The sequence below is a fragment of the Halichoeres trimaculatus genome, unplaced genomic scaffold, assembly GCF_033239565.1.
Source record: "Halichoeres trimaculatus isolate MK-OKI-2021-1 unplaced genomic scaffold, fHalTri1.1 fHalTri1_scaffold_9, whole genome shotgun sequence".
NCBI classification, from domain to species: domain Eukaryota; kingdom Metazoa; phylum Chordata; class Actinopteri; order Labriformes; family Labridae; genus Halichoeres; species Halichoeres trimaculatus.
In genome coordinates, this window is record NW_027437188.1 from 21803688 (window position 1) to 21864635 (window position 60948).

Sequence of the window (60948 nt, forward strand, 5' to 3'; positions counted from 1 at the left end):
AGGCTATTTGTGTGTAAAGCTTAAGCTTTGTACACTGTAGAAACTTAAGAACTCTCACGGCTGATGTGTTTGCATTAATATATTTAAGTGAAGCTTCAAAAACAGGAGAAAAAAAGAAAGCCATTAGGTGACAGATCAAAATAGTCTTAAAACACGATAAACAGTCATGTGAAAATTAAGGTGTTTTTCCCTCATCGCCCTCTAATGGAGAACATTTTTCTTCAGAAGAAAAATAATTTGCAGATGTCCATGCAGCACATAACACTAAAGAAAACTGATGACTTATCATCTAGTATCAAGAAAAACATGAAGGATAGGTGAAGTTTTATTTCATCAGTCTGTAATAGCGGCACAGGTGTGTTTGCCAACTCAAAGAAAAAGGTTTGAAATAAGAGTTTTAAAATGCAAAAAGAAGAAAGGGAGTCAGACAAAAAAATGAGTCAGCAATTCATTGAAAGTTTAGGACCACAGATCAATGAAACCCGAAAACCCCCTAGAATAGAAATAAAAGTCTCAAAAAAAGGGACTCAGTAATGAGGAGCTCCACCGTTCTCTTTGATCACTTGATGATAATGATCACATGCTTGATGTTAGTGTTTCTAGGGGGCCAGTGAGAACGTTGCTCCGAGTGATGAAGATGGCTTAATGGACATCCACTGTCTGGAACTGATGTCCACTTTTGTACACTTCCCTCGCCATCCATCCCCAAATTTTCTCAGTTCAAGTTGGATCAGTGGAACTCGCAGGATGGTTCAGGAGAGTGAAGTTATACCTCTGGAAAAAGTCCCTTGTCAGGCAGACATTGTGAACTGCAGTGTTGTCCTGCTGAAAAGCCCAGTCAATACTAGATAGACCAGGGACCTCAGTCATGAAGGATGCTGCTTGTGACATCCTCACATAGCTAGCCGCTGCTTGATGCCCCTGCACCACCTGAAGCTCTGTTGTTCCATCCATTTTCTTAACCGCTTATCCTGTTCAGGGTCGCAGGTGGCTGGGGCCTATCCCAGCTGTCATTGGGCGAGAGGCGGGGTACACCCTGGACTGGTCGCCAGCCAATCCCATTATGATCAGGAATATATCTAGACGGAAGACTTATCTCAAGATCACTAAGAAAGTCCTCCCACCCCCAGTCCTCCCAAGCCTTCTCATTATTGTATAAACAGGAAAATAAGGTGATAATGCACACAGCAGAGATACAAATGCAAGAAGGAAAACCTTTATTATAGGGAGGTGGAGAGGTCTTCACTCTCTTTTTATTAGTCCCCTGGGTAAATTTGTGCAATGTGGTTGCATAGAATGAGAGGTGTCAGTGTTCACTACAGGTGACCTGTAAGACAAAGCACAGGAAGCCCTCTCGTTGTTTTCTGAGGGGTTGTTGGGGGAGTTAGGTTTTGCCAGGGAACAAGCAACATGCTACCAGAGGTAGAGCGAAATGCTTTATTTTGTGCAACTTGCTGTCAAAGAAAATGCACCCGCCTCTAAAAATCAAAACAGTAAAAGTCAGGAATGCAAGAGGAAAGGATACACAAAATTCAATCAAAATTCACTGTAGGAAAACACATTGTAACACAGCATTTCTGTCAGCATGTTTTTTTTTTCCAGCACGCCCAGTATGAACTCCAGTTCCATAGAAGGGTCAGTTAATATAGAGGAGTTAAATGTCAGCGCCTGCTGTTTCACTGTCTTTCTGACAGCATCAACAACATCACAGGCGACTTGAAATCAAACAAAGGTCAGCTCTCTTTTCCGTTCTCTACACGAGTGTGAAGGAGAGGAAAAAATGAGAGCTGCAAAGAAAGAGAGCAGATCTCAGACTTGTTTAAGCCCAGCCTAGCAGTTCAATATCCATCAGATTTATGTCTCTGTTATTTTCCTCTCCTAAACAGTAAGTGATAAACTCAGTGAAGGACACAATAACAAAGATCTACCTTTTCACCTCCCTCTCCCTCTCTCTTTGTCTGTCCCACAGTCTCTCTTTCTCCCTCTCTCTCTGTCCCCATGCTATCAATCAGTCTTGTGGTGATTGCGGCTGGATTACAGGGCTTTTGCTGTCCGCTTCTGGCGATTAACGTCAGACCAAATAAAATACCCTTATATCCCTTCTCAGTGGCTGGTAAAGAAAGCAGGGCCACATGCACTCACACTCATATTCACACGTAACGGTATGCAGAGCACAAATGAACCTTGGTCTAAAATTCAATCACAGAGTTGGCGTCTTTGACTGCCACTCTACCCCTGACTTTGTGTGTTTGTTTAGTCGAGTCACAGAGGACAGCATTTCTTTTGGGCATCCTTGTGCATACATACACTCATTGGCCACTTTATTAGGGAAAACCGGATCAACTGCTTGTTAAAGCAAATTTCTAATCAGGCAATCACATGGCAGCAACTCAGTGCATTTAGACATGTAGACAAGGTCAAGATCTGCTGCAGTTCAAACTAAGCATCAGAATGGAGAAGAAGGGTGATTTAAGTGACTTTGATGATGGCATGGTTGTTGGCGCCAGACGGGCTGGTCTGAGTATCTTAGAAAGTGCTGATCTACATGAATTTTCACAAACAACCATCCCACGCTCTACCATGCCTGGTCTGATGAGTCTGGATTTCTGCTGCCACATTCGGATGGTAGGGTCAGAATTTGGCGTCAACAACATGAAAGCATGGATCCATCCTGCCTTGTATCAATGGTTCAGGCTGCTGGTGGTGGTGTAATGGTGTGGGAGATATTTTCTTGGCTCACTTTGGGCCCCTTAGTACCAATTGAACATGGTTTAAAGTCCACAGCCTACCTGAGTATTGTTGCTGACCATGTCCATCCCTTTATGAGCACAGTGTACCCATCTTCTGATGGCTACTTCCAGCAGGATAACGCACCATGTCATTAAGCTGGAATCATCTCAGACTGGTTTCTTCAACACGAGAATGAGCTCACTGTACTCAAATGGCCTTCACAGTCACCAGATCTCAATCCAATAGAGCACCTTTGGGGATTTGGTGGAACGAGAGATTAGCATCATATATGTACAGCTGACAAATCTGCAGCAACTCTGTGATGCTTTTATGTCAATATAGACCAAATTCTCTGAGGAATGTTTCCAGTACCTTGTTGAATCTATGCCACGAAGGATTAAGGCAGTTCTGAAGGCAAAAGGGGGTCCAACTCGGTACTAGCAAAGTGTAATAAAGTGGCTGGTGAGTGTACATGCATGTGAACTGAAAGAGTGGCAGCCATGATAGATTTGGACTGTAGCAAGTAAGGTAAGCAGCAGTACTGCAAAATACACACAACATCAGCGCACACACACACACACACACACACACACACACACACACACACACACACACACACACACACACACACACACACACACACACACACACACACACCACTGAGATGGCAAACCAGTGTCCCAGTGCTTGGTGTTTATCTTCCTCCACTTATGCACACAGAGACAGATGGTAGCAGCGGCCATTGGCACAGATCCTTATTCCCTCCCATACTAATATGATTTATCACCTGCTGCAGAGTCCTACCTTTGTGTGAATGTGTGTTTGTGGGAAGTTTGACCTGGTCTAGTGCCATCCTAACCTTATTTACAAACAAATGGATCACACTTGACAAAAATGTTAGGCTTTTAACTCCTGGAGGTAAAACTGGCAATACATCAAAGTGTGGTTTCACCTGCGTGTGAACCGAAACAATGAAAAAACTCAGTGAACGGTAATCAAACACGCTCTTTAAATCCTTGCTTACCTGTCATTTATCAATCCATATCATCCTCTTTTCTCTTAGTTTACCCCCAAATGTTTTTGAACATGACATAAACATTGAGCACAGAAACACAGACACAGCCTTCACTTCAATAAAATCAGCCTTTAATCAATATCTAGCTACATGTATTTAAATTCATCAAAATAATCCTGTGTGTGATGTTTCATGCTTAATCATTACATTACAATACATCCATATGCATTTATCCTCTTCGTGTACTTGTTGTACAGTCAATGTGCTCTGGAGCATATGTGTGGATATCTCAGGGTAGTAAGAGGACACTCAGTCGGTCTCTCTGTGCAGCTGCCTCCTCTTCCTTTTGTTCCTCGCTGACTCTGCCCCTGCAAGATCAAATCAACCAATCAGAGGCAGAACTTTGTACAACAGCAACACTTGAACACCAGCCTGTGATTATAGCACAGGTGTGCAAAGTCCTATGAAACTTACTTCATGTGCAGGCATTGTGCCTCTTAGTTACAGAAATAACATCACGATGAGATTGAAGCAGGTTTGTGTGTCGCCTGTTATCACATCCAAACCATTATATTCCTCAGTTTAAAGTTTGTGATTATTCAGAGCTTAAGCAAAAAGGCAACTGGACTTGGTTTTTGATGATTTTGTTTCAACTCTCACTGGTGGATGGTGCTATACAATTATGTCCAAATGTCAGTTGTCACCTATGGGGTCCGTAGCAGAATCGCAAACCTAGTTCCTGAGGGTTACATGATCCTCCCCAAGCCAACTGGGAGGGATCGTGGCATGCTGATTCTTGGAGCAGATACCTACTGACCACTGGGGCAGGGCGAAAGAATTGCTCACAGGTGCCACCAACCAAGCAACTAATATCAGCACCTGGGGGTACCAGAAGCTCAAAACAAGAGCCAATAGCAGCAGAATGAGCTATTTGGCATTGGCAGAGAAGATTTGGCAGATTTTTCATGTGTACTATCACAAATTCAGCACTTTTGCTCAACCTGCAAACTCATGTTCTTTACAGATGTGGCACCATTTAAAGGAAAATAAACAAGCTTTCCAGTGATTTAAGATTTATTGCAAAGAAGCATTGTTACAACAAGAAATAATCTGCCTTACTTTTTGTGCTAAGTTAAGATGGTTCACATGACATCTCTTTAAAACCATTCTCTATCGTCCAAATTTTGAACCTTGGTGTCCTCAAAGGACTGTCTCTTGTCTTTGAGATTTAGATGTACAGCTGAGTCCTGTGTCTTTGTTTTGGGTCATGCATCTGTAGACCTCTTTTTCAAATAGATTTATCCACATTTACAACTGGTTTCACAATGTGGTCATATTGTTTCTTATTATTTAGTAAATAATATCTTTTCTTGCAAAAAGTAGCCTATTTGTCCACAACTAATTGGACCTATTTGGGTCTGCTTCATAACAGGCCACAGTTTATGTCACCTTCAGCTAATATAAATCAGCAAATTCATGCCACTTTGTACCTGGGATTACAAAAATTCCACAAACTGTGCCGCATTTCTTGTGTGTATGTGCAAATATATATCCAGTCCTGAGTGTGGCTGTTAGCAAGAAAGTATCGGGCTACGTCGAGAACCAATTACACTGAAGGTTTCAGATATTCATCATTGTCAGGCAAAGGCCTGGAGGGGGAAATCTGTTGAGTGCTGTGTGTGAGTAGGCCCATGTGTGTCTTTGCATGTTTATCTGGATGTAAGCAGCAAAGTTAACAAACTTGACCAATGAGGTAAACCTCCCATGGTTGCAGGGAATGTGAAACACAACAATATTGTTGACTTGCAATTAATTACACACTGTCACTACTTGATTCATTGATCCTGCTACTGGGCATGTGTAATTCTCAGCAGAGATAATAAGGAAGCAGGGTAACTGAACTGTAAGCTTCTCATCCAGATACTTAGTAAATTATCTACAGTAACGTAAACCAGAAAGTCTACTTTTCATCTATTAACGTGATGCTGCACCACACCATGCACAATATGGAGGTTACATCAAAGGCAGCCAATAGATGGAGGTTTCACCAAAGCACAGTCTGACAGCTGAATGCTGTTGAGTCACAACAAAGACAGATGATGAATGGTTGTCAGGACATGTGGTAAACATAGACTAAGCTAAAACAGACCCACACAACAATGGGTGCATTGATACTGCATGTCACACACTGTTGCACAGGGCTCTCTGATTGTGTGGGTGTGCGTCAGAGTGCTCGTCTGATCTCTGGGATGACAGTCTTACACAGATGAAATATCTGGACCTCATTGCAGGTACAATCATTCAATAACTGGGTGAATAATATTACATGAACAAAGTCTTGTCAAATTTGAAGGTTTGAGGAAATGACTTGAGTAGTGATACAGATGTAGGATAAGGGAACATTCACATCTATGCCAAAAAAGTCTGACTAAGTGCGACTGTGTAGTCACTTGTGTGAGTGTGCGTATGTTTGTGAATGTCGAAGGATATAAGAAGCTGTTTTGGGAGCTCTCTGTGTAGTATGTGTTAATCCAGTTATTACACGTCTCAATGTGATATTCACAGTGCTCTGCTCAGCACAAGGCCTCTAGCGCAGATTATGCCCACTACACATACACACACACAAACACACACAGACACACACTTGCATTGCATCAACAGCTCACAAACATACATACCCACACACCAAGTTCCGGAAATGCAAGGAAAAATACATTGTCACACTTGCTCTCTGTTTCGCACGGTGGCACATTAAGGCCCTGATACCCAACATACTGTCAGAGGCAGTCGTTCTGCTGGCTAATGATCCATTACACACTCCATGTATGCGACAGAGAGCGGGATTGATGGAGCACAAAGAGGGAGGGATTACCCCCCATCGCGACCACTGGAATGGTGGAAGCAGAGGGGGCGAGAAAGCAATGGATTACATGCTGATCATGGTGAAAGGACAAAGATAGGAATAGGAGAACAGGAAGTTACAAGACTCCACAGGGGAGGTGTAATTTGTGTTTGAAAATATAATACTGGCTTGAATTTGAACAGTCTCCCTTTGAGTCCAAGCTTTTGGATTGTAACTGAATGCATTTCCACTAGGTTTGTGGTTAATTACATGTTTGTTCTTTTTGCTTGTTTTCATGTACACATAGTCTTAACAGCATTGCAAATGAGGGCAATAGCACTGTGTAGTTACACATCAGCTTGTTAAAAGACAGAGAAGACTGAGCAGGTCACCAGCCTATCACAGGTTGTTGACATGTTTTGTTTTTTTTCTTCAAAAATAGGAGAATTTGAAAAAAGAAAATCTGGTTTATAAACTTTAAGGAACAATTGGCTCTGATTGCTATGGTTATGTCAGTGCTTGGGTTCTTGGAGACAACCTTAACAATGAACTTGGAAACCTGTGCACCATTTATCTATTCATAATGAGCATAACTTAGTTTCATATATTGGCACAATTGGCACCACATTTACTCTTCTCCATTGTTCTGTATATTTTTTTCTTATCTTGAGTCTGAATTTCAAATATATGTTATGAATGGTCTTCATTATATCACGTCTGTCATCACCACAACACACCTACAGGAGTGGAAACTGCTGAGGTCAACAAGTACCTGGGCAATATTCAGTTCTGAAATGCAAAAAAAAACAGAAACCTCAGCAAAATTTTTTCTTTTTTCTCCAAAAATTTCTCATGAGACTTAAAAATTAGACTTAAAAACTGTTGGCTATGGCTGCCTTTTGCAGCAGCTCTCTCTTTTGTCCCTTTCTTTTAATTTTTTCGTCTCTTTTTCGTAATCTTTGTATTTGGAGTGGATCATTACTTTGTATGGCTCATTTGTTGGTCATGGACACCAAACTTTTTGTGGCTTCAGTGATATTTCTCCTATTTTTGCTCATGTGTTTGTCTGGAGGTCCTACATGTAACCGTGGCCAGTGTTTACATGTGAACTCAGCTGTTAGCAGTCTGTAGCATGTCAATGCTAACTAGTGTAAGGCCTGATGTCTTCCCACAAAGTGAGGAGAAGGAGGTGAGGAGGACGTGCTGGTTCTCAGGTGTGAGCTAAGAAGTGATGACATCGACCAGTCCCTCCATCCATCATTATTGGGAATGTAAGATCTATTTTCAATAAGATGGATGAGCTAGCTGTGCTAACCCAGCAACAGAGGGAATTCCAGAGGGCAGAGTAGCTTCATGCTATTCACAGACATGGCTAACGGAGCTAACATCAGACACCGACGCCAAATTGGAAGAACTTCACCTGCTGTGAGCAGACAGGATCTAGGAGACAGAGATGGAGCATGACTGAAGAAGCTCAGTCCTGGACCCTGTGGAGGTGGAGGCTGGCTGAACCGGAGAGTGATTGACAAGCTGTCATCATCTGTTTTCTTATGGACCTTATTGCTCTTTCTAACTTTTGCTTTCTTGATTGCTGCTGTGACTTCAATTTTCTTTTATTTGTTACAATGTCAGTAAAGTTCTATTCTCTTCTAAAATGAGTTACATTTACTTGATAGGTCCAAAAAAGGTCTTATTTTAAGAAATAAACACAAAATTACCTAAATTACTTAAAAGAGTTTTTAAAAAATCTTTAAATGGAGTAAGAAAAAAAATGTAAAGTTCTGTCAAATATGAATGATGTTTTAATACAAGACACTTAGAAATTACATTTTTTTAACCCCCATGGCAGTTATTTTTTTATTATGCTTTTTAAAACTTTACAAGCATTTCACATGATCACTTTGGTCTTTCGGTATCTTAAAATAAGACCTTTTTCTGAACTTGTATGGATAAGCCTCATATTGAGTCCAATGAGACAATTTTTACCAGTGAAAAGACATAAACACTTGCTCAGATTTGAGTTCTTGTGTTTTGACTGCTGCTTCTCTTGGATAAAGAGCTGAAGTTTTCCTCAAATCGTCATGCATCAAGTTTAATACTCATTTTTACTCAACACACCTGTTGATTTATTCTGCAGTCAAAACTTTAATTTAATTTTACCCTATAAACTACAGTGAGTTTTTTTTTTTGCTAAATTGCACTCAACAGTCTGCAGCTCATAGCTCAAAATTTAACAAGGAGATATGCCAAGCATAATTGTAGTTTAACAATGTGCAGCATGTCTCCGATTGGAACAGATGGAACTGATACCTGCTGCAGTCAGATGGCATTGAAGAGCCACCAGAGTAAAGGAAAGGTCGTCACTACAGGCTACTAACTGTCATTGATTACCGAGCTGGAAGGAAACACTCATTAATCTTTATCCAACCTCGGTGGAATAAATGCTGCAGCAGGAAACTGTTTTTCTCTCTGTGATTACATGTCAGCTGGTTACAAATATACACAATTAATGAGATTAAAAAAAGGAACAAAAGGGTTCTTGAGATCTAAGCGAGGTATGTAAACATGCTGTACACAGATATCAGAAGCTATCAATGGCCTAAAGAACATTTGATATGTTATGACTCCTGGCTCTGAGACTGCTATGCACCTTTGCAAAAAACAAGCCCAAGGAAAATATCAATTAACTAGAGTGACACTGACTTCTGAACCCTGCATGGACTTCTGTTCAACCTTGAGGATGGAGTTATGTAAACAGAGTGTGTGCCTTGAGAAACTATAGTTATCATGCAGGAGTATGTGCACACTACCCACCGTGTGATCAGATGATTTCCATGCTGGTCTTGACTTCTTGTGTTTCCCATGACAGGTGTTAGGTCATGCTTCCCTGTTTTGTAGTAGACATAGAGGATGGTTAGTCTCACAAACTTATTGACTCCATCTAGAGTAATTCATCAACATTATCATGATGAAAATCTTAGTGACTAACTTATGAGTGAACCCTTAGTCAGTGCTCTGAGCTCCTCTTCCAGACTATGGAGTGCATCAGAGTCCAGGTCAGGGTCTTCACAACCTGTCTTGTCCACATCACAGATCTCCAGGATCTCCTGGGCTGCATGGGACAATGGGTGCAATTCTGAACCAAAAGAGAGATGGGTGAGAGGACAGTCCCTGGATTTTGTCGCTGAAAGGTAGGTTGGTGTACGTCTCTGTGCTTGATTTAAACTTAACCTTGAATATCTTTTGTAATGGTTGATTTGAGTCCTCTTAGTTATGTCTGTGTACATGTCTTTAACTGTTATATTGTTTGAAAATTTCAATTAAATTGTTATTGAAAAAAAAAACATGAATATAAACTAAAGAGGGAAACGTTTTAAGATAATACAGCAATGGATGAAACTGACAGTGGATCTGTAAGGAGCCAGAACACTGTCAGTAAGATTTGGTATTGAAGATACGAGGAGTTCGCAAGAAGACAGGAGAAAGCGAGGCAACATTGGGAGGAGTACACAGCCCAGGACTTGGGAAAGGAGGGTGACAGACAGGAGAGCAGCGATCACAACAGTCAGTGGAATGAGTGGTGTCTCATCCCACTCCACTGCAAGCCACATCAAATTGAATCAGATTGAACATCCATTCCCACCTGCTCACTGTAAATTACACTGAGGCCCCTATTGAGAAGCTATGCTGGTGTACGTGTGTGAGTGTGTGAGAGTGTGTGTGTGTGTGAGAGTGTGTGTGTGTGTGAGAGTGTGTGTGTGTGTGGGACACTGATTCCTCATGCTGGGTGCTGTCTATCCAGCTCAAGTGTTAAGTCGTTCATTCTTTCAATCTTCCATTGTCTCTCTACTCCTTCATCCCTCCTCTCTTCGCTGTCTGTGTCGTGGCTCTGTCTTTCAGTCGGCAAAGAACCTCCACTTAGTGTTTCACAAGCACCTCTACTGTCAAACTAAACAGCATGGGAGCGATGTTGGCAGTAATTCAGTGCTGCTCACATGCGAGCTCTTACACATACACATAGTATTACAGTAAATTCATTTCAGCTTCAGAGCTGATAAAACATGGTATCACCAGATTTTCATTTGTGATAAAGTCTGATGCACTGTTTGACTTAAGTATAAAATGAGATCAAGATTAGAATCTTGTTTCTTTTAATTAACTTCTTCAAAGGGTTTTCAAGGAAGGTTATGTACAATCTCCCATCTTTTTGAAGCACTGTGTTTTTCTATCTTTATCTATAACATTTTTCCTCAGTGCCTACATGCATTGATCTGTACTTTACAAAAACTAAACCAAATGATGTAAGTCCCAACACACCGAGACGCTCAGAAGCACAGCTGTTTTGAGATGTTCATTAATGTCACAAGGGAGCCAAACAGACTTTTCTGCTGGAAAGGCCTCTTTAGAGTGTTTCCAGAAAGCACACTGGAGCAACACACCAACAAGACAACACACAGAGGTGCATCCAGTGTAGCAACTTCCTGAAAGATCTGTGCCATTGTCCTTTTGCAGAATTAAGAAATGTTAGAAAAAACATGTCAAGTACTTAAGCCCTTAAAGGGGCTGTGAAGACTATCAGAAAAAGCTAGTGATTTACTGAAGGACTCCATTTCTCATGAGCACAAGCATCCACTGTCCGCTTGAGCACAAGCAAATGAATGGGGATCAGATCTTTTTATCACTACTATACTTTGTTCCACTGAAACATAACAAGCATGCTTCATAAACTCAGTTTGTACCGTAGTTTGGTAGCCGTCTGTATTCAGCGCTACTCACAGCCTGCTGCCCTGAGATCCGTGATGTTAGCAAATCCTGGCTGTGTCTAGCAAGTGCTCATCTACCAACTCCAACCTCACCAAGCAGAGCAAAGGTAACCTTGTCTTCAATTTATCAATAGACACTCAAGGCCATAACATTAATTCAATGAATTATTTTCAGAAGAGGAAAATACAGATCCTGCTTCTCAATGCTCAACTTTGTTGGCCTGTGTAGTGTTGTCACAGGGAATTGTACCTGTCATATATATGAGTCCAGTCTAGGACAAATAAACCTTTTTTTATTTCTTGTTTCTTTATTGAAACACAGTTTACAGGGTGTGGATCTTTTTATAACTCATTCTTTCCAAAATTATTAAACTTAGGAGTTTCACTGACTGTAGCTATCTGCACAGACTTGAAAGGCCCATCCTTTTGCCTCATCCTACTTTGAACAGCTCGGCTGAGTTCAGCATTTTAAATATGGCTCCTGCATGAAAAGCTTCAAAACTTTGTACCAGAATCAGATGGGTGACGTCAAAGACACTGTGTCTATGGTACAAATATTTTATTAGACTCAATATGAGGCACATTCTCCTGACAAGTTTTTTGAAATGCAGAACACATGTCTTAATTCAAGAAACCTATGCAACCTATGTGGCTTATATTGAGTCTGATTAAAAAAAAGAGACACAAAGACTTGTTTGGATTTCAGTTTCTGTGGTGCAATAATGATACTTAAGTTTGAAGCTATCAGGTCGTTCAGTTTCAAGTGCAGTTGAGTTGAATACACCTCAGATGAATCAATCGACAGGAGGTCAACACTTGTTTCAGCACTCAAAAGCTTAGACCTTGACTTAAGACAATTCTCTGGATTTTTTGGGCCATTGTTGCTCATGTTGTGCCTGATAGAAGGTTTTATTGGAAATAAGACAACTATTTGCTTAGATTTCAATTTTGCAGTGTCTCAAATAATGGCTGAAAAAATAAAAGTTCCCATATCATGCAAAAATCACTTTATTAAGTCTTTTAGCGAAATTTGTGGGTGTTTGGCTTTCCTCCCAGCCCACAAAATGTGATGTTTAATGACAAAACCTGTACTGAGTAGTGCTTGTGAATGTAAAATCCTGACTTAAAACAAGCTGTTTGGATTTTGGGGATTTGCCAACTCCAGCGATTCCCTTTTTTGACCAATCAGGAGCAAGTCTGACCTGATTGGTCCACCAGAGCAGATACCCCTGCACCCCCTCCAGGCATACTCCCCTCTCTGCTGCTGGAGAGAAATCTATCCAGCAGTGAGGAGGAGAATGCTGAAGTTGAAGGGCCATCACTGCTCTGTTTTTTGCTGTAAACAGCCACATAGTTCCATCATGCAAAGGTTCCCATCTCAGAAGAAGACAAGTCTAAGTGGCTAGAGTTCATTTATCAAGGAAATGTGCCAGCTACACTTAGTAAAACTGTGCATGTGTGTGCTAGTCACTTCACTGCCAACTGCTTTTCCAACTGTGGACAGTACAACAGAGGGCTAGCGAATAGACCTGTCCTGAATCAAGGCACATTACCAACCATCTGCCAACAAACCTTGAACCCTGGGAATGTGAGTATTTTAAATGCTGTGTGCTGTGGAGCAGATGTAAGAGCTTTTCCTCCTGTGTCCCTCCTGTGTCCATGTTAGCTTCAGAATGCTAACTTCAGCTGCGGTTAGCCTGTTGTTTTAGCCTGTAATGTTACGGTGAGCGAGCTTTGCTGTTTTCTAAACATCATGCACTCGGAGCTTGTGGCACCGCTTTCAGTGACGTGGAAGAGCGGGGTGGTATCAGCGGTGGCTCATTTACATATGAAGGTCACGCCCACTAAATCAGACTGTTCTGAACAGAGGGGCTATGAGAGCCTGGAAACAATGCTGCTGTGCTTGATTTATTGGCTTTTTGGACCAAAACATGTTACTACCATTTCATGAAGACATCAATGATCCATATTACACTTAAGAAAAGGAGCATAATATGGGACCTTTAAATTATATATCTATATTGTCCATCGAGTTGGACTAATTTACAGATTGACTGCGCTTGAACAAAGTCATTCACAGTTCGTAAAAAATAAAGAGTAGCAGCGCAGGGCCCCAGATTATACATGAAATAAATTCTGTGTGTGTGTGTGTGTGTGTGTGTGTGTGTGTGTGTGTGTGTGTGTGTGTGTGTGTGTGTGTGTGTGTGTGTGTGTGTGTGTGTGTGTGTGTGTATGCACAGGCAGAAACCCATTACTGCAGTGTTTTTGAGATTGAAGTGAGGGAAGTGATGACAGGACACATTCCTGGAACAACTTCCAATCCTGGCTGCATATGTGCACCGTAAGGGTGTAGTTGTGCTTGTTTGTGTTTGATACAGATCTTTAAGAAACCTGCATACTCAGTGGATATGTGCAGAAAGAGAAGTATTAATTGTGTAAGAAATAGGGATCTAGGTGCATGACAGTAAATCAGTAGGAAATAGCACTGAGAGCAAGATAGGATTCACACAGGGTAGCACACACACATGCACACACACACACGCACACAGTTACCAGATGTTCCCAGTTCAGTTGCTGATATTTCTCCTCTCCTGGTGGGTGTGGTTGAGTGAATTTTAATTCCAGTTGGCTGCGTGTGGTTGTCCTTCATCAATCTGATAAGCAGGTGTTCCTCAGTGTGGGGAGTGAGGCTGCTGCTTGGCTCAAAATTGCCTGACCCTTAAAGAGCAAAAGAACATCAAACATACAGTATACCCCCCAAAATGTTTCAAAACACACACACAAAAAATGTGACTGCACTCCCACATGCTTTCATTTTCCTCTACCTGCTCTCAGATCTCGGTGGTTATCTGGTCACGAAAGAAAGAATATCTACAGAAACAGATCATGCATCGTCACGCCGCCATCAGTCAGATGTATAGCTAGCAAATGGAAACAGCAATGCATTCGCTTCACTGTCTTACTCAGACAGTGTGGTATTTTGTATAGAACAAATGCATGAAATAACTTTTTTGGGTTGTGATGGAGCTTTGATGCTTTTGATGCTTTTGATATAAAGTTGCTGTGTGAATTGGAACAGTTTATTCTTAAAGTTGTTTTTTAGTTTAGAGATGAAATGTCAAATAAGTGAGATCATTAAATGTAAGCGTTTCTGGTCAGTCTCTGTTTAATTTTCTGTTCTGCTTAGAGCTGTAAACTCCATTTGATAAAAATTAACAACTCATCATTTTTATAGCAGAAATACACAGGAGCCAGTCTCTTAATAAATAAATTGATTTTGTAAATTAGATTTGATCCATTGATTCATATTTTTATTCTGCAGCAGTGTCTGTACCAAACCAATATTGCTTACAAGCCTATTCAGCCAAACTCGACAGCTGCAATGCAGTTACTGCTGTTTTCTTCATTCTCTCCAGTGGTTAGCCAATCAATTAATACTATCGACTGGATGGAGAATCTACTAACTAGTCTAAATCAGCTGCAAATGAAAAGAGGAAAGGGAAGAGGGAGAGAGTTGACAAGCCTCTAAACTCACTGAAAGATAATGAAGAGGGTTGGAGTTGATTTGAAAAATTACAGCTAAAAGACAGAGGTCTTGGAAAAGAGGAATTCTGTCAAACTGTCTCTCTGTCCAGCTGCCTGAATCCCCCATCTTTCCATAACTCCCACTGGAGATTTGTGAGAGTGCAGCCTGTCTGTCAGTCCATCTGTCTCCCTCTCGTTTTGTTTGAATGGATGCACACGAGTCAGAATCTGCACACTAACAACCTCATTTTCAGAGTGACCAGGTGATGGAGAGGAAGAGCAGAAGGGGAAGAGAGGTGGAAAGGTGGAGCAGGAGACACATAAAACCTGTTGGATCTGAGCCCTGCTTGGAAAAAAAAACCAACTGGAGTAGACAGATGGAGGGATGGAGGGACATAAATGAATGTAGAGTGTTGTCAAGGTGATATTCCTCCTCTCTAACCTTTCTCTCTCATTAACTTTGGAGCTTTAACGACGGCGGCAGAGACGGAGCAAGGTTTGACGAGTGGCTGGCTGCATGGTGTGAGGAAGGTGTCGGTGCCCTTGTGGGAGTCTCACTGTCAGGCTTATTCATTTGATGCAGGCTCCACAATGAAGCAGTGAAAAGCTGGGATTTATGTTTTGATAATGGTAGACACAATTATTTCGCACAGATGTCTGAAGAATTAACAAGAAAAGCTTTGCTGAATCAAAGCTGTGGTGACGTTTAGACAAAGACGATGAAAACAACACATTTTTGCTTTAGTTCCTACGCTGCCACTACACAGTCCAGTGTGATCTGGAAAATCAAGCCAGTCTTCTTTCAGACTTCTAGAACTTTCTGAGCACCTCTCAGACACAGATCATTAGTGTGAAAAAACCACCCAGATGCAGTTAATGTCAAAAGTTTGAAAACTATCTTGTTTAAGCAGTATTTGTCTGGTGTAGTTCAAAGAGAAACAAGCCATGAAAGAAATAGAGACAAAGGGGGAAAAAACAAACATGTCTGTGATTTTTCTCCAAGGCATATTGTCGTGATCGGTGATAATAAAAAAATAATGTCAAACCGTGCAAAAGCTACAGAAACAAGCACAACAATACTTCAACAAAGTTTTACTTCACTAGACTTTGTGTTTTTTAGACAAGGTGTTTATTTTTCTTACACTATCTGTACAGGAATGTTGGCAAATATTTAAGGTTGTTTTGTCCAAGAAATGGCATTGTACACATAACACATGCCTTTCACCACTCTTCTGAGAAGAGTCAAAGCAAACTTTGTGCCATCATCTACACTTTTCTTCTGAAGGAGGAAGAAGAAAAGGGCTTTTCTGTCTGTGAGAGTGCCTTTTCCATTAAATATGTACCTCTGTTTACCAACAGTTTGAGGAAACAGAGGCATCAAATATGTGTCTAAAGCAGAACTCAAAAACTGAGACATATGTGCACATCAACACACACAAATAGGCACATACACAGGCAAAATAAAAAGGAATTTCAAGAAATCTCCCTCCGGACCCTGGGGTAGTAAATTATCTGTGTTGTCCCCCATCACTCGTTTTCTACCAAGCAGCGAGGGCTCCTCTGGGTTTAAAACTCATTTTCATCTCTCTTGTAAGCTCTACCTTTTTACATATTTGTTCTAAATCCTATTATGAGGCCTTTGTGATATGAATAACGCTTGCAAATTGGAAAGTATCTCCAGGCAAAAGTTGGACACAGAGGTAATCTTCACAATCTAATTTCTTGAAGCACAAAAACAGTAACAGCAAAAGCCCCTTCTGATGTAGTTTATGGGAAAACATGAGCCAGTTTTAAAATAGAAAATCTCAATAAAACAAGCAGAATTGGGAACACACTCATGGACCTCTCCAGAGATGTAAACTCTCCTTTAACCTACCTGTGAGTTCTGTATCACGCAGTGAAGTTTGGCTTGTGTGGAGTGAGGCACAGTGTGAGTGTTCTGGTGCATCAGGGTGACCAGAATTCACGTCCAAACCCAGAGGCAGAAACACATCCAGATCACAGGACTGCTCTGATCCAGACCCAACACTCTGCCTGTGCATCACCTGAGGGGATAAGGAAACAGACGGATAGATGTAGGGGAGGAAGGGGTGGAAGTGGATTTGAGAAGGAGTGAGTGAGGCAAAAAGATGTATCATGTGGGGATGAGATGGGATAGATTAGGGGACAGATGAAAAGGGAAAAGAAATAGATTATGATGGGAATATGAAAAGAAGAGGTAGATTAAGGGCATAAAAAGAGGGGAAATGAAATGAAGTAAAGGAGAAGGAAAGTCCAAAGGAATAAGGAATTAATAGGTTGGTCTCCCTGTTTGAGTTTCATTTCTGTCCTAACGAATTCAGTTCAAAGGACAAACTGAAATTCAATATCAATAGAGCTTTTATTAAGTTAGGTAAGTGTATTAAAATTTTTATTTTTTTTATTTTTTTCTGTGCAAATGAATTTTAATAAGCCAGTGTCTTTCATTGGAGATTATTCCCTCTCTCCCTCTGTTTCCTTTGTTTCCACTTGATGAATTGATTTTTAATTAACCCCTGGAGCTGCTGAGAGCATCTCACAACGGTGTGGTCGGTTAGCTGCTCTCTCTGTGCGAGTGTCCTCCAGTGAGACGGGGGTAAAATGAGGAAGCTCTGTTTAGTTAAGATTAGATCTGACACAATAGCATGCCAGCCATAGCAATGCAAGACACTGCAGATGGGCTGCTTGAAAATAGGAAAGGCGGCATGTGGGAATACTTTTGGGGAAGAGTAAGAATGACAAGAGAAAGGCACAGAAAGAAGACAGGGTTATAAATGAACGCCCAAGAGACAAGAAGCAATGATACTGCGTGGCAGGAAAAATTAGAGTTGTCTTCGTGCAGACCAATGTGTCCTCATTAAAAAAGGATTTCACATTTGAGTAGCTGCCTGAACTACAGGCCAGTGGTGAAATAAAAGTGAGGAAAGAGAACAGAGAGACAGGAGAGACAAAAGGATGGACTGTAAATAAAAGAACTAAATGGAGGACAAAAGGCTGAAGGAGATTGGACCCAAAGAGAGAAAAATGACTATCTAATCATTTTAGGGGGCCATTTGATTCAGGTCCAAAGGCCACAGATAACCACCATCCCCACAATCATGAACCTCATTTTGCTCCAGCTTTTTAATAAAACACAGCCCCTCTTTCCATTCCTCTGCAACAGTATAAAGGATTCATACCGTTAAATGGCTGATAGGTCATTTAGGACCATTCAAGCTGGGTCTTTTTAATCTACTCTGTTTCTCTTTTCTTCCCTCGGTGGTGTACACCTTTAACACCGCTGCCCTGGGTGTCTCTGAGCAGTAGATGAATAATGCAGAGCAATTAGCGTGATACAAATCCTATCTAATAGATTTGGTCAGCTACAATATAGTGCTCTAAGTGTAGGTTGCTGAAGTCCTCACATTCTATGTAGAGATTATATTCACTGTGGGTCCCTTAAAGTAAGACATTGTTTGACCTATCACCTTATAAAGATACCTTGCAGATGACATGAGTGTACTAGCATGTAACTGCAACATCCTTTTGGTTATACTTGCGTTCAATTTTTGGTCTTTTATGTTTTCAATAATGTATGAGCTATTTTAAATTTCATCAAGTAGAAAGAGAGAAAGAGATACCACAGAACCCATTCTCAAAGTTATCTGAATCTTATTTTCTACAAAACTTGTGTTTTACAACCTTCACAACAACCAAAAAATGGTATGCTAGCATAGTGTTGTCTGTATTAACCCGACATTAAAAGACCAGTGTAAATATTTCTGTGTAAGTCACCCATGAAAATTGTGCAATTGTAGCTCTCTAGCCCAGGGTTCTTTCTCAGAGAAGAAGAAAAGTAGTGATAATAATGAAACATGATACCATGCATAGTTCTGACGGCTGTTCTCACTCATCACTCAGCAATTCTTCTTTTTCTGCATCAACAAGGGCATCATTTAAATGGGGTACGGCAGGATACCTTCGCTCTTCTTCTCCACATCTCCCTCTTATTAAATGTCTGTGTGTGTGTGCTTCTTCATCTGAAGATTCTCCCTCATGTGGAGACAGACCAAGGCTATCACTGGACATTTCATTTGCACTGCCTTCATGAGAAATTACAGACACAAAGAAAAAGAACAAACAGGTTGAGGTTAGATGTAAGCTATTTATGCATCCATGGTTTCATCTTTCACTCATATCTTAAAGGCACTCATCACTCCTGGTCATAGAAGATGTACATTGTGATTTACCAGTGCGACTTTGACCACCCCCACCGGAGCGGATGTTTTCATGCCCACATCACCACAGTTATGTGATTCAATCATACACTGTTTTACATGTGGACATAGCGTCTGTGGAGTTATGCATGTGAACTCTTGAAAAATTATCTTTTTTTTTTTTTTTTGCACTTTCTTGCTAGCTTTATAATTTTAGAGGTTCCTGCTAACACCTCTGGCTCACACTTCTTTAACACATTTAAAGAAGTTCTGATACTTAATAAAAGATATCATGTTTATCTTACTAACCTTCTGTATTTTATAAACCAGTTAATTTGTCATATCATTATTGGAAAAACGTGATGCAACCATGTCTAATTTGGTTTCTTGTCAACATTTAAATTTGTCACAACACACGCACACAAACAAACACAAAATAACCAACTTACCTAATGATGGATCCTCTTCCTCCTCCATGCTCACAGCTAAAGAAGAACTTAGGATGACATCCATGTGATGAGATGAAGTTGAATGAAACAACTGTGTGTCCTTTTGTGGAGCACTTGATTCATAGTCACTAGCGACTGGGCTAAAAGGCATTAAAACTGGTGCATCCTCTCTTGTTGAGGTTGATGTTACAAAATATTCACATGTTCTTGTGGCTGAATTAGGTTCCATAGGCCTTGGACTGAGAGACAGAGGTGATGGAGTCAGCTTGAGGTCATTAAGTGATAGGAGACTCTCAGGGTCAAGAAGGGAAGTCTGGGATTGCCTTTGGGACTGCAGATTGCTTCCGGGTGATTGGGAAAGCCTCACTAAAGATATTGGCTGTGGGAATAACTGGGAGGATTTTGATTGCCCAGAGTCCGAGCTATTTTGTACCGTGGACAATTGGTAAACTCTGGGCAACAATGTTGTCTCAATGGAGCTTGATGGTGACAGCGTAAATGTGGACCTTAGAGAGAAAGATTTGGGAGTAGGGGCAAGAGACTCCTTAGGGACTTGTTGTATGGCACTAGCCAAAGGAGAGACATCAGGCAGGGAAGCAACTGAAAAGTGTGAGGATTTAGGGATCTCAGTTTGACAATTTGGTAACGAGAGAGAGGACAAAAGTTGTTGTGATCCACGGTCAGGTTTTGATTTATGGACAGTAGGGGAGCAATAAGGCTTTTGTGACTTTGAGGTTGGTGTCTTGATTGATTTCTTTGAAGTCCTTGGAGTAGCAGCAGTGGGGCATGATGAGGGTTTATTTTTAGAAGACGATGCTGTGCAAGAAGATAACACAAAAAACAATGATGATATTAGCTGGCTTTGTGGGCATGTGGGTAGAAAATGAGTTCATTCAAAAGCACAAGCACAAAAGAGTTTTTCACTGATAGAAGAATAATCTGCTTAATTCTTGATGAGGGCTATTCTGCAAGCATGCAAACTCAGTACTGATTTATAACTAATGCCCTTTTTTTTGTTGCATTTTTCAGCATTTACATCTTGTTAAATGATATGTAGGAGAGATGGTAAATGCGCAGTCATGGTTTCAATAGCAGTTCACAGCACTTATTTTAGACAATGTAGTACAACTTTTTGGGCAACACTGCTCTTTTGGACTTTTTTAATGCATTTTAACTCTGCACCACTTTTAATTCCCAATGATCACCAGAAAGTAAAACCACACTGCTCAACAGTGTTTAATCTTCAGCATACTTTTGGTTTTACATGTGATTTTTGGGGGGAATACCTAAAATGCACTGAGTTTAAATTTGTTGACCCTATCCATATGAGAGAAGGTAAATATAGTCAGTCTAGATTTCAAATGTACAGTTTATTGGTATTTAAACAACTGGTTTTACTTGACTTTACAATAATGATTTTAATACTCAACACATTTGGAATAGCAGCATTTTTTTTATCATTCACATGCTTTCAGGTATTTCAAACAACATATGTAATAATCTTTTTTTTCAACCAGAGATTTCAACATTCATCTTAAACTGACTTTAAACTTATTGGATACATCTCAACTGAAGACAAAATGTGCAGCAGGGATTAAATTCCTTTTATGTTTTAATTTGTATGCATCAAATCAGATATACTAATTTTGTAGTATGCTTCTTGGACAGTGTTGAAAGGTTTTCATTAAAACATAACACAAAACATAAAACACAATTTGCTTTAGAAAGAAATCTAAACAAGGCTCCTCCTTTTAACCCATGCTTTTATGAACACAAACATCAAATGTTTTGTTGGGTACTGTTCTTGCAATGTCTGAAGCTTTTGACACATAAAGCAGTTTTGCTGCATACAGTTTTGCAGTGAGGCTTACTTTGGAGTACTCACCTCTGGCTGTCTGGGTCACTTTTGTGTTTTCGATATTGAGGACTTGCTGACCAGTGGGACATCTAAATGAGAAATAAAGGTGTTTGAAAAAGAGTCAAGGTCCACCTGAATAAAACACAGATATCCTGGCACTCGATGCTGATTCACAGTTGGTAACTTTTTGAAAATACTGAACATATTTTTCTGTGTGAATTGTTTTAATACTGACTGTGAGTCAACATATTCATTAAATGTATTATTCCCAAAAACCCTATAAAATGATAGGACCACCAGTTAATGGCTTTTCTTGTTGTTCTAGGATTTCAAATTAATATGCAGTGTCTTAAAGTATAAAGTGTTGGTTAAAAAAAACAATCCCTCTTTAGTCTCAAAAGGACAACAAAACAAATTCAACTAAGTTAGTCACCTGTTGCTCAGATGATTACTTGCATGCTGCAAAAAAATCAATAGATTTCTACTTTAACACTATTTCTTTGCCGTCACATGAGGTAAACTTCTTTGAATGGACTGAAGTGAAAAGGCCTTTAACTCACATCGACTTTCAGAAGCAGTGCTACATTTTATTGTAGTGGATTCTCTTGTGCACATAAAAAGGGGATACTGACAATCTTTTGTCAGTACGGCATGTGTATTACAGTAGAAAGTTTTGTAATCAAGGCTCTCTTTCTCTTAATATCTGACCTTTGTTCAGAATGAAAAGCTCCGTCTTTGTCCACATCTCCCTGCAGAAAAACAACAGAACACAGTGATGTCAGAAGTAAATGAGACACATATAAGCCTTAAGTATGATTAAGTTTTACTTGATTTAAATGAATGGTGAAGAACGATACACAGGAAAAACCTTCTAGCAAGTGCAAGTGTGGATGTCCTCTCCTTAATTTGAAATATCTAGATGTACTTGTGTGTCATATTGGTGAAACCTTTCTGCTGAAATGAAAGGTAACTCACTGCATCACCTCATTTACGACTTCTATGATGAAGCAGGATTCAGGTGTGTTAATCTGAGGCTCAGCCTCGCACCTGCTAACAGGGACAGCAAACAGTGATGCAAAGTAACTCCGGAAATCCTTCTCCTCAGCTGTAAACAAACAAACACAATGACACATTCATGTAACTTTTTAGTGTTACTTCTAACTTTAAATGCTTGTGAAATGATCAAGCAAATGAGTGTGATGGGGCGTGATGTGAAAAAAGACAACTGAGAGGAAAAGCTGCATGATTCAAGAAATTCCTGTGTAATTCCAGGGGCTTACAACAATTCTGTGCCTGTGAAAGATGGCAGTGAACATGTGAGAAACCCTAAAAACAAGTGGTTAATATCCTTGTCTTACACCTTCCTCCTCCAGGGATCAGAGGTCAGGGTCATAAACTAGTCTCCACAGTCCAATTATCAAAGTTGAGAAATGTTGCTGGCACAGCAGGGGGTGAAAAGAAGTCTGATACCATATTTTTTCTCAAAGGACAACAAATATGTCATTAATTACTTGTTTTACTATGTGTTTATGTGTTTACATAGGTGGTTACCAAAAATCGAAGATAATTCCAGATAAACAATGTATGTAGCAATTCATGCAAGACCATGTCTTGAATTCAAAAAGTTGGACTCAAAGTTATTCAACCCTCAGTCTTAGTTAGGTTTATGAGCAAATTTACAAACTTTGAGCTTTTTGCAGTTAAACAACTTAGAAAGCTTGGCACAACTTATATTTGTTATGGGGTTTAAGTCAGGTGACTGTGGTGGCTACTGTAGAGTATTCCAGGACTCTTTCTGAAAAAAAGCCTCAGTAGACTTTGAGGTTTTTTTTATAAGGATACTTGATTGAATCTAACTCGATGTCAACACAGTGCCAGAAGAAGCAAATCAGCCACAGAGCATCACCAAGGTACCACCAAGCTACACTGTAGGTATTTTTTTCTTTTTTTTTTTTTTATAATTCTTTCTCTTGCAAACATACCCGTGATCCAACTGACCCAAAAAGTTTCTGTTTCATTTCAAAATTTTCTCATTAATAGGTATTTGAGCATACCAAAGTCAACTTTTCTCATGTTTGTGGGTCAGTTGTGATGTTTATCTTGGAGTTAACCCTAACCTTCAGCGTTTCATACACGCATCACTGAACAAACTGTAAACTTAGCGCCTGCTCCACCAAGTCTTACTGCAGGTCTTTTACTGTCACTCAAATTTTTTTTCAACCTGTGTCTATTAACAATCAGTTCTATTTTTATCGTTTGGTGTCCATTTCCTTGTTTTTGAAAAAAAAAAAATCATCTCTTCACTATTTTGAAAATTTTCTCAAGGTATTACCATTTTTCTAACATGTAGTCAAAGTCGCTATCAACAAAACACTACTGGAAGTGTTCAATCTCAAGCACACCTGATGCAACTAATGAAGCCCTTGATTAGTTGCATCAGGTGTGCTTGAGACAACATCTGATTTGCATAATCTTATGAGCAAATCTAGTCAGGGGTTCAATAGTTTTGAGACTTCAACAGTCATTGAGAGTGGCATTTTGTATAAAAATTGGAGAAACTTCTTCCAAATATTTGTAGTGACGATTATTTAATTTCCACTTGTTTGATTTGTTTGTTGGAAAAAAACAGTTTGTAAATTTAGCTAATAAACCTAACTTGCAAAGGGGGTTGAATCATTTTGAGTAGATCTATGTATAATACTTATTTAATTTTCAAATTGATCAACACTACTTCACAACCAATGGAAGTTTCTTCCTTCTAATAAAAAATGTTCTCTCTATTGTGTTTAACTTTCTTTACTTTTTCTTGATTTGTAATTTCAGAAGTCGTTGTAGTTCTATCTTTTTATTTTTTGTTGGAAGTTACCTGTCTATATATCTCTGTCTCTCTTACGAACGGCACCACATGGGTCTGACAGCTCAGGAAAATAAGAATTTAAAACAAGGTAGGGCTCTCAACATGATGCATGAAAACAGCTTTTATTATTCATGGACACACACATGGCCCACCCTTTCAGGTTCAAAGACAAGAGAGGAGGAGAAAGTCTGCAACCTGTTGTAATTGTCAGAAAAGTTTGAAGCAGGTGGAGGGAATAGTTTATCAGTTACTGAGCAGCTTTACATTTCCCAAAGACATTGCTGTCTTCCTCACATCTGCATATCACTGACTGAGCAGTGAAATATCAAGCATGAAGCTGTGAGCAGACAAAAATGAAAATCATGATGTAGAGAAACTTTGATCTTAGGAGAAGTATGAGCTAATTTCAGTGCTGCAATTTAAAAACCAATTAGCCGATGAATGGTTTTAAAAAGCTACAAAGAAGTAAGAAATCAATGACGTGAATTTATTCCTTGCTTTTAGGAGAGAGTTTAGTTTTTTTCTCCTTTATTTGAGGTGGGGTTGTATGAGGTACTTGTCAATAGAAAGTGTGTAACCCACAGGGGATCCCGGTCAGCTTGACACCTTTGTTAAGAAAGTGCTAAAAGAACTGGAAAAGAAGCTTGGCTTAACCACTGCAGATGGGGTCAATGCTTCCATTTAATTGAGCTCATTTTAAAACACTTCAACCCAAATACCAATGTCAGGGCAAGTGTACCCCGTGTTTGGCAAATTTTCAGAACTTAACTTTGCCTCAGGAAATACATTTTTTCTTGCACATACAGTATGTGTTCTTCTACCTACAGTACGCCAATCCGCCAATAAGGTCTTTGAACTCCATGAAAATAATCTCAGCTTTCAAAAGAACTGTGCAATTTCCATAAAATGTGTTTTTATAAAGACTTGCAACAATCTCTTGAAGTACACAACTTTAACTGGACTTTTAGCCTTCACCCTCATACAGATCAAAATGTGAACAAGACAGATAGGTTCATAATAGCTTCCTATCCATTAGGGTGTATGTAGAGGTTATAGATGAACCTTCAGTTGTCTTTTTGTGTTTCTAGCAGTAGACGAGAATTTAAGCCAAAGGTATGTGATATGCAATCAAGACCTTTTCCAAACCAATCTGTGGTTGTAGGTCAAACTGATAGCTAAAAGCTTGTTTGAAGTGTGAATGCAAAGAGAGTGTTTTGTGTGTTTGAAACAAGGTTTTCAAAAGTGCAGACACGGTTGAATGGCAGGCGTTATCAAAGGTGCTGGGGCAAGGAGAGCAAGGAGTGGGGAAAAGTGCAAATCTTTTGTATGAAGATTGCAGGACTTTCAGTTTCAAGCAGTGTTGTGCTGCTTTTTGGCCTGTTGTTAAGTCATCACTGGTTTATTAAAGCTGGCACAGCAGAGTGCTTTAAAAGTTATTTTGAAATTATAATATGCCTTTTAGTTCTTTACAGACACTCCAGGCAGTAAGAAGTTGCAATCAAATAACTAATTTACTGTGTCACATTAGTGTTTTTACAGGGGAGCTCAGGGATTCATTCTAACCTTGAAATGTTCTAAAGCAGCAACTATTTGTGATGGACAGCTAAGGGGGAGAGAGCAAAAGCAAGGACTAGTGGTTCCTAACAAGGGCGAGTTTGGAGCGAATCTTGATTGATGTTATGAGAGGCAGTTGACAGCCCCGGGGTCCAGAGGTTTAGGAGGGGGAAAGATAACCATGGTCTACCCCATTTCCTGACAGCCTCGGCTGGAGGCCAGACAGCCAGGACTTTACCCTGACTGATGAGCTCCAGGCACGGATCCGGACTACAGGGCTACCCTGAGCTCCCCTCTTGCAACCCCATCCCTTACCTTGGCAGACTGCAACCATTCAGACACCTAACATCGCTGTAGCCCCACAATCACAGGTGGTAATAACCTGTCGCACCCTTCGGGATGGACGGGCATACACTAACATCTCGGTCAATTGGGACAGATGGGATTTTAAACTTCATTGTTATCTATACATGAATAAGCACACACAGACAGCATCTTTTAAACTAGGTTGTGTATAGATTAATCTCCCATGAATGTTCATTACCTGTAAGGCTGTTTGTAGGCTCCTCTTCAGTGTTTGTTTTAGGGAATGAATCTGATCCAGAGGGCAGTGATGGACAACAAGTTTCAATTGGTGTTCTGGAAATAAAAACAAAACAATATGGAAATAAATAAAACAGAGGCAAAAAAATGAATGATTAATTAATAAAACCAACAAACTTTTCGCGTCCATATCCCTAACTTTCACTTCTTTGACTGCTCCACTGAGAGGAAAGATGAACTTTTTCAAAAAGTATGATGAATGCATTATTTTTTGCTGTGTTCAAGGCAAATTGTTACCTAAAGAGCACATTACTGTGTCTTTACACCTAATCTCCGTTCCCTTCTTGCCAGTGTGAGCCGGTCAAAGTGCAAGGCCAGTAAGAAAGACTTTATGAGAAGCTTCAGGCAACCCATGAGGGGTGACTGGGGAAGTAACTTACAGTTTATATCTTTTCCTCTTACTTAGTTCATACCCTCAAACCCAGCAGTGTTTATCTTCCCTCTGTCTGTTTAATGTACTCAGAGAGTTATATTTAATCCTGTCCCTACCTTCCCCTTTTCTTATCCATTTGCTGTATCCATTTGTCATTTTTTTCCTTCCATATATTACTTTACATGCAGGAGCCTTGCTAGCCTTAGGCTGTTTGCATTTAAGCTTTGCCAGAGCCCAGCAATATTGAAGTATGTTGCTCTTCTTATCCTCTGGGGTCTTCAGTTTGTACGTTTAGTGCATGCCTATTGTATTTACTGAAAAAAATGAACATATACAACACTGGTTTATGGAAAATTTAGAAGATTTAGCAAAAAAATTAGGAGACCTTCAACTAATTTAACGCGGTTGAAACATAATGGAAAAACTAAGCACAGGAAAGCGTTCTCATAAAGGTAACTGATGCATCTTGTAACACATTCGTAGAGTTACCCTGAAGTCCTTGATGAATGACAGAGTAATTACAGAAGTAAATGAGACAGAGATAATGTCAGACTTGCCTATTACTTTTTCATTTTTATTTATTCTTTTTAAATGGCAATTGTTTATCAGGGTTAATCTGTAATTACAGATGTAAGGCAAATGGAATAATCCTTCTCTAATGCCCCCTGTTAAACATATAGGGTGAAAGCCAGAGTGATTTCAGAAAAAAAGGGCCCTTTGAATTGACCATCATTGCTGCTATATTTGCCCTGAAGATGGTAGGTTCACTAAATCAACTTGGCATTTGTGCCGAATTTGCTTTATTTAAACCATTATCCCAATCCTTTAGATTCTATTTCTGTGCCAAAAGCGGAAACAATTGGTTAAAGTGACTCTGTGGCTGTGGCCTAATAAATGATCTAATGGCCACAACATTGGCAGTTAATGTTAAGACAAAACTGTCTCAGAGAGAAGCCAGGGGAAAATAAGGGTTTAGAAATAATGTAAATTAGTGTTCCTCTCTTTTTCAAAACCAATAATTAGTAACCCTCTTTCTTTTATATAACGTTAATGAAAACAGAGTAACAATATCACTTTGTCTAAATTGTAAAATGAGCCTATGATTGCTTACTGGATATTTTACACTGCTATTTGTTTGTTTGTTTGTTTAAGACTAGTAGGCACTGCATTAAGGTGTATTTTAATGAAAAAAAAAAATATTCTGCTTTTCTTTAAAACAAAAAGTCTTTGTCTGTGCCCAAATTAAGTATATGCCCTGCAGCTGACCTAAGCTTGAATTATCATAAATAAACCCAACGTCTGTTTAATTTAATAAGCAATAACTAGCTAATGTCATATCAGGCCAGCTTTGATTTCATTTTGTCAGGATGAGTCAGGCTCAGTCAAGGCAGGTCTTCAAGATGCACAGAGGAGCCAGCTCTGATATCAGCTCTATGCCTGTGCAGATTTTTATTTCAGGGTTCACTGCTTTGATCACAGATACTTTGACTATAGCAGTTGATGGAAGGGCGTGCATTCAGTTACCCTATCCAGGCTGCAAGCTCCGGAAATCAGATTGATGCCCCCCCTAGTCACAAGCTTGCTTTCTGTAACCTGCAGGCCACCCACAAATCTAACAAGGTGATAGAGTTTATGACTCTAATATAGCTGAGCACTTTTAGCAAATTCTTTAAAACTCTCGCCTCCACACTCCTTCCTTCCCTCTCTCTCTTTCCCATTATTATAGAAGCTTGTTAAAATTCAGCCTCCCACTCTTTCTTTCTGCCAGCTAGTCTCTCTGTCTCTCCATTAAGCTCTGCCACCATAACCGCTGCAGGCTTATTGCACTCTAGATTGGCTTTCTAGTCTATTCCACAGTTAAAGGCTGCTACAGCTGGGGACTTAGTGCATTCCAGCCTAGGCAGTCAGCAGGCCCAAAACTGCTCTCTGCTCTCCTCTGCTCCTGCTCTCCGGTGGGCTCCTCAGCCCGTAAGGATCTGCTTAAATAAAGGGATGTAATAATGGGACCTGCTGAAGCCAGACCCTCAGGCAGTCTGCTCCACTACAAGTGCTGAGACCCTGCATTGTACACTGTTGGCATATGTAGACTGACTTTTGAGAAGCAAGTGAGAAGGTGACAAGATCAGAAGGTGTGACAGGTGTGAAAACCTGTGTTAACATGAGGTTTTGAACAGGTAAGTGACGTTACCATACATGTACAAATGGTAAACTCAGTGACTGTTGCTAAGTGACAACTGAATGTGCTTGTCTCTTAATGTTAGCTTGAACTGTTACTACATGTATAATTTGATATTGTTTATTTATGTATTATTTTTTGATATATATCTAAGGTGGGCTAAGTTGTCAGTTTAATGTATATTTTATATTAGTTCTACCATTTTAATTGTATTCTCATATAAAACAATAATTAAAAAAAATAGAAAAAAAAGTAAACAAAACTCTCATGCACCTCAGAAATATTGCAGTGTTTTTTTATCGTTTGTGCAAATAAGAGAATGAAAAACATCAGGAAACATGGGCAAGAAAGAGCAAAGACTGCGTGCAGCAAGGTGCAGAGAAATTGTGCAAAAAAATGAAGTGTCTATATTATGTTTGAGGTTTCCCCTGTACCGACTTAGCTAAACTGTTGCCCTCTTACGCACTTGAACAGTTACAGCTAAAATACACCAGATGCGTCTGCAGTGCGTCTCTGTTTCGTTACAGCAAACGGATCATATAGGTTTCATTCAAGTCAATGTGGCAACTTTTACTTGATCCATTATGTTGCGGTACATCTGTGTGGCTGGTCCGTCATGTTGCAGGTAATATGCAGCCGCAATATTTTTGACGGACCCAGAGCTGTGATACATAAATTCAGTGTAGAGACAGGAAGTTGTGACCTAACACAACGAGCAGAGCCAGACCAGGAGTCTACAGGTTTGGGGTTTTCTAGCCCAACACAAATGAAGACAGACTTATCAATAGGGTGGGAGGCGTGGGAACTCCTCAGCTCATGACTTCAGCTGTCTGTCATGCAGCTTGTTGGACTGAACACGCAGCCAGTGTAAGTTGACAAAGGCAGTCAAAACACAGCGCAACAGAGTTGCACTGCAGACGTAGCTGGTGTATTTCGGAAGCAAGTTAGTTACAGAAGCAAACAAAAAAAAAAACCTTGTACATTCAAAAAAAATTAACCAGCTTCCCACTTCAGATGTTAAAAGTTATATTAATTGTTAATAACTTCCTCAAACACAAATTTTGTTTTCAAACTTTCATTCACGTGGAACAAACAAGGTCACATAAAACATTCAGCTACCAGGGAGGTTATTGTGAGACAAATTTTTCAATTCAGTTCACTTGTCGCAACAAATTCATAAAAGAAAGATTATTTTCATTTGCCTACTCAACATGTTCCTGCCTTCATGATCTGTTGTTAATTAATACCGTCAGTTATATGCATGATGTAGCTGTGGGAAATGTGACTCAGTGGGAAAACAAATTTTGCATTTTTTTTGGCAGAAGAAGTCCAATATTTGTTAATAGATACTCAATTATGGATTGTCAACATTTCCAAAGACCTATAGCGGAAAGTGCTTCAATCTGCAGGACGATTTTTTCACAAATCTCACAGCAGCTATTGCATGAGATTGCATGTGAGTTGTTTTAGAATCACATTTGCATCAACTTGGAAATTGTAAATTTCTTACAATCAAGCCACTTTTGGAATTCAGTATTCCAGGCTCATTCAAAACTCTTGCTCCTAAAAAATAACTGTCTTATATTCATGTCATATATAAACATCTGATCATTCAAAGTCATAAAAACAGACTTTAGTTTCCCTTTTTATTCACAATGTTAGAAACTTTGCGTGTGGCTAATGTATGAAGTTTGGTTTTAAGATCCACAGTCTTTTGCTGGGCCTTTTATGTGACCCCTGTTACAGAACCCGCTACATGCTTTGGAATATACTGTACATGTGGTGTCAGTCTGCTGTTGCCTGCACATATACCTTCGATGCTTCTTGAGTAGCAGTCTGTCTAAGTAGGTGAGTCCGTTCTTTGTGAACTCCACCCTGACAGGTACGCTTGCTGCTCCCTCTCCTCTTTCTCGTCCTTCAGTTCCTCTGTCAGCAGCGAGGTCAGTCTGGGTTGCTGTGGCTGACACTGATACTGGGGAAATATGGGAGAGGGGAGAAATGACAAACATTAAAAAAAAGTTACGTCAAGGAAAGAATGAGGAGGGAAAAGTTAACCAAAAGGGAAGAAAGAAGTCATACAAAGGTAGAACAGAAGCAGGAAAACATCATTTGCCAGTTCCTCGACACCTTCCTCAAAACACCTCCCCTCAAGAAGTGAGAAAACACCTTGTCACAATACCAAAAGTGCCAAAACAAAAACAGACAGGACAGAGCCCCCTGGGAATAAGAAAGAGATGTACACAAAATAAAAGAAACATAGTAAGTGTATGAGAGAAAAGGAAAGATGGGGGTAAGAAAGAGAAATGGTATGATTGTACTCCAGACACTTTGGCAGTCCACAGTGGCAGCTTTAAATTGGGCCTGGGTGCCATTGGCCTGACAGAAATAATTAGGGCTGGAGGGGCTGGCAGCAATTTGCAGAGCGGAGTGAAGGGAGAGAGAGGCAGAGTCTGTCCGAGCAGTAAAGCAGAGAAAATAGGAGGCCTAATAAAAAGCACAAACACCAAGACACACACACAACCTGTAATAATAGTGCTAATAATATACACCCATATAAACCTGAACAAACACACACACATGCGTATGCGTGTGAAAGGGTATAAAAATTGCCTGACGCAGTGGAGCTTGTACACATATGGATTCAAACAGCCGTGGCGATTAGTGCTGTGGTGTGGGGTAGGGCCACCCCTAACACTTCTCTAATTATCTCAATATGCAACAGCCATGGATTACGCTCCTCTTGCAGTGGTAAGCAGTTTCTATAAGGCCCCAACAGATCTGAGAAGAGACAAGGGAATAGGAAGCAGGAAAGCTGTGGAGAAGGTAAAAATTGAGAAAAGTAAAGAAAGACTGAATAATGAAGTGGATAAAGGTGAAAACATTGACTCACCTAACAGCATTAACTGGCACAGTTTGAAGGTACCTGCTGTTAGGCTGATAGCTGGCTCACTCCAGAATGTAGGCTGTGCTATGATCTTTGTGTCATATCTGGCAAAAAGTGTCCCCACTCTATTTCATCATTTATATGAGAGATGATCCACAGCCATCTCCATTATCAGACACAAAACAAGAGTAAACTGCATGAAGTTTGGCCTTTTTGTGGTTCATTATTAAGAGTGTATGCACTTAGTTAACTCCATCAACAGCAAACCGTTTTACCTTAACAGAAAAAAGTCTTAAGCTTCAGTTCTATGACTGTCCTTGATTCTCTAACCCACAGCAAAGTGTTTTGGGAGGAAAATTGAAGGACAACATAGAATAAGATACAAGTTGTAGACAAACTATGAAAATCTGTGCAATCAAATGCAATAACTCATCAAAGCTCTTGCATTGCATGGCACTAGATTTCACAGGTGTGATGTTCACTAATCCTGTTTCTTTGAACAGAAAATAGGGATGGTGTGAGGGCAAGGACATTTTGTAGGTTTTGATAAGAGGGGGCCTCTGACCTCATCATTATCATCAAAGCCACAGGTGAAAACTGCATCTATACTTTTATTTAAGGCAAGGCAAGGCAAGGCATTTAACAGGCCTCTTAAGGCTTGTACAAACACAGTTTGGACCTGCTTCCTCCAGCTGAAGGAAAGTATCTGCTTGATAGACTGCCATTTGTAATCTAGTTCTGTTTAAACTTCCATTTTGAGCCTACAGACACAGCTGTGAGCACTACATACTCATGCGTTGATATGTCCACGAGAAGAGAAGATGAACTGTGCAGCAGTTCTGTAAATGTTGCGAACAGCATGAGTCCACTCAGAGGACCAACTACAGGGCTGGTGGTCTACATTGTTTCAACACATAGATACATTTGGGGTGGGGGGGTACATGTCAGGGAATGCATTTCGACAGGACAGTAAACACAGCTTTTGATTCTGAGTGCATGCAAACATGCTGTTCACCTGGTGGCACAGGTATCCACATTGCCTCCCCAGTCCTGGTTTTTCCTGCAACGTCACTCTTTTCCTCTCTCCACTGCTTGAGAGCTTCCTGGAAAGATCTTGCAGACTCCTCTTCATTGTACACCCCTCTAAGAAGAGAGTCAGCACATTCCTCCATGTGGTTATTTTCCGGCCTCTCTTTCATTGTTTCCTTTTTCTCTTCATGGTTTGCCAACAAAACCTGCAATAAAACAAACAGCTGACATAAGTTAGTTATACACATGAACAATATGATGAATGGCTGAAAGCTTCCCCTGTTGCACATGTAGTAAGCACATTGTTCATTCAAGTTTAAACATTGGCCAAAGATATCTTATTTTCTGATAAAATAACAAAGAAATCTAATTATTATGTCTTTGTGCAACCTTTTAATTACAAAAAAATCATTGTTGCTGACTACAAAATAATGAAATAGAAAGTTAATGAGATTTTCAAGGCTACAGGAATACAATTCTTCATTGTGCAGGGCAGGACAAAGAGAAACATGTCTTGAAAGTAGCACTGACCTTGGCTAAGTCTTTCCTGATACAGCATTAAAAAGTGATAAGGTAACAGATCTATCTTCATATTAGACCTCTAAAAAGTAGCTTGGTCAAGGTGAATCTGAGAAAAAAAGTCAATAAAGTCTTTGCAGTTTGATCCCACATCATAAATATAGAATGTCAAATGGTTTGAGGAGCCCAAGTTTTTGTGGCTCATACTGATGTTTTTGTTTTGTGTTGTTTTCTATGCTAATCAATATTAGTCTGTTTTTCTAACCATTTCTGCAATATTTGCAATGATCCTTTAGAATAAAGAAACTATTGAGGACTCTCTGGACACTGTGCTTAAAATGTTGTTTGCAGTGACACCTTTGACTGAAATCTCATGAGTTTTTCTGGTGGTAAAGACACCATTTTCCATGATTACCATCACCCACAGTCAGGAGGACATTACTCTTGCCAGGTTTTGCAATGTTTTGGAAGCAAATGCAAGGAGAGCAGATCTTTTTCAATACTTCTTTTCTTTGTTCAAGACAACTTTTTGCAGGCTGCAAAGCGACGCGGTAATGCATTTATTTACATTTACATAGCGCAACTGTTTGAAACATGGTGACAAACAAACTTTGTTAACTTAGTTTGCACCAGAGTATAGTGTCCATCTGTGAAGTCCGAATCACAGCCCAGTGCTCTAAGATATGACCATAACGTTGGGGAATCCTCATTTTGTCCCACCAGCACCAAGCAGAAAAAAACACGATCTCATTCTTTATTTTATCAATAGACTCTCGAGTTGGACATTCTTAATATTTGATTAAGATTTTTTTGTTTTGTTTTGTTTTGTTTAATGATGCTGTTTTTAAATGTGAGTGATACTGAGTTGTTGCAAAACAAATTCGCAAGTAATCAGACAATAAAGCATTTTCTTCTCTTCTCTTCTCTTCTCTTCTCTTCTCTTCTCTTCTCTTCTCTTCTCTTCTCTCCTCTCCTCTCCTCTCCTCTCCTCTCCTCTCCTCTCCTCTCCTCTCCTCTTCTCTTCTCTTCTCTTCTCTTCTCTTCTCTTCTCTTCTCTTCTCTTCTCTTCTTTTATCTTATTTTAAGTTTTAATAGACCACTGCAGTATAACTGCTGTATATGGGTTGTAATGTGCATTAACACAAACAGCTCCAGTTGAGTTGCCAGTCCAGTTCCAGAGTCAGCCATGACTACAAAATAAATCCATTGAAATGTTTTCTTCAAGGAAAAGGCCATATCTCACTTCTCACTGTTAAACTTTGGCAACCAGTGCAGTCCTCACATGGACATCCAGTCTTATTGATTAAGTCTAGTAGTTAATTAGTTGCCATCTGAGCCCAATTTTAGATAGAGGAAGCTGCATGGAGGATCTTTAAAGTTTCACATTCAAGTCTGTCTATACTTAAAAAACAATGGTAAAATATTATCTCTCATGTTTACATGGCCAGTTGCCATTGCAGAAGCTTTTGGTGTTACTTTGTTTCTTAACAGTGTGTGAAGTCTAAACATGAAACACCATCTGATAAAGACAGCATACTAATTTCCTCTGTACCTTGTCACCACAGCTGTTTGAAATGACTATTGGTCGACTGAGCTCTGTGGTGTTCAGAGCCTCAAACGTCAATCTCACAGTTTTGCCAGACTTAGTCTGTTGGGGGGCATTTTTGGTCCAAAAATACACAGCTCACATGCCTGCCTGTAGATGTAGCCTGTGGATACGGTATCAATTAGGGTTAGTTTGGAGTCCTTAAAGCTCTCTCACACACAAAGCACTGGCTTGTTTGACATATCCCTGCTGGATTACAGCAGCAAGAGACATCACATCACTGGAGGGAGATCATATGTGTATCAATAACCATTAAAATAATTCAAGCCTATTTTTACAAGATAGTTGTAGACTGTGTTAGAATACCAATGACGCTACATAAAAACTGTCAGTGTGTCTCTGAGGATAAGCCATTTTTGGTGCTGTTCTCACAAGCCTGTGCCTCATATGGGACTAAATATAATAGTAAGGATTAACCTACCTGATTTTGATTATACAATTGCACAGGTTTTGCTCCAGCCTCTACTCCGTCTCTTGGGCTCTGATCTCTTTGTGTGAGTGATGCATTAGGTGTTAAAGTGTTATCTGGCTTGGTTCTGCTTTTGTGACTGGCAGCTGGACTTGTACCAGCACCAGGACAGCAGTCAGGGTTCATGTGTTTCTGAAAACAGCTGACAACATCTGGAGTGCTCACATGGGTCCGCAGATCTGTCTGTAAAAGAAAACCATAAAATGAGTAATTAGACGAGGAAAATTAAGGTAAAATAGCATGAACTCTTTAAATGAACCTTACAGTTATGGACCAATCTGTACTTTTGCCTTACATTGTATTGAGACAAAAGGCTATCGTGTGGTCATTTTCATAGTACACTTGTATCTGTGGTACCAAACTTTTGCTACACTAGCTGTAAATATGATAATATACGAGTTACACAGAAATGGAGTTTCTCTTAGTTTGCTAACCCAAGATCAAGTTTTAGAACTCTCATTCTCTGTCCCCTTTTCTTAATCATCATTAAATTCAGTCATTCTTAGCCCTGTGCACTCCAAATAGTTTCATTTTTTAAGAGACTGAATCCCTACAAATTTCTGCAGAAAACAGTAAGTAAGGACCCTCCAGCAACACAAAAGGACCCTCTAGCAAAGCATCAAGGGACACCCCTACCTACAAACTCATACTTCAGAAGGCTTAGCAGAGGGAAACAAAGACTTGGAGATCAAAAAATTTCTCCTCACAACACCCTTAAGAAATACTCAAGGTTATTTTTTCACATATTGTTATTATTTCCAAGAAACACCCTGATTAAAATTCAAGGCTATGACTGTAATACAACAGGCACAGATCCCTTCAGCATTTTTCACCATTTCTGTTCAACTATTACAGCTGGCAGCAATGTTGCTCTTGGGCAAGCTATGCCCACAGCAACCCAAACTGGGTGCATTTCAGTTAAACATGAAGGCAATGATCTGAGACTACTATAGACAGGCGCCATGAGCCTCATCGAGAAGGTAAGACCTCATCAGCTTAAGTGCTCTTACCAAGATCACCAATATCACCTTGAATATCTTAACAATGTCAAAAATCAGATGTTGTCACCTTTGTTTTATGTAAATTGAATCAAGACACACTTGCAATAGACAATTCTCACAATGACATCATTCAGCTTCCATTTTACACTTGTATCGGAGGTTCCATCTGAAAGGTGGTTTTACTCGATGTTCCTAGAAATAGAAGGGTACAACTTACTTCCTTCAAGGCTCAAACAATTTTGTCTGCGCACTGAGAAGTTTGACAAACTTTTAAAAAATGTTTTGCTATGAAACACATCAAAGTAGCCACTTGAAGGCCATAAGATTTGGAGATTGGGGACAAAGTCACAACCTTGATTGTTTGGTTTATGGCTCCTTTAGAATATGTTATGAATCCAACTATCTAATAAATTTATCATAAAATACTCTTTTCCTCCTAAGATAAGGAATAGTTTTCTTTGTCTGAGGTTTCCTCTGTAGAAGCTCCCTTCTCTTGCCTTAGGTAGATTCTGTCTAAGTCTTGAGCAATTGCAAAAGACGGTGATGTCATTCTAGATCAATGGATTTGTCTGGGCCCAAATGACAAAGATGGGGACTTGTTCTCAGTCTAAAACTTTGCTGGGCTTATCAGTGAAGAAAGGAGAGCACAGCTCACTCAGTGACAGTCACTTAAAGTTCTGAATTAGTTCACTCAGTACCTCCTGCAAGGAAACTTGACCATGGTCATGGAGAGCAATAATGAAATCTCTCTCCTCCTCTAGAAAACTGGCAAGCCTGGTAACAATCCTTTCCTAATCTTAACACCCTAAAATTGGAAAATCACTTCCTCATTTCCTACAATCCTGCGAGATTTATCCAAATGCCACTTGTATTCAGAGGTAGGAGCTCTTTTATTATGCACAATACTTTTTAAAAGCTGTAATGCTACTTTGGCCAGAGCTTTTTTAATTCATGCAGCCCGACTTTTATACAAGACAGTACTGGTGATGCCAATAAAGCAGATGCCCATTCTGTGCTTTAAAAGCGATCAGTGCCAGAAAGAGATGGACTTGGTTTGCAACAAGAGACAATCCAATGCTTAAAAAGCATTCACAATAGCTCAATTAGGACTACCATTTGCAATTTGTATAAATGCTGTATAGCAAAAGAAATGATGAATTAGTTTAATATAGCACACAGCACCCACCTGATACTCAACTCAGGTAAGAAATATCCCACAACACTTCAATGAGCACAGCACTCTGTGTGTGTGTGTGTGTGTGTGTGTGTGTGTGTGTGTGTGTGTGTGTGTGTGTGTGTGTGTGTGTGTGTGTGTGTGTGTGTGTGTGTGTGTGTGTGTGTGTGTGTGTTAATGAAATACTAGGATGTGGTGTTGGCAAAATCCCCAACACAATGTACTGATGAAATTAATATTCTTTTTGTCTCTCTAACCCATATGGCTTCCTCTTTCCCTTATTCTTTCCAAGGCAAATGAAACAGGATTAGCAAAGACAGGGAGATGTGTGCGTCAGCTGCATGAGTATAATCCTCGGTCCTTATGCATTGCCACCATACATGGTGGGGATTGTATATGTGCATGCATGTCTTTAAACTGTAACCGAGCTTTTACCTATGCCTCACTGTTTAACTGAGGTTAGTAGACAAACAGAGATGGAGAGATACCGAGAAACCTTAAAGGTAATCAAATAACACAACTGTCAGGTGGCCTGACTAATGGTTAGATAACACATAAACATTTGCATAACAAGTTGTTGAATAAGCTGAAAACAATACAGAGGAGCCAGCAAAGACAAAAACAGTCAAGGCTGCACAAACCACCATGTGATTCTCACGAAATTGCAATTTGTCATGTCTGTAAGGATTTGATAGGCTAAACTACTAAAACAATCTTACTTTTGTATTATATATCAAAGGATGGTATGTACTAATTGTAGGACTACTGTTGTCTTTGCATTTAATTGATTATTCTATATTTTATGACAACATTTCAACCTAAAAGTTCATTACTGTAACATGTCGGTACTTTTATTTTTTACCTTAAACCCATAATTACCATAACTCATCTCCATAATTTAATATGCATATAAATACAAAAAATAGTTGGGATTATACCCTTTAACTAGCAATGTTACCATTATGGGCAAACTATTTGTGAGTAATTATTTTTACATTAATTATTATACACGTGTCCACAGCATGAACAATTCATTTCCATAACTGAGATATTTGGCTCCATTAAAATCCCTGCATTCTAATAAATAAAGATTTATTGTCCCATGATGCATTGTATGGAGAAGAAGTTGCAAAATGTCTACCATTTAAGATCATCTTTCAATTTCTTCCAGTAGATATGTTAAAGATTGTGATTATATACACCCCTTGGTTCGCTACTGTTCATTACCATAACAGGGTATATTTAAAATAGTTTTGAAGATAATTATTTCATATTCAGTGGAAAAGTAACTTTTATAGAGCCAAACTGTTAGTGAAAATATTTCTGCTGAGTCATGCTAGCTATGCTAATTATTGCGAGCAACATGGGACTGCCAGTCATTACCGCAACACTGCATTCATTACCGTAACATACACAAGGCTGTTACAGTAATGAAATGAAGTGTTACAGTAATTTATTGTATATGTATATATGTAGGGCTCCAAATTTTATGGTCGGTTTTCAAGGGCAGTGATTCTAAAGTGGCGTCCGGGAACCCCCAGGGGCCGCTGAGAGAGTTCAAGGGGGTCCCCAATGTTTTGAGATAACAACTTTTTATTACCGTAACACTTGTTGTATATGTAAATACTTGGATGGGAATGGGTAGTAACATCAAATCTTATGTTTGCACAGGAACTATTTGTCAAGTCTTTTATGATTAGAAAATTGACATTTTTTATTTATTTGTAAAATTTACACTATAGGAAAAAAATAGTATAAAACATGCAATTTTGTTACAGTAATGAACATAATAACTAAAATTATTGTACCAATAAACAATGATCTGAATGTTTACACTATGTGGCTATTTTGAACTATTAGTAGAACACACATGAAAAAAAAATAAAGTCAACCTTTCATACGTAATCAGTTATCATTTGAAAATGTGTTACAGTAATGAACTTATTTGGTAGATGACTCAATAAAACATTATGAAAATGTATTTTGAAAAAATTCATTTATTCCTCACTTTTATTGAGTCAGTGAATTCAGACCCTGCTTGCTACTAATGAGAGTAAAAACAAGCAAATTTGACCTTAAATTGTTTTTGCAAAGGTCAGGACAGTTTCGTGAGAAAATGTGACATGACATGAAATGACGTGACATGACATGATGTGACATGACATGATGTGACATGACATAATGTGACATGACATGACATGAAATGACGTGACATGACATGATGTGACATGACATGATGTGACTTGACATGACATGACAATAACATGATGAGTCAATGGCATGACAAGACAAAATACGACTAGATAATAATGTTCCATTTTTCAGATGTATCTCATTTTTGTATACTATAGGTTTTTGTGTAATGTCACTGAGTTCACAGGTTGCTTCACAAGGTGCTGAGTCCAGATAGTTTGTTTCACAAGTTTGAGCGTAAGTGTGTCCACTGTGCAAAGGCAAGGTCATTCTGCTGATAAAGAGATCGACAGCCTGGTTCATCCTCGTCACCCTTCTACCCATCCCCCTCCCTTTGTCTTTCTTCTTCCTAGATACAAGTCTGAGAAAATCCGCACAAAAACACATGATATAACAGTAGCAGACAGTTGCGTAGAAGACCAACTCTTTGTCAGGGGCATTGTTTTTTCAGCCCAGAAGATAAGTGTGAAATATACTCTATGTGTGTGTTCTTTCTGCCGGAGGTCGAGGGAGGTGAGCTTCTGTCAAGAGAGAGATCAGCGCTGATTTTTACATGTGACCAATAAATGGTTGAACTGAGACCAACAGATTATCCTGTTTTCATTCAGGGGCTACCAATATAAAGAACTTGGGGTCAACAATCACACAAGAAGACAATAACATGACGAGACAAGACAATAACAATGAGACACTAAAACAGCAAGATGTGGCTGAACTGATGCGGCGATGACATGATGTCACAATAAAAATGACATGAGAAGTATATGAATAAATGTGATGTCGAAACAAGATAATGACAATGTGTTGTTACGTGACATGACAACAGGAGCAGCTGTCAGTTGTCCCTCTGTTAGAAGGTCAAGGCTTTCCGCAGATAGGGATCAGAAGGGTCTTTGAACAAGACTCTGCACCCCAAGTTGCTTCCAATGTGGGTCAAATTAACAAATACACATACACTTTAGCAGTCTATGCATCTGTTTGTAATGAGGTGTGAAAGGTGAAACATGACTAGCAGTATAAAATTGTTTTGATGGTTAGTTTCCTTTACCATGGCATGTCATGTGCACAGATCCACTCGTAATGAAGTTCTAGAGCTCAAATCGTAAAGCAATCATATGATGAACAGATGTGTCTCTATACATTAGAATACCATGAGAAAGTATGTTTTTCCCAGTTGTTCAATTAAAAAAAGTGAAATTCATTTATTACAAACTATGTGCATATTATATAGCACAGTGTGCATATGGACACAGCCTGTTTACTTTTTGAACTGAAATGCTGGAATAAAAAATCAACTTACTGTGTGTATACATACATTATGCATATGGATACAGTCATACACATTTAAACAAACCAAGGGCACATCCTTATGTTAGAGGTGTGAAAAAATATTGGTATATTGAATATAGTACAGTACTTTAAACTGTGACAAACATTGATATTTCAACTCTTAATAACAATATTTTTGTTACAATTAAAAAATACTATTTTAGATGAGTTGGAATTACAATATGTCTGCCCCTCCACTGCGGCGGATGGCATCAAAGAGCTAAACCACTGATTGTTGCCCATAAATTGTATGGAAATATATTCTCAAAAAAGATTTTATTCCTAAACTTGATGATGTGGCTTCTGATGCAGTAAACATCAATGTTTTCTCTCTATTCTTGGGTCAGTTAGTTTAAAATAATTTTTAGATTAATTTTACAGTTTAGTAAACTGATAAAATAATAATCATAATCATGTTTTGTGCAATATTAGATTTTAAATGAGTAACAATGGTAACGCCAAGTGACTTTTAGTTTTACGGACTGATCATGTCTTTCACCCAGTAATTTTTTTTAGTTGCATGTCACAGTAGTCTAAGTGACAAACTTGATGCAGTTTATGTTTTCAAGTGAAGTGTATGTATGAAACACTGCATCTGACTTTCATTATTTCAAACACAATAAAATAGAGCACTTGTTTTTAATCAAATAGTTACTGTGTAGAATATTGCGATATATCACAGCATTGTGATATCATGATATTATCGCATCGTGACCCAAGTATCATGATGTGTATTGTATCCTGAGGATCTTGGCAGTACTCATCCCAACCTTATGTAGAGGATTTCTCAGTAATTTTGATAAAAAATAACAGCAGCCAAGGAAAAAAAGAAACTGATAAGTTGAAAAAATTACACATATCCTGGTAAAAAAAAAAAAAGCACTGCCTACAGTTCACAGTTCTACAGTTTCAATTAGCAGATGCTTTTGTCCAAAGCAATGTACAACACAATCAAGAATTTTGACAGAAGGGAATACCTTACTTAGTGTGACAAAGTGCTACAAGTTATTTGGCGCAAGGTGCTGCCATTAAGTGCAGGATTTTTTGTTTGTTTGTTTGTTTTACCAGTTAAGAAAAGACAGATCAGCCAAGAGACTCAAAAAACATACTAACCAGCACACACTTCAATAACACAAACACTATATGAATACATGTGTGAAGCTACACTGGAAACACTGAGGGAAAATACTGACGAGATGCCCTCAGTACATGAACAGAAAAATGACACAAGAGTAACAAGAACTCCAAGTTACAGAGAGTCTTGGACTTACTGTGTCACTTGGTTTTGGAAAACTTTAGACTTTTTTCCTCAATAGAATGTATAAACAAATATCTAAACTTACAGCACAATTGTTCATTGTGGAATTTTGCAAAACAGAAAAAAATAAAGATATTTTGTTTTTTTTATGTGTACAATTCTGTGGATCTAACAGGAATGTGTGAGCTCAATCAAACTCTCTGCACATGACCTGCTGCCCTATATGTCTTTTTGTTATGAATGACTAAAGGTTGTTGTTGGGTTGACTACTGCCTGAGCCCTGCTTAATGTGCTCTGTTTCAGTGTAAGCACAATTTAATCTGAGAACTTGCAAGTGTGACAGAGTGGCAAAAAAAGAGGAGAAAAAAGCTTTTGTAAGTAAGGCATTCGCTAATGAGGAACATCCACTTTGTTTTTGCTTTCAGGACTGAGCAAACCTGTAATATTGACACAACACACATACAGTGAAGCTGCTTCTTCCAGCAGGTGTATTCATGTGTTTTTTTTAACATGGCAGGCACAAAGTAGGACCGGATACAGAGACAGGAATACGGTGAATGACAAGGCATTGTGGTATGCAGATTTTGTAGTCATGGGTGCAAGAACTACAAAGAAAAGAATGAGTATAGCAGAAAGAGAATGAGGATCAGGACGGCTATTATTTAAAGTATCTGTGAAAGAGAAACAGAGACAGAGAAAACTAGAAAGAGTGGCACACACAGGCACACACACAGGAAAGGAAACTGATTTGATGCACATGGGACAATGCTCACCTGGATGGGGATGATCCTGTGGAGCTTCAGTGCCCCCTTCTGGTGGAATTTGGTAAAGCAGCTGATGCAGTAGTCCTCTGTGCATTCAGCACACATCTATGATACACAGGAAGAGAGTCAGATGGGTGTGCGTGCCTTTGTATGCCAATACATGAAAAGGGTGGCTTGTATAGATCAGTGTCAATGTGTTTTTACTTTGGTGTGCAAAGAGTTATGTGTGTGTGAGAGAGTAATTTGTGTATTTGCATGCAGGTGTGTGAAAGTACCTACACTAACGATAAGAAGCTAATGTTTGTTAAAGATTTAAACAGCAGGTCTGGTATCTTTTCCCTTTCCCTAACCTTAACCTTGCCAAACAGACTTTGACAGGAAGGATGATTAAAAAGGATTCACTGCAGGGTATGTGTGTGTGTGTTCTTATGTGTGGGCACATGCATGTCTGTGCCAGCTCCTGTGCTTGGTTAGTAGGAGAGAGAACAAGCTAGAGAAGGCTTGTGTCGTATGTATGCATCGGACTTGATGTGTGTGTGTTGTGCATGTCAGTGTGTGAGCGGATGCATCTTAAGGGAGGTCATTATCATATCTATCTGTGAGAATCTGCTCTTATTAGCCGAAGAAAAGTCCTTGCATCAGCAGGTTGGGGAGCTAGGACTACGCTGGTTTGGGCTGAGTATTCGGGCGAGGACAGGAGTGAAGAGAGCCAATGAGAAGTGAAGAGGAAGTTTGAGGGGAAGAAGGCTTTTTGATTTTAGGGAAAAACAAACAGTAAAGAAACAAACGTCATTTATTTGGTCCTCTTGATATGTTTGTTCTGTTTTTGTTGTGTTGTCATTTTTTTGCATTATGGACTCTGGCGTCATTCTCAGTCTCATGCCAGGTTCAAGTTTTGCACTGTAATCACTGTAATAAATCCATTGCTTGGCATTTGCCCTCTTTTTTAATTGTTTTTGTTGTTGTTGTTGTTGTTAAATTTCAAACCATTAAAGGGACCGTGAGGGCTGTTGGGAATCAGTTGTGCCTTTTCTGTATCAAAGCTCTGTTTCCTCTGAACAGAATCATCCACTGTCTAAAGGAGGTTACTCTGGTCAAGACTTTTGTTGGGAAGCTAATCAATGGAGAACAGATCTTCTTTTTAACAGTACTTATCTTTTTTCAAGGCAAGACGAGGTGATTTATTCATTTATAGTTACATAACACTATAGTTTGGAGCGTCAGATCAAGCAAACTTTGAAAACTCATTCTTTTTTATAGTTTAGAGAACAGAAGCAATCGTTTTTTTCTGAAAAGGGGCAGATCTTGCTCCTAGAAACTAAAATTTGCCAGCAGGTCTAGTGTGGTCATAGGGACTTCTAGTAGACATGCTGCAAATGTATTCATGTTCTCACTGAAAGTCACAACCCAACCATGGATACTAAAAAATAACATTTTGACAACATAAACCGATTTTGGCGCTAACAGGCAAATAAAGGTGACACTGCTTCTATATGACATGTGAAGTCCTGAGAGGCCCTTTGAGTTGACCATCTGACTAAATTCTTTTTTTCTTACTCATAAACCACATCCCTTGTTTTAATATCTGCACTGGTAAAGTTTCTTGATTTATTTCTTCCTTTTTTTCTCTCTGACATGTTTTAGTGTGTGTATGTGTTTGTGAACACACATAAGTCTATGTCGATGACATTCCCCTTTAATTGTCCCATAAAGTAAGGCCTCATTTCCTCTCTCAGGCCTGAGGATAAATTACAGTCACTCCCTAGGGACTAGGCATCCCTATCAGGCTGCAAGTGGCACATCACTGCACTCTCCTGTGCTACACAGGAGGAAATGGCCCCCTTTTTTTTGCCTGGATGACTCTGGAATACAGCGCAAGGCTAAGCATGCAGTGTGTATGCGTGTGCACATGCAAGTTAGATAGCTTAAGCCCGTATTTGTGAGTCAGTGTTTAAAAAAAGCCCAGTTGTGTATGTGCATGTGTGTGTGCATGTACAAAATTACGTGTTTAAGAGCAGTTCTACACTGAAAAGCACAGACAGTCATAACGCTTCCCATTATTGCTGTCATTATAGGGCACAAAGACTATCTGAAATGTGTGTGTGTGTGAGATGTGCTGTGTGATGTGCCGTGTGGTGTGCGCTGTTCATGTGTACGTTATCTTGTGTGCTTGCCCAGACTACTGCATTGTCATCAAGCTCATCACTATGGGGCACTGGGGGAACTGGGCGCTTCATTGGACAATTCAACACCATTATCATCAAACGCACTATGAAGCAAAGTGCCACATACCATTTCAGAGAGTGTGCGTGCTGCACTTGAAATAACTTATCCCACAACAAAAGGGGCAGAAAAATGATGACTGCCAGTTCAGTCGGTTCAACTCCTCCCACTCCTTCATTTCTTTATCAATCCATCTCTCATTGCTCCTGCTCAAGCTCTCTTTCTCTCTTCCTCCGTTATTGAAACTATGAGCAGCTGGTTTCATGGTCAGACACAGAATTACACATGAATAGTTAAGGATCTAGCAGGCATGAATAAAGGAGTGACTGGTCATGAAGCATGCATTACTCAGCTCACTTTGCTCTGTGCATTATTTATCCATACTAACACACACGCTATGCACACACTACGCTTCCTCTCTCATTCTGTTGCTTCCTCGTGTTCACACATACAGTTGCAAGCCACGCCACAGCCCCTCGTCCTGAGCAGTAGCGGATGAAAAAACGTGAAAGAATAAACAATGGTGCCCTCAGAGGTCTGGAGTATCGATGAACGGATCCGGCTAAACTGTTATCAGTGCAAACACAAACACCAAGAAAGACCAACAGATAAAACAGCAGAGACACAGTGAGAAGGGGGAAAGCAAAGAAAAGATGGGTAAATGTGATGGAGAGAGTGAAGAAAGACAAACAGAAACAGGCTAATATGCAGGCAAATAAAGATGGGGTAAAGAGAGTCAAGAGTTGGAAGAAAATGTTCCTTAAGGGGGTGAAAGATATGGCATCAGGATAACAAAGAGAGGAAGCAGTGGTGCAAAACCCATAAAATAAAGAATGACTCTTAATGACAGGTTAAATAAAAGGTCTTTGGCTTACAGGGTGAATGTGGAAAATCTACACAGGTTTTGGTACCATATTTTAGGGAAACAGACACCTTTTCCCAGTACGCACCATCACCCACTGTCATAAAGATGTGTCTTGCATAGACTTGCATCTGATTTGGAATCAAATGAGAGAAGACTGCTTTTGATATTACTTTTCTGCGTTCAAGACAACTTTTTGCAGGCTGCAAAGCGACAGTCAGCTCTCTTATAAATACTAAAATTTGCAAGTCAGTGCAGTGCTGTCAAAAGGAATTTTGGTCTACTTGCCCACTAAGCAGCCAAATAATTGGCACATCATCTCAGTTCCTTAACACCAGAATGAATTAACAAAAATAAGTTCAGCCTCCAAAGACACAGCAAAACTAGATGTTATTGGACCAAAGAAACCAAGGACCTCCATTAAGGCAAATTTGTTTCTTCCTTTGATCCTGTTCTTTTTATCTTGTACTATACATTACTGGAGTTACAAAACAGCAAGCCGTATTTGTCTCCTGTGTGTTTGTGTGAGTACACACCAGTCCAGCAGGCTTTACTTCACACTGTCCGCAGCTTCTTCCTCTCAGTCTGTTTTTTCTTGTAGAGTGCAGACCGACGGTTGGGGGTTGTAATGGAAGTGGTGGCTGAGGTGTCACTGATCAGAGAGGGACATTATTGTTAAAGAATTTTAGATTTTACTTACCAGGGAGCTGAAAAAAGACACAGGAGAAAATGTACAAAATCAGATGTTCAATAATTTGCTGGGAACATCAACACTAACTTGGTTTCAACAATATGGATACTTATCAACCCTTGCCTTTGTGCATGTACCCCATATCAGCACATTTTGAAATCCTCAGACGTAACCCTTTAAACCCTTAGGACGCGGTCACACTGGCCAATCATGCCGTGCCTAAGCACACTTCAGCCGTAAAGCACGTTCGGAATGGCCAGTGTGACCGCAACTGTGCCGTGCTCAAGCACGGTTCCCTTCTGTGCTTCGGCACGCTTCGAAGAGGTGGGCTTCGGCACGGTTTACTTCATGCACGAGCACAAGCACGCAGACAGCACGTGCAATCCATTACGTATAATCACCGCTAGCGCATCTCTCGACAATCATTTTAAACAAAGCGGGGGTGTTAGAGGGCTGTGTCGGGCGAAAATGACTTAATATAAGTCCAAAAGTCTCTAAAGTTGTAGCAGTGCTCTCTGTGTCTCATTGTGCTGACTCTGATGAGCTCGCACTTCATGTAAACAGACGCTTCACGATGACGGAGGTGGGCTGTGCGCGTCTGATACCCGCTAAAGTCTGGTTCATATTGGGGTAGTGTGACCACTGGCCGTACTCTCCAGCTGGGGAACAGCGCTGCAGGGGTGCAATCGTGCTTAGGCACGGCATGGTTTGGATGGCCAGTGTGACCGCACTCTCATTTCCCCCAGGTGGTGGACTTTGAGTTTGCCTCAACAAATGGCATAAAAATACTTGAGTTCTTATTATCACACCAGAATGATTCAAATAAGCCTTGCAGGTGTATACCTTCCTTTTTTTAAATTTAACAGACTAAATAGCTTTATGTTATTTATCCAATTTACATGACAGGATGTCATTTGTACATTTCTCCTTGTGCTCTCTCATGCATGGTGAAGCTCCGCCCCAAAGCGCTCACACAAACACAAACACATGCGCGTTTATATGCACAGACAAGCACATTCCATATAGCAGACAGTGAGCTGGGAAAACCACCACAAGACACATCTCCCAGCACCTTCTCTGTGAATATACAACACCACCCCCACGCACACACACACCCCCACGTACACACACACACACACACACACACACACACACACACACACACACACACACACACACACACACACCCAAGGTGCAGAGCTAAACTAAGAAATGTGTGCAAAGTATGCAAATGCCTCCACAATTGTTTTTGCCCCCTCCTGCCCTGCTTGCATTCATGGAAAAAGACCTTGGTCCCATGGGCACATGTTCTCCGTGTGCATCACTGCACACTTTTTTCTTTATTCTCCACCAGTTTTTCTAATTCTCAGCGCACCTTTGCCCCTTCCAGCTGTTTAGCAGAGCCACAGCTGGCACCCTATACTCTGGATGCTTTTGTCAAATTGCAACATAACAATGTTTGCAACCGTGAGTGAAGCGAGAACGTGGTGCAGCCTGTCCTGCGCTAATCACCTGTGTGCATAATTAATGAGAAAGCCACTGTTTGAAATGAATATTCATGGTACGACACCACATAAGAGAAATACCATGAAACACGGCAACAACCCCTTAGGAACAAAAAAACTGTGACATCATTTTTTTTTTCATACTGCCCAACACTTTCCTCATGTGTGTTTAAAACATAAATTATTCTGGTTGGCTACTGGTTACACCAATCAATCTTTAACAAGACGACTCCACTGTCTGGCTCCTGTGATGGCGAGTACTGAAGTAAATACGAACAAGACACTGATCTAGGTACCATGGCGCTGTTTTGATGCTGCTCTTGGAAACTCACCTCAATATGGAAGGTAGAAAACTTATAGGAGCAGGAGAATGTAGCAGAGAACAGACAAATGTGCAATGCAAATGTGTGTAAAGTCAAACAGTTTCTGTTAACATCTCACCTGTCAGTGGTTCATCCTTCAGTACTCGCATCTTCACCTTGCCTGCTGACAGCTGTTGGACAGAACAAGATTGACAAGTCAGCAGTGACAGATTTAGTTGGCTCCCAGGGTCCACACTCTTTTATGCTTTGTTTTTATTATTTAAATCATTTTTTATGAGTAAATAATGATACATGAGTGTCTTCAAGCTCTTTGTTCAAACTTTTCTTGAACAGTTGACAAAGCATGTTGATTTGATGCAGATATTTGTCATAATCTTTCTCATTCGTCCCAGTATTTGCAATCATGTCTTTATTAAATCTATGGAGTGGTCTCAAGTTGACAAGTGACTTAAAGACAACTTAATCTCACTAAATGTATCAAATTACTGAATTTCCAAATAAGCTCTTTATTCATACTTATCTCACCACCATCTTTTCAGGGCTTATTTAACAGCTGGAGCTGGCCTTTGCTTGAACTGAAACTTTCAGAATTCAATCATTAATGTGGGTTGTTCTTTTATACTCTCAGGCAGTCCAAACCTTATAAAGGAGTAACATTTTATCTAGATGAATCTCAGACAGTAGGGATTCTCCCCTTCCCACTCACCACACACGTTTCTTTTATCAAGGAACAAGAGGTAAAAACTCTCCTTTGCCCAAAGTGCTGACAGAGTGAAAGTCAGTTTAGAGTATTTATGTGTTTGGGGCTGGACAGTACTGCAGTGGTTAGCAAGAAAGTTCTTGCTATGAACATCCAGACGGGCACACTTTCTTTGTGCATGTCTGGTAACTCTAAACTTTCACCAGTGTAAGTATGAGCATTGTCTGTGTCTATGTGTCAGCCCTGTAATTAACTGGAGAGGAGTTCACAGCATGTCCATAACCATTGGATTGGCTCCAGAGCCTCACAACCCCAATCAGGAAAAGCAGTCAAAATATTAGACAGATGTGTATCAAAGCACATGTTGCACGCATGTCATACAGGTACCATAAGGTTGCAGACATTCATAGGTAAAGCTTCTCAGGATTTAAGGTAAAGGACTTCAGAATTTGTATGTTTAAAGTAACTAATAAATCATTGCATATAAATCCATTAAATTTATGAATGTGAAGGTGTAAGCACAACATAAACACTTGCGAGTATAGAAACTTGTACCTTTTCGAGTCTGTTGTCCTTGCTCTTAATGGCATAGTTTTTGTTGTTGAAAGATTTGCACTGTCCAGACTTCCACCTAAAACCTGCAGAATTCCTGAAATGATGAAGAAAAAACAAACATAAGTGTTTGGTAATCATAACTCAGTAATGTTTCAGTGAATAAAAAAACCTGAGGAATTGATATAGCTTACTTGAATTTCCCTCCGGGGATTAATAAAGTATGTCTTATCTTATCTTATCTTATCTTACTTGACAAAAAAATATCACAATGTAAACACTGAAATCTGAGAATGTGCTTACTTGTGTGTCTTACTTTTAATGAAAATTGCATATTAGACTTTTCTTCCTAACGACTACATTCAACCCTGGCATTTGAACACACACTGAAATAGAAAGAGGAGGTGTTGTTCTCATTATAGAAGATGTGTACATTTGATGGCTTTGTTATACCTTTCCATAAAACACACTATTGTCATGTTGCCATACCCAAATTTATAAAACAGTATTAAAAAAACTTCTGTAAAGGGTATAAGACTGATTAAGAAAAATCAAAAGCAAACACCTACAATTGCCCTGTAATTACAATTTGTCTGAAAGTATGGTAGAGTATATTTGACACAACTCAGCATTAATGCGTTTAATCCGCCAAAGAACCCGAGGAGACTAAAGCAGTTTAAATAATAGTGCCACGCTTTGACTAGAGGAATAAGAATTGATGTCAGGAGAAAAAAAAAAAACTATCAGCATGAAAATAGGTGTAGCACCACTTTGTTGCTAAATCCTAAGCCCCTCGACTAAATCCATAAGATTCCTTCAGTGAAGTGTGTTTAATTTACTACAACATGGTCTCTAAGATGCTGAGGAGGCTCAAGAAAAAGCACTTATAAGGATCTAAATTACATAAATTAGTCTCAGACTAAATGACCAATGTTCACCCAAATGTAGACCATAAAGGTCAACTGAGTGTTTCAAAATAAAGTATTACAAAAAAAGGTCCAGGAATCAGACTGACTCATAACAAATACATAAAGACAAAGATGCAAGTGCAAATACAAAAGCATTTTTTGCAAATGTGCACATGCTTCAATGCACAAGCACACACATTCATTCAGGACACTTCTGTCAGTTTCAGAAAGTAAAGAAATGGAGAAGGATCCTCATTTAGTTCCAAGTTATTCATGCTCATGTTGCTGAATTATTTATGCTATTTATGCTATTGTGATGTCTGGCTGTCTTTGAAAGAAGTTTATTTTGGATTGAGTTGGCAGCCTGTCAAGGCACAGGAAATCAGAGTCTGTTTGTGTTTGTGTGTGTGTGTGTGTGTGTGTGTGTGTGTGTGTGTGTGTGTGTGTGTGTGTGTGTGTGTGTGTGTGTGTGTGTGTGTGCTGGCAAGAGTTGCCAACACCCCTGATACTGTGGCTGTGCTGTGCTGACACTGAGGGTGGGCGTCAGGTAATCACCCTGGCGACATCACCTTGGCAACTGGACTGTCGCTACGGGAGACAGTTGAGGCACACCACTGTCAGTGCAGGATGACAGGGTGTCCCCTCAGGACAGTCAACCTGGAGGTAAAGAGTTAGTGTGTATCTGTTTGTGCACTTTGGCTTTGCAAAGATCTCATTATCTAATCAACACAGAATCACACTCAATTACACCCACTCACAGAGTCGAGAGTAAACATGCACTTCAAAATAATAACGGCTTAAAGTTGTTTTTAGAAAAACACAGACAGGGGCATATTCCCACCTTCAGTGTCTCTCTTTCTAACGAACACACAGTCACACAACAAGCCTTCTATCTACACCTACTGCATCACAGTGAGAGCAGACCTTAGCAGACCTCGTCGAACCGCAAAGTTTAATCAGCAGAGACAAAGTTTTGTAACAAATTTAACTTGTTTTTAAAATGTGTGTGTGTGTGTGTGTGTGTGTGTGTGTGAGAGAGAGAGTGTGTAATAGTGATTTTGTTTGTTTTAGTCCAGCACATTCAACATTTGATCTGGAATGACATGCACAAACTTGACTGTATGGAAATGTTAGTTAAGCAAAGGCAAACAGACATAGACAATTCAATGCAAGACTTTTTCCTTTTTCGTGTGTGTGTGTGTGTGTGTTTTTTTTTTTTTTTTTTTTTTTTTTTTGTGTTATCCACTTCACAGGGTTGCAAAACACTGATAGGCTAGTCCAAAATGCCTTCCAAAATCTAAGAGTATTTACAATTGTAGATGTCAACCATCATTTCAAAACTATAAACAAAAATAGGGGTTATGTTTTATATAAAACTCATAACACTCACTCAATCAACCTCCAGATTAAAAGTATGAGGCATTGCAAAAGTGTTACAATCTGCAGTTTGTAGAGTGTCTGCTTAAAGCCCTTTGCACATCAGACGTGTATTTTTTCCGCCAATATTTCGCACGTTATTTTTTTTTTTTAACCTATTGTTTTTCAATGCAAGCCTTCACACCAGCAAAGCTCTTTGGCTGAGCGAAATCGCGGCTTTAATTTTTTCAGACCAGAATCGATTTTTCCAAGGTTTCGAAAGCAACAAGTACACACCTGACCAATCAAAACACTCATTGTAGCCAATTATTAGCAAAGCCAAAACAAAAGCCATTTTCATAGCAAAATTAAACATGTTTACAGCCTCACATAAAACATGTCAGAATAGCTGATTTCTCTAACAGTGCACACTATACGAGGTCATAATTTCTTTATTATTATTTTTTGAACTGTGCAGTTAGGGAGATATTAAGGACCCGAGATTACCTAATCAGAGGTACAGCTCAGGTTACTGACTGATGGATGTCTAACAGCTGATAGTGTGGAGGATGTCAGTTTTGGGATTGGCCTATTGATGTATTCACCCAGCAGGTGGTCACTAGTCTTTGGTGCTGCTTTTTTTCAGGTTGTGAACTGAAAAGTTTCAGAAACCCCTGGCCTAATGCATGGAAAAACCTCTGATTAACATCTTGATTATAAAAATAAACAACAAAAACAAAACCGAATACCCCTCTCCATGAAGTCAAAGCAGAAGAAACAAAGTGTGGAAGGGTTGGTTAGACTGAGCTAGTATGTCAAAATTAAGTCAACTTTTTCATCGAAAAAGCTCAAGGAATTAAATTCCTGTAGCACCTTAACACACTCATGTCAAACACAAAAAATAACACACAGGTATCACCTTTAAATGACCTGTCTCAGCCTAAGGGACAACCAGAAACATCTGTGCCTTAAAAAGATGTGCAAATGCAAATACACGGTGGAGTCTTGTGCCAAAACAAAAGTGTCCTTTCTGAATTCCCTCTCTCCCAGTGTAGGAGGAGCAAGCAAGAGGACAGGATTGAAAAAACAAAGAGGACTGAGATTAGATAAAAATGTATCAAACTAAAAAAAAGGAAGTGTTTGCCAGTTCTATCATAATAACTGTGGAACAGACGGTAAAGGGCCTGAAAAGAGAACAAAGCAAAGTCAGAAAAAAAACAAACAAATCAAATAGCTATACAGAATTTATTGATAAGAAAAACCAAAAAGTAGTGCGGTAGAAGGAGCAAAAGCTGGAAAAAGGGAATCTCAACTATTTGTTGAGATAAGGTGAGTGCAAGTGTCAGAAAGCCTTGTCGGACTAAAGACAAAGCTACATTAAATCTGTGCTTTGGGCAGGTCAAAACAGAGAATGATGTACTACATTTGCCCCAAGCCGCCAGTCTGGCTTTATTATCGCTTGTGTTCTCTGAGCAAACTGATTATACTTCACCTTCCCTCTGCAAACGGAATTTGTTCACCTTTTTTTTTTTTTTTTTTTTTGGTGTGTGTGCGTGTGTGTGTCAAAGTTGGAGATGAACAGTTCCCTAACTCTAAGAGCTCTGTGATCTTAGAAAAGAGCTGAGAGAGAAAAGCAGAGTGATGCACAGAACACTGCAGAGCCCAGGAATAATAACTGGTTGAAAATCCACACACTCGTCAACATCACACTTGCACGACTTGGAGACAAAGATGGAAGACACCTTTGAGGGAACCCAGCTAGGTCACCTTCACATCATTCCTCAGGTTGCTGCTTCTCTGGCTGCTTTCTCTAAAGTTAGCCAGAGAAGAACTAATGAGAAAGTGTTTCCTCTCTTTCATTAGAGGTGTACCCATTAATTGATTCAAAATGTTAAGCTAGGCTTCACATCTAACAGACTCCTGCTTCGCTGCACACAGCTTTCACAGGAGAGCCAAGAGGAAACTGCAGCCACATTAATGCATGGTTCAGTTGTTTGGAGCTAAAATGTGCTTCCTGGTTCATCACATCCCCTAAACACTCTCTCTTTACCTCATATGCCTTTTCCCATTGTATAAACTTTTTAATCACAATGTCTATACAACACAAACTGGGTGTATAGAAGACACAGAACCAATCTTCCAATCGATCTCAGCTGACATAGAGGATTTGCTCATCTCTTTTTCATCTGTATGCAAGAGAAGCACAAGGAATAACAAATGTGAGCAAATGTTGAACCCCACTTGACAACAGCTCTGTGCAGAAGGGATGATGACAATGCACATGAAAACTTATCAACCTGGCATTATCAATCAGTAGCTGTGTTTCCATTACACCTAGAATTGTGCAAAAACCTAAATCGCAATAAAAAATGACACACCAAAATTTTGAAAAACTTCTCAGATTTTGATAGTTCGAAGTTAATCGCAAAAGCGCAACAAAAACACCTTTTTAATGAAACACATCATAACAACAAGGAAGTTCTGTGAGCAGGTCAGAGAGCAGCACAAGGGAGGGGCAGAGGTGTGCTAGAGTGAGCTAGAGATGATGATTTTCATTCAATGTTTTGTTCCAACCTGTTTTGAGTTGGCATGGTTGCAGCTAACGGTTTGTCCAGTGAATAAAAACACAATCTTCATGAATCGGCGCCATCATCAGAGCAGCATCCGTCCAAACCTTACGTTTTATTTTACTAAAACTGAGCACAACTCTAGTCATAATGGAAACACTGGCAAGGAGCAATCGTTCATTATCGAAACTTCAAATATATCCGTTTTATTTTGCAAAAAGGTGTAATCAAAACACAGCTACTACAGGGTTTTCTGTAAGAAAGTCTGAGTATTAAACTACTCTTAACAGGAAAGTATGAAAGGAGTAATTCTTGATTCCATGTATCATTTTTCCATCTGGACGACTTATGCTGTTTGTTTTTGTTCAGTCTTCCCTCAGTGTAAAATCCTTCTTGAGAATAAATGATGTATAAAAGACATTAGGTTCTAGCAGGATTCCTGTCCCATAGCAGAGCAGACAGTGTCTTTACAGATTATGAACCACAACACAGACAAAGCTGAATGCTCTGCAACCAACAAACACACCATCACAAACACACACAGGCAGCCAGGCGTACACCTTGTGTTATCTCTGGACTAGTGTAGCGGTAAATGTTGCAGTATTACAGTATGACAGAAAACATTATGTTTTTGTGTTCATCATTTTTTCAGCTTGGACAAGATGACCTGCTCCCCATACTGATGAATGGCTTCTTAATTAAAGCCAAGCCTTCACTGAGACACACAGCAGCATTCATACCCAGACACACACACACTACGGATCAGCCAAAACAACCAATACATTAAATTGAATTAATCTACAACATACAGTATTATTTTGGTTTGTTCGAGATCGGCCAATAGTAACACATAGATTTAAAGGGGTATCATATGTCATCATTCTTTGTGAATAAATTTCTAGATTTGGGTCTAAGCCCCAGGAGGCTGGAGGAAAATGGGGTTTATCTGCCTGGTAGACAAACTTAGAACTGATCACATCACATTGACTAAACTTATAACCCATGGTCTTACAACTGTGTAAAAAACATATTTCTTCTCATAATTTTTTTTATAAAAACATGGAAACTAAAGTTTATTTGGACAATAATGAATCACTTTTTTGAGCAAAGACTGTTCTACAGTACAAGAAAGGTGCAGGAAGCACTACTTTACATTAAAGATGTTAGAGTTAACCAAAACTAAACCACCTGTCATGATGAAATCGACAAAATCACAATAGCTGTTAAACTATTTTTATGTTTTTTTATGTGTGGAGTTACATTAAAGAGTAATGAGCAGAATTGGGTTGAGATCAAAGACAGTTTGATATATGGACATAGTTTTCATGACATCACCCATTTGTTTCTGGTACAGAGATTTGAAGCCTATCATCATCACACGCCATATTGAAAAAAATGTTTACTGACCTTGCTTAGCGCAAGTTTGGATTATGCAAAGAGGTGGGCCTTTAACCTCTTTGCAGACAGCTACAGAGTCCCTGCCTTTCAGTCAAGTCAAAAATGCTCTTACATGAGCAAACCTCATAAGCTCTATAATGAGTTGTGAGTTCTGCTTTTTTGGCTTGGTGTTTAGTTGATTTCTAGTGTTTCTGTGCTGGCAAGAATACTGCTGTCGAACTTGAAATCTTGATCTACAAAGACCTTTTAAATACAAATTTGACTTATTCAAAGAGGGGAGGCACAGTTTGTCAGGTTAATCATAAATATAAGTTCAAAACCATAAAATTATACAAAGTTGATTGTTTATGTTATCTTTCATCAGGGAAGTGTAGGGGTTTTAATCTTGATTATGCACTAATGCTGTTGATCTGAGAGCTGTTGAAGGAAAACTTTCAAAAGTACTGGAAGATTCTTCATCACCAACTTGTTTAATTCTTACTTTTGGGGTTACCATCATCCCAAATAATGTAAAAATTATACCAGAATGATAGAAATAAAACAAAGTATTGGCTGGACCATGCTTGCTCATGCTGCAGCAGAAAATCTTTGAGCCCTTATAAATCCCCCTGAATACTCTAAGGAGTAGTGACAGTTAATGTATAGCATGCTGCAAACAAATTAAAGTCTGATTGAAAATCAAGAGGCAATTACAGGAACCAAACAAAAGTGTCTAGCAGAATACAAAGACAGGTGTGGACAGGGGTTACAGTTTGGATTATGGTGGGAAAAGAGAGAAAAGAAAGTTAGGCCCAAAATGTGGGGTGCTTGTTGTCATAAGATGGTCATTGTTTTGACATTAACGCCAATCATGCAAAGATTTCACTTGATCCCAGTGATGGCAATATGGGATATTGTCACATACAAGTTGTTAGGGCTCAGTGTCTGTAGGGCTCCACTGACCTTTAGAATACTTCACTATATGGTCACGCACCTACTTCATCTTTTAGTGGCTTTTTCAATTCTCTGACTGCTCCTTTTTTCTCTCCACTGCAACCTTTTCTTGACCTTTATAAGTAGAGAAGTCATCGACCTCCCCCTCTTGCTCATTTAGTCTCCTCCTCCATCTATCTCTATTACTCAGTGTTTCTGCTCCGCTTGCTTCCTCTGTTGCTCACTCTTTTACAGCTGTTGCGGTGTTGTCCCACATACCCTGCCCCTCCGACGACTCCTCTCTCTTCATTAGTCATCTGCTCTGTTCCCTCAGTATTTAGCTGTGACAGTCTGGATCTATAGTTTTGAACATCTATACTTTAAGTTTGTAAATTGCTGTGTTCATCCTTCATGCTTTGATGCACTTTTCACTGTTACTTCTTCCTCTACCTATAGTGTTTTCTCTGATCCCAATCCGTACCTGCTGTAGTTCATGGCCTCCTTCTGTCTCTTTAATCTCTCCCCATCTGTTCCTCCATATCCCTGTCAATTCATCCTATATCATGTTTGGCTTCTTGTTCTCTCTGAAGCTGTTACAAGTGCAACATGTTGGGTGTCACAATAATCCTCCTGCTGTTGCAGAGCTTCTGGTTAAATTTTAATACCAGGAGAGATCAAATATATAATACTGCTGTTACCTATGATGACCAGCAAAGCAAACACTCCCCAAATTTTTTCTATAATAGCAATTTTAAGTCTGGACAGCACAAATGTAAGTGGTAGTTTTTAAAATCAACACAATCAAATACTTCCTTAGAATTGGCTGAATTTGTGGGGATCAGGCAGGAGTGTAATTATGGAGAAATTTTGCTCATGGTTTAAGAGCTGAACAGGAGATAAACCACAAAAGATTATCAGAGCTGAAATCTGCACCTGGAGTGGAGAAAGTACAAGAAACAGGTTTGTTTGTTTTTTTCTTTTAAGTTCCTGTCTTTTTCCCCATTTTCACTTTTTCCCTCAGTATTTCTCATGCTGCTTTCCACCATCTAACCTCTCTTCTCAGTCACCCAACACCTCTTCGCCCCTCCTTTCACCTGTTTCTGCAACACCGCTACTCACCCTCTCTCCTCCTTCTCTTTACTCATTCTCTCTTTGAGTTGTTGCAGTTTCTCCTCCATCTCTTCATTCTCCTGGGCCACAGTTACCGTCTTCGTCTGCACGTCTTGCAGGTTCCTATAGCAACATACACACGCACACACACAGACTCACATAAATGCAATCAATCAACAACAATCAATCATACAAATGACCTACTCCATCAGATTGGGCAGCTAGGCTTTCATCAATATGTTGAATTCATCTGCTGCATGAGCAGATCCCTGTTGCAGTGACTGATCAATAGTGTAATCAATTAGTTACTGGATAAGGGGTACCACCAAAGCAGACATCAATTAAGTCAATTACCTGTTGGCAAATGAGAAACTACATAGGAGACTTGACTCAATTTTGCTCTGGCTGATATGAAGAAAACAGGCTCGCTGGATCAGAATCCAGGTCACATGGTTTATCTTGCCTGAAACTCCATTTAGAGGAGTGTGCATTCCCTGGACAGAATTTAAATAGGAACAGATGGTAATAGTCAGCCAAGTAGCCCTAATGGCCTACACCAAATGCCTTATAACCCATCATCGATCTTTTCTCATCTTACCTGGCATTGAGCTTGACAGATTTGGCCTTGTTGTTAGGCACCACCATGAAGTCATTTAAATTCATGCTTCTCCTTTTTTGGAGCCTCCTCCTGCCTACTTTGCTTTGCTATCTTTGCAGTGAGTCCTTCCTGTAATTAAAAATAAACAAACAAATAAATAAATAAACAGTAATTGAGTACAATTGGTTGGGCCTTGGCTGAATCACACTCTGCTATCAGTGAAAACAAGCTATCCCATTGTATTTGGGAGCCATTCACCAAGTGTCTTTCAGTACTCTCAGGTAGTAAATGTCAATTAAGTAAATAAGGCAGATTTAGACTTTTTTTAAATGCATTGCAAGCTGCCATGTTTGTCTGATTGATGTGTTGGAAAACTGACTAGTGAAGGTCAACTCATCCTCAATAAACCTTGATGAAATTTTGCTTTGTATGATGGCTTTCACATGCGAAAGGTAATATATGATGATATAATATATGATATATATAAAAGTAAGAGGCTTTGTTAAATCGAATTAGATCTTCAAGTGGTACCTAAGTGCCACGTGAAGATTTTCCTTCAAACGTACCTTTTCCTGGCATGATATGACATAATGTTCAGTTTAAAAGGTTTACATTAACAACTGAGGCAATATAAAGCATTAGTATAACATTTAAATAAGCAACCTTAAGATGCAATCAAGTGAAAAAATACCTTGACATAAGTAATTAATCAAGTGGTGCAATGAAAACATCATATGCTCTTTTCATTTCTTTTTTTTTTTTTTCTTTTCTGCGTAACATTGCAAAGTTAAGTAGCTGCCTTCGATGTGTTGAGATGTTTTTCATTGATTTTAGGTCTACCCACCTTGGACATTTTTACACGGATGACCACAACTCCCTTACTTTTTTTTTTCCTTCCAGCTATGTGCTCAGCACCCATCCTATCCTTCCTTATAAGATGTATCTTAATCACAACAATTAGCCTACATCGAATACCATAACGTCACCCATCACTACATTAATGTAAACTATTGTTACTACGCACCATTTATGGGACACGCGAGACTATAAAGCGGTATCTAACTTCCTCAAGCAACCAGGACTCAGCCTAACTGTTTGTGGACAGTCGAAGTGTCTGTGTCAGGTTGTTCTCTACCTACCTTTGGATTTCCCCCACCGTGGTTAGAAACCTTTGACTCCACAATGAGTGTCACCTTTTGGATTCAGTACGCGAATGTTTATCGTTTCCCACACAAATACGTCAATAAGCTAAACTTGGCTATTCCCACATTTCAGGAAGCACGTTCCAGTCTCTGTGCTGCTTGTGTTGAGCTCTCATTGCCATGGCAACCAACCTCTGTCTCGCGATAGCTGTGAAGCTAATGAGACCGCGGTTAGAAGAGGTTGTGATTATTTTACTCTTCAGAAATTGGTTTCTGGTACGTTGACAAGTAGTGAACTAAAAAAAAAAAAAAAAACTTATTTTAGCATGCTTTTGTTTGTTAAGGGATTAAACATTTGACATCAGGTCCCATATTGCCTCAGTAATCACGGGCAGCGGGAATTCCTATCTAATTAAAATCCTCGCAGCAGATAAATGTAACAGTTCTGATTTGAAGCTTTGAACTCTATTGGTATTTTTAGAAAGACATTGGAGTTGTGTGCTTTAACTAAGATGATGCTAATTAGATCTTTCATCATGTCCACAATCATGTTCAGAGGCAAAATTTACTTCCCATTTGTCTAGCATAAATGTGCAGGAATGAAAATGATAAGACCAGAGTGAGGAATGCAAAAATATTTTTGTGTTTGTGGACACAAAGGAAGATGTTCTACATGCATAGGCCTTTTGGTTTGTTCCAGAAAACCCTTAGATGAAGTTCACTTTCACTTTACATTTGTGTCTGTATCAGTGCTTCAGTTTGTGAATCTAACGAAATTTCAGCTGGAATACCTTTTACCTTTTGCCTCTTAAGTCAAAAAAATTGTATATCAAATAAAAACTCAACGATCTTGATCCAAACGGTCAAATAATTTTATTACATATTTGCAGGCTTTATACCCTTGTATTTTAGTAAT

The 60948-nt window shown here is 39.4% G+C and overlaps 1 protein-coding gene across 4 annotated transcripts; it reads right to left on the reverse strand.

Moving 5' to 3' along the window:
• Positions 1–3901: 3901 nt before the first annotated feature.
• On the reverse strand, positions 3902–60196 carry zbbx (zinc finger, B-box domain containing). Of its 4 annotated transcripts, none has more exons than XR_012599078.1 (21): positions 60030–60196; positions 58891–59019; positions 58302–58415; positions 50045–50138; positions 48908–48959; positions 46807–46922; positions 43195–43290; positions 35632–35649; positions 32859–33078; positions 30772–30931; positions 26352–26446; positions 22380–22501; positions 22105–22145; positions 21424–21485; positions 19539–20354; positions 18755–18975; positions 16752–16920; positions 13904–14068; positions 9577–9723; positions 9402–9474; positions 3902–4113 (listed from the first exon to the last, which is right to left on the reverse strand). XR_012599078.1 is itself a non-coding variant. In XM_074678777.1 (15 exons), the coding sequence occupies exons 2-14, from the start codon at positions 58953–58955 to the stop codon at positions 21439–21441; spliced, it is 1461 nt and encodes a 486-aa protein (XP_074534878.1). In that variant the 5' UTR covers positions 58956–59019; positions 60030–60196; the 3' UTR covers positions 20218–20354; positions 21424–21438. The 4 variants fall into 4 exon arrangements, 1 of the variants encoding a protein (XP_074534878.1); XR_012599076.1 differs by having other exon boundaries at positions 35419–35649; XR_012599077.1 differs by lacking the exon at positions 60030–60196 and adding an exon at positions 59735–59870 and having other exon boundaries at positions 35419–35649.
• Between the last annotated feature and the right edge of the window lie 752 nt (positions 60197–60948).

What these genes read in the sequence shown, in the direction of transcription:
- zbbx (XM_074678777.1), bottom strand. Translation starts at nt 58,955, where the DNA reads ATGAATTTAAATGACTTCATGGTGGTGCCTAACAACAAGGCCAAATCT. An exon ending in AAGTAAAGCCTGCTGGACTG is followed by an intron (nt 43,291 to 46,806) that starts GTGTGTACTCAC and finishes TGTGTATCATAG; the next exon opens with ATGTGTGCTGAATGCACAGA. An exon ending in AATTGTATAATCAAAATCAG is followed by an intron (nt 33,079 to 35,418) that starts GTAGGTTAATCC and finishes GTTTTATTGCAG; the next exon opens with GTTTTGTTGGCAAACCATGA.